The sequence below is a fragment of the Euphorbia lathyris genome, chromosome 6 (genome assembly GCF_963576675.1).
Source record: "Euphorbia lathyris chromosome 6, ddEupLath1.1, whole genome shotgun sequence".
NCBI lineage: Eukaryota > Viridiplantae > Streptophyta > Magnoliopsida > Malpighiales > Euphorbiaceae > Euphorbia > Euphorbia lathyris.
This window is the reverse complement of record NC_088915.1, coordinates 49,796,039-49,867,823: the sequence shown is the minus strand read 5'-3', so window position 1 is coordinate 49,867,823 and position 71,785 is coordinate 49,796,039. Positions and strand designations below refer to the sequence as shown.

At 37.2% G+C, this 71,785-nt stretch overlaps 4 protein-coding genes across 6 annotated transcripts; all 4 read right to left on the bottom strand.

Moving 5' to 3' along the window:
• Positions 1–2,786: 2,786 nt before the first annotated feature.
• On the bottom strand, positions 2,787–7,233 carry LOC136234167 (uncharacterized). The gene is made up of 15 exons (XM_066023949.1): positions 6,951–7,233; positions 6,759–6,873; positions 6,550–6,661; positions 6,393–6,437; positions 6,228–6,295; positions 6,043–6,097; positions 5,843–5,922; positions 5,672–5,755; positions 5,255–5,368; positions 4,761–4,879; positions 4,549–4,666; positions 4,220–4,353; positions 3,944–4,097; positions 3,757–3,836; positions 2,787–3,143 (listed from the first exon to the last, which is right to left on the bottom strand). The coding sequence occupies exons 1-15, from the start codon at positions 7,127–7,129 to the stop codon at positions 3,014–3,016; spliced, it is 1,587 nt and encodes a 528-aa protein (XP_065880021.1). The 5' UTR covers positions 7,130–7,233; the 3' UTR covers positions 2,787–3,013.
• Positions 7,234–19,059: 11,826 nt separating this feature from the next.
• LOC136232464 (uridine/cytidine kinase UKL1, chloroplastic) lies at positions 19,060–30,005 on the bottom strand. Its single transcript, XM_066021644.1, has 14 exons — positions 29,697–30,005; positions 29,301–29,392; positions 29,145–29,214; positions 28,899–29,017; positions 28,646–28,742; positions 25,985–26,064; positions 24,373–24,567; positions 23,874–23,957; positions 23,694–23,754; positions 23,373–23,433; positions 23,043–23,136; positions 22,848–22,920; positions 19,478–19,560; positions 19,060–19,391 (listed from the first exon to the last, which is right to left on the bottom strand). Exons 1-14 carry the CDS (start codon positions 29,875–29,877, stop codon positions 19,245–19,247), a joined length of 1,437 nt encoding a protein of 478 aa, XP_065877716.1. The 5' UTR covers positions 29,878–30,005; the 3' UTR covers positions 19,060–19,244.
• Positions 30,006–49,547: 19,542 nt separating this feature from the next.
• On the bottom strand, positions 49,548–50,326 carry LOC136233406 (mavicyanin). The gene is made up of 2 exons (XM_066023048.1): positions 50,115–50,326; positions 49,548–50,015 (listed from the first exon to the last, which is right to left on the bottom strand). The coding sequence occupies exons 1-2, from the start codon at positions 50,272–50,274 to the stop codon at positions 49,681–49,683; spliced, it is 495 nt and encodes a 164-aa protein (XP_065879120.1). The 5' UTR covers positions 50,275–50,326; the 3' UTR covers positions 49,548–49,680.
• A 6,693-nt stretch (positions 50,327–57,019) lies between these two features.
• LOC136233844 (triacylglycerol lipase 2) lies at positions 57,020–60,011 on the bottom strand. Of its 3 annotated transcripts, XM_066023537.1 has the most exons (8): positions 59,767–60,007; positions 59,565–59,681; positions 58,213–58,464; positions 57,992–58,135; positions 57,874–57,914; positions 57,706–57,785; positions 57,525–57,620; positions 57,020–57,437 (listed from the first exon to the last, which is right to left on the bottom strand). In XM_066023537.1, exons 1-8 carry the CDS (start codon positions 59,902–59,904, stop codon positions 57,118–57,120), a joined length of 1,188 nt encoding a protein of 395 aa, XP_065879609.1. In that variant the 5' UTR covers positions 59,905–60,007; the 3' UTR covers positions 57,020–57,117. The 3 variants fall into 3 exon arrangements, with proteins under 3 accessions (XP_065879609.1, XP_065879610.1, XP_065879611.1); XM_066023538.1 differs by lacking the exon at positions 59,565–59,681 and having other exon boundaries at positions 59,767–60,011; XM_066023539.1 differs by lacking the exons at positions 59,565–59,681; positions 59,767–60,007 and adding an exon at positions 58,646–58,670.
• Between the last annotated feature and the right edge of the window lie 11,774 nt (positions 60,012–71,785).

Below are 71,785 nucleotides of genomic sequence, written 5' to 3'. Positions count from 1 at the left end.
CATAACTTCTCACTAAAGTATGTCACTGGCCTCTTCTTTTGCATGAGAACTCCACTAACACCGACCCCATTAGCATCACATTCAACCTCAAAGAGCTTCTCAAAATTGGGAAAAGCAAGCACCAAAGTCGTGCTCAACTTTTCTTTGATCAATGCAAAACTTCCCTTGTGTTCATCCTGCCACTTGAACCCTCTTCCTTTCTTCAAACACTCGGCCAAGGGTGCCACGATAGAGCTAAAGTTCCGGATGAACCTTCGGTAAAAAATCGCTAACCCATGAAAGCTACGTATATCCCCCACATTCCGAGGTGTCGGCCAATCCTAGATGGCCCAAACCTTCTCCTCATCTACCCAGATTCCATTTCCACTCATAACATACCCAAGGAAGATCAAGCTCTCCATAACAAAATCACACTTCTTGGAGTTGGCATATAATTGGTGCTTCCTCAACAAATCTAGCACAATCCTCAAGTGCTCTACATGCTCTTCTAGAGTTTGGCTATGGATGAGGATATCATCGAAGTAGACTACCACGAACTTCCCGATCACCGGACGGAGCACTTGGTTCATCAACCTCAGAAAGGTGCTCAAGGTGTTCGTCATCCCAAATGGCATCACTAGTCACTTATACAATCCATCCCTCGTCTTGAAGGTCGTCTTCCACTCATCCCCGGCTCGAATTCGGATTTGATTGTAGACGCTTCGCAAATCAATCTTATAGAAGACTTTCGACCCACTAAGTTGATCTAACATGTCATCAAGCCGTAGTATTGAAAACTTGTACCGGATAGTAATCTTGTTAATAGTCCGGCTATCAACACACATATGCCATGAGCCGTCTTTCTTTGGTGTAAGCAATGCCGAAACCGCACATGGACTCCCATCTCTACTAACTCCTCAACCTTCTCCTTCATTATCTCACTCTCTTTCGGACTCATACGGTAATGTGGAAGGCTTGGCAAACTTGTCCTGGGCACCAAATCGATGTGATGGTGGATTTCCCTTAATGGTGGTAATCTGTATGGTAGCTCTTTAGGAAATAAATCCTTATACTCTTCAAGCATATCTTTCACTTTCTCCGGCACTTCTCTCTCCTCTTCACTCTTCGTTCCTCCACTAGCTTTCACCATCATGACTTAAACGAGTTGGCGCTCCTCACTTTCATTGATAAATGACTTGTGAGTTAGGCACATAATCAAAGTAGCCTTCTTCTTCGGGTTTGGTTCCCTCAACGTAGGGGTAAGAACGTACTTTACCCTATCCTTCATGAACCAATAAGTGTTCCTTCTCTCAGCATGTGTAGCATCCCGATCAAATTTCCAAGGTCGTCCCAAGAGTAAATGACATGCATCCATGTCCACAACATCACAATAAATCTCATCTTTGTAGTTCTCGATGGCAATCAACACTTTGCATCTTTGGTTCACTCTCAACCCGCCCACACTCTTGATCCACCCCACACTATATGGGCTTAGATGGGCCTCCACAACCAACCCGAACTTCCGGACGGCGATGTTGTTAATAATATTCTCTTGACTTCCCCTGTCAATAATCACATTGCACCTTTCCCCTCGTACTAAGCAATGAGTTCGGAACAATTGATGTTGTTGATCATCCTCAACCTGGTTGGATACTAACAACCTCCTCACAACATGCACGATATGGCCATCATCAAACTCTCCATCGTTCTCTTCATCTATCGGCTCATCATCATCCTCATAATCATCTTCATAATGCTTAACCATATTTGCACTCTGTCGCTTTGGTCATGCATTAGAGCGATGACCCGACTCATTACATCGGAAACATTTAAAAAGTGTCGACTTGGCATAAAGATTGTTACCCCCTAGAAAGCGGTGGGGCTCCCCTACAAAGTCTCACATCCCCAACCGGTGCCTTTCTTACAATTGGAGCTTTCACCCCACTAGAACTTGCAATTGCTTCCCCTTATCCATCGATTTCGACAATTCTCCCTCGGACCGACGATAACTATCCTAACTGTGTACATTCAATTGAGACTCTGCTTTCAATGCTAAATTCCGAGCATCTTGCACCGGATCACCATTTGTGTCCCTATCTAATCTTGGATATTGTACCTCGAAGTCCTTTGGCTTTCGATTTCGAACAAGTTAGCCCTTATCGAAAGCCGCAAGAATTCCGAAGTGTATTCGTGGACACTCCTATTGCCTTGTGAACATCCCCGATATGAGCTATAGATGTATTGTTCATAATCTAGCGTTAAAAACCACTCCCAAACCCAAAATATCGTCTTCATCCGAAACCAAGACCGAATCGGCTCCCTTCCATCCCTTTTTCTTTCCTCCCTCAATTGGTCCCACCAAACCCAAGCAAAAGATTCATTCGAGCAGGAAAGAACTTAAGAACAAAGGTATCTTCATGTTGTTGTCCATGTGGTCATTGGACAAGCAGATTAAAGTCCAAATTTTGCAGTATATATTCTTGAAATAGTTTGTTAGCATTTCTTGTGACTCGTTTTTATCAATCTTGCAGCTGAGAAAATAGCTAGCTGGCTACAAGCTTCGTGCTGTTGTTATATCCTTATGGCATTACATCCAGTGATTGGTATCCCGACTAGGCAAAGATTTAATGGATTTATAGATGACATACATCTTTGGCTGCCTTTCATCATATGGCTACGCCTACCTCCAATAGCAGAGGAATGCCGGACTAAAGTATCAGTCAAATAAATTATAAAAAGCTTGATTGGACCAACAACTTTTCCTTGTAAATTTCATATCGCCCAGAGTTTTTCATTCTTTCTTCAAATTGTACAAGAGATCAGGAAGATACAAGTTTGATTTCTGATACTGTTCATTTGTAAGCCTCTTTCTCTTCTGTTTATCTTCTTTTCCTCCCACAATGACACAGAATACAATAGTGGCGTATGGTAAATTTTAAGTTCTAGAAAACTCTTAGATGCTCTTTGGTACGCACCATTTGCAATTTCAGGTTTTTCTTCTTCTTGCGTGCAATTAATCCTCAGTCCTTGGGGCTCACTCTGTTATATTCATGATTAATGATTCTCGTGAGAGTTTTTTCTTCTTGCCTGATTTCTTCTTCTTCTTCTTCTTGATCTTGAGGCCTGCACCTTTCCCCCTCTTGAATACAGCCAGAATCTCGATGCTGCAACCATAATACAGAATAACTTTGAGTAATAATGACTAATCACATAATGATAAAAAAAAAAAAAAGGACGGCCCGGTCGCACTACGCGTCCCCGCTGAGCGAGGGTCCGGGGAGGGGTCCCACCACAAGGGTGTACTGGGGGCAAGCCTTCCCTTGCCAATTTATTTGGCAAGAGGCCGCTCCTAAGACTCGAACCCGTGACCTCTTGGTCACACGACAACAACGTTTACCGTTGCGCCAAGGCTCGCCCTCACTAATCACATAATGATAATTAGAGAAAAACATTTTTAAGCTATTATGGCACCAAGCCATCCGTCTGTAGTACACTTGTATTGCTGAAGCAGATGCATGAAATTTTTTGCTTCATGATGCTATATGGGATCATGATAAAACGAACCAGCAGACTTTGTTGTAGCTTGGGATATAAAGACACTTCAACAATATGATAATTCTTGCTTTTCAAAGAGCTGTATTTTCAATAGCTAAATTTTTTTATTCAAAGTTATTTTCTTTTAATTCTTATCTGTTAGCAGTTAACAGGCCTAAACTCTCCGAAGTTTTCAAAATCAAATGAGATGCACTCATCAGGATTACTAATGAAGTCATTCACCTCTGGGTTCCTGGAAAGAAATTAAATCCATGAGCCTTCTCCAAACGCCATTCCTTGCTGGAGAGCAATAACATGCAATCCTGTAACACAATAGCTGCATAGTTAATTCAAGGAAATACTCTTTCGATCAGAGAAAGGCATTGCTTCAATTACTGACATGCTATAGCAACTCCTTTTAGTGTGATACCTCTTTGAAGCTTTCCCATCCACAGCTTATATAAATAAGTGTTTGAGGAAGTGATTGAGGATCCTCTGAATTTGGTTTGCTTCTGATTTCAACTGAGGCTTCTCTTGCACGTAAAATCCAGGGTCTTTTTTCATCTTTCACCTTGGAGAGATCACTAATTTGACAATGTAATCACTTAAATACCAGAAAAGCATAAAATTGGTCGCAATTAAAATGCCATGATGTGAACACAGATTTTGGATCTTGGAAACCAAAACGTTAGATGGAGAGACCCACCTTCCAAATGATGATTCAGCTTTGCGCTCCAATGATGATATATTCCGTAACACATCAACCAGAGAAGATTCCAGTCCTTTTCTGGGAGGATCAACAACTACCACTTCTGAGCCCATGAGCCAGGACAGGGGTTCCTATTCAACATGTGAGAAAAATCATGTAATTTGACTTGATTTCATAGAAAGACGCTAAATTAGAGGTTTTATCATCCCCGTAATCTAAAGTAGGGAATACATAGTTCCAAGAGTACATAACATATAAATATATAATTAAAAGTACAGCTTCAGACAATTCTATAGTAAATTTAGAAGTATGAGACAAGTACTAACAACTGAAGTATCTGCAAGATGCCAGCTGATGCTACTATCTATGGATTTTGGAAGGCGTTCAACTGTCTTCTCAAAAGATAATTTTGACTCTTTGTTTACCTCAATGCATTTAACAGATCTACGAAGCGGCAATTTCAACACTGCAATTAATTCTTCGTTGTTTCACATAAAAAATGATGCTCCACAGCATTTAGAATAAGCATAAATCTTGCCTGCATTTTCTAGTTGCAGCCAATGATAACCCAATCACACCAGCTCCTGCATACAAATCAGCCACAGATGCTCCATGAGGAACATACTTCTGTAACTTATGCAGCAAGATATCAAAGGCCTGAAAACAAGAGTACTAAATTAATTTATGCCTCCCAAAATTTTATTCATTTATTTGTACTATAAAAAAAATTGAAATTTGAAACAATTCAGTTTACGGTTATTTATTTACTTCTCACAATAGATTAACTAAATTAAAAGGACACATATTGAAATAAATTTATTGACCATTTAGAATCGACTCATAAGATGTAAATTTTTAATGAAGTCTGGCATGTAAACAACAACAGATGATGTGAGTGAGGTAGAGAACAAATATGAAAATGCTCCCCACTCATATTTATATTGCTGTTGAAAAGAGAAGTTTTCTCCATAGGAAATTGCAATCTCAAATAAAAGAAACCGAAGAGTTAGTGCAGTAAGAAGTTTTATATACTCGTGTATTTGCTTGCCCAAAACTGGAAGCAGCCAAGGATATGTCAATGCCTCCAACATGTTCCCAAAAGTCTCTGTCTCCTAATAGATGTCTCCACCTATTCCCAAATATAATCTGCATCATTATAAGATATTCTAAGTTTCACAACAAAGCTTTAGAAATGCGAGAGACTATTTATTTAACTTCTTCAAAAGGAGGCCAATGTCCCTATTGTTAACTTCAATTCCAACATTACAGCTTGTTGCATAACAAAAATAAACTCCAAATCTGAAGGAAATTACAGCCTTTTTGGATGATGAGTATGGCTATTTAGGTTTTTTTTTTTATTATTCAAAACCTATTTTATGTGCTTTTACTAATAACAGATAATGTGCTTCCATTTAAACAGGTATCAATGTTGTTATAATCTTAACTCACATTGTTAGCTGATGTCTGGAAGTTGGCCCAAACAGAGTGAATAATACGGACATTACTCCTTGGTCCACCATTTCTCCACAAGTACTACACAAAATAACAAGCAATCAATAATAGAAATAGTTGAAAATGGTGAAAATACTCAAGGCAATAACAGAGAGGCACTGCGCTCACATTAGCCAAGCCATTTAATTTGTCAAAAGTGGGAGAACTCTCATTTCTTGAATTCCAAACTAAAGAAACTTGTACTTTGCCTGAAACAAAATATTCAAGAAAGTTGAGAATATACGTAACATACAGTCATTCTCTTTCCCTCTTTTGAGGTAGGGGGTTCAAAAGAGAGCTGGTGAATAGTGTCACAACTGAGAAGCTACCATTTTTGTATCTTTCAGAGGCAGGAATAGAAGTATTGTAGGTTGTCACGGCCATCTGCATAACAAACACTACTGTGAAAACACAAACAATAAGAAAAACAAAAGAACAGACAAAAATATTATTGCTTAATCACTCTAACTAACTATTCTTAATATTGTTTTTATCTCAATAACGAATTCATCACCTGAACATATCGTAAATCACCTGTCCCTTCATCTTCATTATATGGTTCGATATTCAATTCAATAATACCTTAAATATGTCCAAAGAAAAACAGCACAGTATCAATAATTGTATACCGAAGAACTCCACAAATTTTCAACAAAAATCAATACTGAAAATAAGAGACCTTGTCTCAGTAATTCAACAGCAACATTAATACTTGGATGGTGAGCTGCAAAAACAATAAATATAAAAAAGAAAATTATTAAGTAGAGGCATGCAACAATTAAGGACCAATACTAATTTATTTGCACGCTAGAAACAAGAAAAGAGGAGTGTTGGACCTTTGCAATGGGGAATGTCTACTACGTTATGAGTCCCTTCCTCGTAGAGCCCAATTAGAGGTTCCATCGAGGAACCACGAATGGCAAGTTTTGCACGACACCTCCATCCCCACTGCACAGTGAAAGATAGAATCAAACCGTCTCAAAATTAAAATTAGAAGAAATGTCAATAGGGGAATTTGAAAAGAAATGAAGTAAAAGAATAATACCAATCTTGAGCTATCAAAAGTGAAGTCCGAAGTTCCAAGTCTCTTGAAGAACTCAGTAACCTCGTCGATGACACTCGGACGGTTGAGATTGAACTCTTGCGTGCATCCGGAGCACCTGAACGTATATGTATAAAAAGAACATAACAAAAAGGTAATGAAATGGGAAGGATAATTAGAGAGCTAGGTACTTACGACTGGAAATGAGGGCACTGAAGGGCGCACGTTTGCGACGGCACGGCGGTTGAGTTGAGGCTGAGGACAGGTGTTAGTGACGGAGTGGAAAGAGTGGGAGGAGGAGGTGCGGCTGGGGAACTGCGGCAGGTGATAAGAGGAAAGGAGGGTGGGCGGAACGAAAGCAGGCACGGCGGCATTAGTCCTATAGGTAATGAACTTTATCAATGGCGGGAACGGATTACCTGATCTGCCTAAAAAATCTAAAGGGCATTACCCTGATCCGAACCCGATTATAGATACCCATACCAGAAAGATTTGATATATATAGTTTTTTTTTTTTTTTTTTTTTAGACGGGAAGGCAACAGTAGCCCAGGAAAAAACAACAGAAATAAAAGGCTAAAATTTATAAAAGGAAACCTAACAGTAACTCTCCTCATCCCTGGAGAGGATTTCCTCGAGGCCTTCCGGACACGTACCTCTGAAATTCACCAATCAATCAGACGCATGATTTCCTTATATGTAAGTACGGGGAGGAAATGTATCTCTCAATCTCTAGGCGTTTGGCAGTTGATGAGGATAGGGGTAAAAGCAAGACTCTTATCTCTCCCATATCCCATACCCTATCTCTAAACACATAAAAATGAAAAATGAGATAAATGAATGATAACATTAGGATATTATCATGAGGACCAAAAGAGATAATTACCTTAAGATATGCCACGTAGCAAAGGAAGCCGTCTGGCGGATCACCCTAGATCAGCTCTAAGAGATCCGCTGGCGGATCTCTTAGGCGAATCTCTCCATTTACCTAGATAACGGCTGGCCGCCGTCTCGACCATAAATGATTATTAAATGAATCATTAATAATCTCAAACCGCCAAATTAAGAGTAACTTGTAACCGCCATTAAATGAGCATTAATGGAGGCTTTCTAGTTACCTGGGGGTTACGAATTCCTCAACTATATATAGCCTACCTTTCTAGGCTATCAAGGTACACTTACTTTTACATTCACTAAGCTTTGTCAATACGATTTACTCTCCATATATTCTATTGACTTTGGCATCGGAGTGTCCCCGGCCGATCCCAGCGGCGCCTCACAGGGACGGGATCCGATCAAGAAGTTTCTCTAGTGTTATCAATTGGTGCGGTGATCGTGGAATCCTTGACCAAATAAAGGATTTTTCGTTCACATTGAAATATCATGAATGATGAAATACAAAATCCCTCCTCAGGGATCGAATCGCCAATAATTACACCATCTAGTGTTGGATGCACAAGCACAATCGCCCCTACGATGAATATTGATGGAAATATGCCCACGGCATCCTTCCTTGATATGTGTGCTCAGGATATCGAGGCGCGATATGGGCTTGAAATTGGAAACCGCCTTCGGGCGTTCATGACTATTCCTCCTCATAGTAGTACGGTACCTACATCAGTTGTCTCATCTCTACCTCCGTTAAACTTCGGTCTGGGACCTGGGGCTCGTAGCTCTTCATTCCTTCAAGCTCACAACATTGACTCTACGGTAACTACCACGGCACCGGGTGGAGCGCGACCAGTTATCAGGGAGCTGTTTCCTGGTGAAGGAAGCCACGGGAACAATACGGTCCCTCCTGGCGGATCAGAAGTTCCAAGGTTTAATCGTGATGGGCCGAATGTACCCAGGCGCCCGCGGACGAATTCGTCCCATGGAGGATTTAAAGAGCCCATTCGTAAAAAGCGTAAAAAGAACAAAGATAAGCAGGCAAGATCTCCTTCGCCAAGGCGAACAAAATCTCCACGTCGTGGCAGATCTGCTCCATCTACTGGTCGTAGAAGGAGCAAGAGACCGGAAAAAACGTCTCATATAGGTGGACCACCACCCCATCCATCTTCGGGAACTGTTGGACACACTTTGCCAGAAGGCCAGCAAGGAGGAAACGGTCCAATTCCTCCAAATAGAGGAAGTGGAGGGGGAGGCGACGGAGGAAGAAGGGGAGGCGGACGAGGCAGACATTCGCCATCGGATTCATCGTCAGAATCAAGTTCTTCTTCCTCTCCAAGCAGATCGCCACGAAGAGATCATCCCAGGGCAGATCCGAAGAATTTTGATGATAGAGTAAGGGCCCTAGTGCTCCAAATGAATGAGGAAAATGCTAGGCATAATCCATTCGCCAATAGAGATTCGCCTTTTGCGGCCTGGATCGAAGCAGAGGAAACTGAAAGGGCGTTTAAAATCCCTAATCTTGCAATTTACACAGGCAAAGACAATCCGGAGGCTCATGTTCGAAAATATAGAATCTTGGCCAGACTCAATCGAGCCACCGAACCTGTACTTTGCAAGATGTTTGTCACCACTTTGGGAGGTCCAGCCTATTTATGGTTCCAATCTCTACCTCCAGGCTCTATAAATAGCTTCGATCAATTAAGCAGGGAATTTTGTGCAAAATTTGCTGGCTGCATCCCTGCAGTGGTGAAATCTGGAAAGCTTTTTGAGCTAAAACAGAAGGCGAATGAACCACTTCGAGATTATGTGGACACTTTCAACCAGTTGTGTATGCAAATCATTGATGTAGATATCTCCGTAGCTGTGGAGTGCTTTGTAAGAAACACTACTTGTAAAAGTTTGCAAGAAGACCTCATTCGTAAAAAGCCCACCAGCATGGCAGAGTTGATGGAGCGCTATAAAGACTTTATAGAGGTTGATGACATTCGCCGAGGTACACCATCATCGCCAAAGAAGGATAGAGGCGAGTCCCGCCCTCGGGACCGGGACAGAGACAAACGTCAAGATTCTTCTTCTCGAAACAAACGAAGGGATTCTAGGAACAAATCAACGTTTGTCACCTCCTTCACACCTCTCAATACTTCTAAAAGTGAAGTTCTAATGTGGATCAAGAACAGCCAGCACAAACGGAGCATTTCATACCCCGAGCCAAAAGGGGGGGAGTACACCAACAAAGGAAAGAATCCTAAAAATTATTGCAAGTATCACAGGAAGAATGGTCATGATACGGATGCTTGCTGGGAATTGGCTCGAGAAATTGAGCGGCTCATTGAGAGAGGAAAATTGGATCGGTTCATCCAAACGGAAGGAAAGGAAGATGACAAATCCAAAGAGGACCCAAAGAAGAAAGGAAAGGGTACCATCAACGTCATAGCAGGTGGGCCTGGCTATCAGCCAACGTTGAAAAAGGCGAAGACAACCACCCTTGACAGGACATCACTAAACCGCCCTTTCTTAGACGCAGGTCCTGAAATTCCACCCCATGCGGACGCATTGGTTGTCACTATGATGGTTGAGGGTTGGGAGATGAAGAGGGTAATGATCGATACAGGAAGTTCATGTAATGTCATTACCCGAGGAGCATTCGCCAAACTCAAGATTGATCCTGTCCAGGTAGAACCAACTGTGGTGGACATTTTGGGAGTGACGGGTCATACCATCCAGACGAAAGGCCAAGTTACTTTGAATTGCGAGCTTACTGATGATGATCAAGTTTGGAGAGGAGATTTGGAGTTTTCGGTCTTGGACGGACAATTAGCCTACAATATTATCCTCGGGCGACCTTTCATCTCCGAAGCTGCAGCTCTTATCTCTATTCGCCATTTAACGCTTTACATCCCCACGGTCAAGGGGGGCGTGATGGTTAGAGGTTGTCAAAAAGTAGCCCAAGAGACATATTCGGCTTCCTTAATGATTCGCCCTCAATCTAAGGAGGAAGATGAAGAAGAGCGTGTCACAATGGCCTTAAGCGAAACCGAAATGTACCTGATGGCAGAAGAAAAGAAGGTACGGATAGCTAAAGGACTACAGGGCAATATCAGAGATGCAATCTCCAAGGTACTCTGTGAGGCCGAAGATGTCTTCGCATGGAAGGATGAAATTCTACCTGGAATCAGTCCGGACGTAATCACCCATAAACTCAACATTGATAAAGATGCAGTTCCTGTGGCCCAGAAGCGGAGGAATCATGGTCCAGAAAGATAAAAAGTGATAGAGGAGGAAATTGCCAAGCTCCAGAAGGCGGATGCCATTGAGGAAGTACTTTACACTCAGTGGTTGGCGAACGTCGTGCTAGTCAAGAAAGCTGGCGGATCCTACCGCATGTGCATTGACTTCACAGATCTTAATAAAGCTTGCCCCAAGGATAACTATCCTTTGCCATGCATAGACATGCTTGTAGATGGAACTGCCGGTCATGCAATGTATTCCTTTACTAACGTGAAATCAAGTTATCATCAAATCCCTATGGAGCCCTCAGATAGAATCAAGACCTCGTTCGTGACACATCAAGCTACTTATTGTTTTAAAGTTATGCCCTTCGGGCTCAAGAACGCAGGTGCTACCTATCAGAGGATGATGAACAAGATATTCTCGAATAGTAAGAATGATAATTATTCTGTCTATGTAGATGATATGATCATTAAAAGCGCAACTGCGGAAAAGCATGCAGAGGATGTAAAGGAAGTACTGGACATACTTCGCCATCACAACATCAAGTTAAATCCAGAGAAATGTACTTTCGGGGCAACATATGGCAAATTTCTAGGATTCATGATTAGCGAAAGAGGAATTAGCCCAAATCCTGACAAAGTCAAAGCAGTCCTAGAAATGCAACCTCCTCGGAATATCAGAGAAGTACAACGCCTCAATGGGCGTATCATAGCCTTGGGCAGGTTTATCTCTTGCTCAGCTCGTAGATGTCAGCCTTTTTTCGAAGTTATCAAGGGACAAAAGGCGTTTGTGTGGAATGAAGATTGCCAAAATGCATTCGAAGGAATCAAGCGGTTCCTTACAGAGCCACCCATGATGAGTCGACCTATGAGGGGGGAGGATTTATACATGTATGTGTCAGTTACGGATAAAGCCATATGCACAGTCATGGTGCGAGAAGAAGATGGCCAACAATTCCCCATTTATTACGTGAGCAAAGTTTTGAAAGATGCTGAAACCAGATATTCGAAGTTGGACAAAATGGCACTGGCTGTCGTGACCACGGCAATCCGCCTTAGGCCATACTTTCAGGTGCATACCGTGATAGTTCGAACCCATATACCGATGAGAAAGGTATTGCAGAAGCCGGACACTTCGGGAAGGTTGATGGAATGGGCGATTCGCTTGGGTGAATTTGATGTAAGATACGAGAGCAGGTCATCTTTAAAAAGTCAGGTCCTGGCGGACTTCGTGAATGAATTCACTGACGAGGGGATATCTCATCCCAAGCCTCCGTTAGAAGAATGGTCAATGTATACAGATGGAGCTTCCTCCGCAGATGGAGCTGGTGTGGGAGTTGTGATCAAAGGTCCCCACTACATAAGACTGCGATACGCAGCAAAGTTAAATTTCCATGCTACTAATAATGCTGCTGAGTACGAAGCTCTGATATTGGGCTTACGTCTACTTCAAGAAATCACCCCGGAGCAGATCGTGATCTACAGCGATTCTAAACTAATGGTCAACCAAGTAATCAAGAATTACGAGGTGAAGGACGAGGTTCTGGCCAAGTATGTAGCAGAAGTCAAAAAGATTCTAGATAACCTTGAAGCTAAAGAAACTAAGTGGGAATTGGTTCACATACCAAGGGAATCCAATACAGAGGCTGATCAATTGGCCAAAATGGCTTCTAGTGAAGTAAACTGGGCGGATCCAGATTGTCCCTTCGAAGTAAAAATGGCTCCAGCATTTGCTGCTGAAGAAGTGTCCGTACTCACAACAATGGAGGATGATTGGAGGACAGTCATTCGCCAGTACCTACTGAATGGAACATTACCTGAAGACAAGGAAGAGGCGAGGAAGATTGTCAGGAGATCGGCTTACTTCTCCTTGATCAATAATGGTCTTTATAGAAGGTCTTTTAGTCATCCTTGGATGAAATGCATTCTACCAGAAGAAGGGCAACAGATCCTCAAAGAGCTACATGAGGGGTCTTGCGGGTCACATGAGGCATCTGCCGCGATCTTGAAGAAATCAAGGATAGCAGGTTTCTACTGGCCCACAGCCGAGTTAGATGCCCAGAGTTTGGTAGAATCTTGTCACAGTTGCCAGATTCACGCAAATGAGTCACACACTACCAAGCACATTCAAAGGCCAATCATTGAAGGCCGTCCGTTCGCCCTTTGGGGAATAGACATCGTTGGACCATTTCCTCCAACTCGCCGGTAAAAGAAGTATGTAATAGTAGCGGTGGACCATTTCACCAAATGGGTAGAAGCCGAGGCTGTTTCCTCCATTACAGCAGAGCAGATAGTAGAGTTTGTCAAAGACAACATCGTGGGAAGATATGGCATTCCACACACCATCATCACTGACAACGGGACACAGTTTAACTGTGGCAAATTCAAGGCTTTTTGTGAGGGATTGGGCATCATGAACATATTCGCCTCCGTTTATTATCCTCAGTCCAATGGAATGACCGAAGTGACCAATCGGACGATTGTAAAGGGGATAAAAAAAGGTTGGGAGAACATGACAAAAGATGGGCGGATCAACTTACAAGTGTTTTATGGGCTTATCGCACAACCCCAAGAACCGCTACGGGAGAAACGCCGTTCGCCCTTTCTCATGGAGTGGAGGCCGTAATCCCCGTGGAAATACGAGTCCCCAATGATCGAGTGGCCTTTTATTGTGAAGAAGACAACGATAAACGACTGAGGGAACGTCTGGATCAGGTCGAGGATCGCAGGGATCAATCCTATGTACGCATGGCAGCATATAAATAGCGGATTGCATCCTATCATGATAAAAATGCCAAGATTGTGGATCTAAAGATGGGAGATCTTGTGCTTCGCAAGGCTGATAAAGTCCAATCTCGAGAAGGCAAAGGCAAGTTGGGGATCAATTGGATAGGTCCATACCAGATAGTGGAGAAGATGGGACCAGCCACATTCAAAATACAAGATACGGAGGGCAACACGCTGCCACGCACGTGGAATCTCCAAAATCTCCGCAAATACTTTGTTAGAAAATAAAGTATGGTCTTGAGTACTCTTTTTCCTTTAACAAGCTTTTTCCCATGGGGTTTTTCTTGTTAAAGGTTTTGATGAGGCTCATCTATAAAGACCTGTCCGCTGTAATAAGGTGTTCATCCCATTAATAAATATCGTTGGTTTTATTATTCATGTTCTTTTTATAGTTTACTGCTGCAATATCAATATTCCAGTCTTAAAAAGAAGGGGAGGCACCCAACGCTCTCCACATTCGCAATATATCGCTATCCTAAAGCACATAAGAGGATCAATCTTATGGGCGGATCCCAATCTCCAATAAGAGTTAAAACGATCCTTGGACGCAAGGTCTTTACACTCTCTTATCCTTTTCAAAAAGGAATTCACAAGTCCTACGGGCGGGTCATTTCACCTCAAAGATAGGTAGCAAATTGAACCCCTGGGCAGCTTTACTTCCTCTAAAGAAGGAATAGAACAGCTTCAAACCTTCACAAAGGTTTATACAATGAAGTATGGTTGGCCACCTACTTCAAACAAAAATCCTAAACATACTCACATTGAAAACACTGTCCTGCGCAAGTGTAAAAGTAAAATAATGTTTATACATAGCAATGTTTGGAATTATACTTGAAAAGTTTTTACAAAAATTGCTAACTAAATGATAATAGGAGCATCTTCTTTTGTGCTTCCTTCGCCCCCGACGCTCGCTTGAGGGTCCTTCTTCTCCGCAGTCATGGATCCGCCTTCAAGAGATACTTCCTTATCCCCTTTTTGTTCAGAATCAGCTTTGGACGACATCTCCTGGAGGTCATCCACCACAACTGTGGTAGAAGGTTTGACATCCGGCAAGGTTCCCTTCATCCATTTTCGCACATAGTTGTGAAGGTACTCCTTGGCATCGGGCATCTTCTTGAACCTTGCCACATCTTCCGGTTCGGGGACAGCGAACTCAGGATCTGTGAAATCAATTTCAGGATGGGCTAAAGAGAAGTACGCCATAAGCATCTCTCCATAAAAGAATGCCTGTTCGCCCACCGTGTATTCCGCTTCCCCGAGAGCATCTTCATGGCTTTTAGCATCAGAAGCTATCTTTGCCTTCAGATTTTGTACCTCCCCGTCTCGGAGAACTAAAGCAGCTGTGGCGGAAGCTAGGTTCGCATTGGCGGTGGCAATAGTGGAATTGGCATTCGCTATCTCTTTCTCTAACTTTTCAATAGTCGCCCTATTCGCCACATTCTGAAGGACTCCATTCTCCAAAGTGCGCAAGCGGGCATACAGCTGAGGAAAACAAAAGGATTTAGTCCAAGAACGAAACAAATCATCATATTCTTTTAATACTCACCGAAAGAAGCTCCGACTTTCCCTTATGGACGTGGATCGATCCGGGGATTTGGTCGTAATCCTTTTGTACTTCTCCCACCTGTCCTAAAGCTTCGTCCAGGTCATTCAAGAGAGATTCACTCTCAAAAGTTCCTTGAACCCCAAACTTGGCGGACCAATATCCACCGATATCAGGCTTCGCCATCTGCGCAAACAGGAAAAACCATACGCCGCTTTAAAATCAGATGAGCAGGAAACAAAATCAAGAGACGAATTACCTGAACCACTTTCTCAGTAGGTTTGGCGGATTTAATCGCGTCCGCCATTATCTTGGTACTCCCAATAGTATTGGGCCGCCTCTTCTTCAGCGGCGGATCGACAGCCGTCTCCATAGGGCGTTTGCCCGTATCAGGTTGAGGGTTAGCCGCCTGACTCTTCTTGCGGGCTTCCTCTTCTTGAAACATCCTGCGCGTCTCTGCAAGAGCACGATTTGCCTTAGATACACCCCTGCCAAAGAAGATATCAGAATAATTAAAGATCCTGAAATATGCAAGGTACCTTGATCAAACTGAGTAATTTTTGAATAAATGAATTGATCCTCCACTCGGCGGATCAGAGGAATGTCACTCATCATGAAGGCTAAGGCATCCGCATACGTCCATGCATCCGCCTTAATCTGCTTCATGAGATCCGCCAAATCCGTGGCACTCATACGAGACGAAGTAGACTCTGCTCGAGGATTCTTTTTTCTAACAGGAACAGAAGAAGAAGCCATTAAACCCAGAAACCGGTTACGGGCACCGGCCGGAGTAAAACCGGAAAAGAAAGAAGGATTTTCGGTGGAACGAGTCTGGTAAGGGTTACGCGCCGAGTTATTGAACTCAGTTGAACCAGAATTAATCTCGCCAACGGAAGATTGGGAGTTTTCCGACGAGGATGTGGTCCAACTAAAATCTACTTCAATCTTAGGAGAAGACGTCGAATTAAAGAGTTCGGAAGTTGACCCAGAGGATGAAGATGAACTTCTAAACATTCAGAGTAAAATAAAAAGCACTTACATGGAAATGCAGAAGCCTGAGTAGGATCTTTGAAGTTTCTGAGGAAAGGCTTCGAAAAGGGGAGGAGATGGAAAATGAGAAAGAAAGAGAAACTCCGAAAGATGAAGATGGTTTTTGAACGTTTCTAGGGCAGTGTGCTATTACACGTGTCGGCCATCAAAGGACGTTGAACAGAGTGCACATTAAATGCGGAAGCATAAGACGGCGCGCAGAAGTCCAAAAGCCCTAAAGGACTTTAAAGGCATTTTGGGGGGGCTTCTGATAACATTAGGATATTATCATGAGGACCAAAAGAGATAATTACCTTAAGATATGCCACGTAGCAAAGGAAGCCGTCTGGCGGATCACCCTAGATCAGCTCTAAGAGATCCGCTAGCGAATCTCTCCATTTACCTAGATAACGGCTGGCCGCCGTCTCGACCATAAATGATTATTAAATGAATCATTAATAATCTCAAACCGCCAAATTAAGAGTAACTTGTAACCGCCATTAAATGAGTATTAATGGAGGCTTTCTAGTTACCTAGGGGTTACGAATTCCTCAACTATATATAGCCTATCTTTCTAGGCTATCAAGGTACACTTACTTTTACATTCACTAAGCTTTGTCAATACGATTTACTCTCCATATATTCTACTGACTTTGGCATCGGAGTGTCCCGGCCGATCCCAGCGGCGCCTCACAGGGACGGGATCCGATCAAGAAGTTTCTCCAGTGTTATCAATGAACTTCAAATTTTGTATACTTAATGAACCAAGAAAGAGAATGATTCACAACAGTAACATTATTTATAAAGGAAAACACTGAGCTCGAAACCATTTCAACGATCAACTTCCAATACCCTTTGTCCCATGCTAACACGAGCCCAAAATAAATAAAGACTCCACAATTCTACCAAAAACGTGGTACATAAGCATACCCTTCTTCATCATTTATTTGAAAATAAAATCCTTCAAACTAGCATGTAAGTTATACAACTAACAATTAAACACTTCTACTTTTATCGTATTTTCAAACAAGAAATTAGTAAAAGAAAAAAAATCATGTAGCTTAAAATTTGGATAAACAATTTATCAGTTTTAAAATTTTGATATATTACATTAAATAGTATTTTTATGGGTTAAGGTGCAAAAATACCCCTAACGTTTTGGGCGAGGAGCAATTTTACCCCTAACGTCTAAAATGGTACAATTTTACCTCTAACGTTGGAAGCCATGAGTAATTTTACCCCTAACGTTAATAAATTGGGTCAATTTGAGAAATAATTCATCAAACTGTCTTCTCGGTCATTAATCTTGTCATCTACACTTTATACATGTGTCATTTTATTCGTAACAAATCATAAATATACGTTGGGATGTGAAAAAAAAATAAAAAAATAAAAAAATATACTGTCTTTTTGTATGAATTAGATAAAATAAATTCAAAAAATTCAAAACGAATTGTTATGCAATTGGTGCTGAATAAGGAACAAAAATATCTGTGTTTTATAATAGTATCTGAAATTGACCCAATTTATCAACGTTGGGGTAAAATTGCTTTTGACTTCCAACATTAGGGGCAAAATTGCACCATTTTAGACGTTAGAGGTAAAATTGCTCCTAACCCAAAACGTTAGGGGCATTTTTGCACCTTAACCCTATTTTTATTTACAAAAATATATTATTACTTATAAATATTTTATCGAGAAAATACTTATTTAATCATCTGATCAATTTAATTTTTATTGATTAAACTCTTGAATTTTTTAAATTAATGTATTAAATCTTGATCAATTATTTTTTAACATGTTAAGCTCATAATCTTTCAATAGAGACATTAAAACCGTAATCATTACAATCCAGTTAATTACATGATTTAAACTTCATTTAATGTAAATAAAACTATCACTATATCATTGTTTTAACATGTCAATTGACATATGCATTATCATGCTAAATTATTTTTTAACTATTTTAGTAAAATCCATAATGTTGCAAGTTTATGAGTCTGAACACTATCAGAAAAGGAAATTACATCTATGATATCCAATATTTAACTTGACTTATTTTTCTACTTTGGTACATAACAATCACTTTTACATATAAAAATTAGTAAAGTACATATAATTTACTATTAAAGACTAACTATTGACCAACATATTTAACTTTATATAGATTTCACTAATATTTAAATTCGGTTTTATATATTCATATTCAAGATATTACAATTATATTTTTATAGAACTAGAGAAGAGAGAATAAAAAAATATAAATATAGAATAATAGCTGATCTCCCATATCTTAGAAAATATTTTTAAAATAATATTTTTATTTTAAACAATTTTATAATATTAAAAGACTATAAATATTTTAAAACAACTATATTTTCTATCAAAAAAATGTTTTAAATATATATAAAATATTAAAATTATATTTTTATTGGATTTAGAGATAATAGATATTGAAAAGGGAGAAAAAGAAGAGAGAAATTAAAAAAAAAAAAAAATTTAATACCCATAAGAGTATTTTCAATATTAATACTCAAACAATCAAATATTTTAATCAAATTATGCCGTGTATTTTAATAGTTAACTTTTGATATGTGATGTCATGTAATAGTGAACCTTTAACAGCACGTAATATATACTTGAATATTAAGTAGATCAAATATCAAAGTTAAATTGTGCATACCATATTTATTTAGTATATACTAATAGCATATCCAATAGTAAAGGGAAGCATTTACCATTCAGCTTTTCTGGCGGCGGTGAAGATTTTATTTTTTCAAGCATGTCACTTGAAAACAGATAAACTCGAGCAGCAGCAAAGAAAAATGAAAAAGAAAATTGAAATAATCTCATTATACTCGTAATTTCATCATGAACCAGAAAAATAAATTCATTCACACATCAGAGTAACTGGAGAATAGCTGATCTCCTATCTGTTCTTTTAGGCCTATGCCTAGTGCAATCTTCCAGCCATATTTACTGGTCATAATCTCCTCTCTTGCCCCTGCTGATTAATCATCAGTGCCAAAGTATCGATCTCCAAACTCACCCAGACCGGGTATTACGCGGTATTCTTCGTTTAATGCAGTGTCGATCTCTGAGGTAACAATTTTCAAGGCTGGAAACCTTTTGCAAACGCAATGGATACCTTCAGGAGCCTACAGATCCAGTAAATGCATCAGTCAAGCAACCAAAAAGAAAACAATACAACAAAAACACATTAAGCATCAAGGATGTAACTTACAGAAATCAGGTTTAAGAAAATGATGTGAGATTCAGGAACTCCTTTCTGTATAAGCAGTTCTATTGCCTGATTGGCAGAATTGCCTACAAATACACCAATCACAGTATCAACTCCAGTAAAACATGTATAAGCATTAATGACTAGGGACTATTAGTAGGCAGAAATAGAAGCATTAAATTGCAGGAACCCTCCAACTGAATAATTCTAGTGATGTATACATTAAGTATTTGTTTAGACATGGATGGAAAATCATCTATCGGCTTACAGGCTCGTAATAGAACTATTATATGTGCACAAAGTACAATAGAAGCGATCAATAATAACCAAACTGAGTGCTTATAAATCTTCCAGAGGCAAAAAATACCACATGGTGGCAACAAAAACTATGAAGTGTCCACAACTAATAAAATGACAAAATAAACAAGAAGTCAAGCAATTCAATACAAAACGTACTAGCCAAAAGATTGTAAACTAATTTAAGTTAGAAAAGGAACCCCCAGGTGCGAATGAAATAAATAAAATAAACTAGCCAGCCCACAGGTCAGCATTGACAAGTAGAACTTTATTTGGGTTTCTGATAGATAATATGCAAATAGGAGTAATGGTTAATTTGGGAATTAGGGGACATGTGGTTTGGGTTCTTATGAAAGTTAGTTACTGGAGTGAGAGGCTTTAGTTGGTAATATATATAGGTGTAGGGAAAGAAGGAGAGGGTATTGAGAATTATGTTGTTTGGCTCTCTTTTGAGTTAGGCTCCTCTTGGTGAGTAAAGAGAGAAATCCATCTTCCTGTGGAAGTTGAATTTATGTTCAATTCATTCTTATTTTGTTCTTTCATCTTGTTTGTAATTTGTTTCTTGTTTCATAAATTCTCTTTAATTGAGAAAGTCATATAGTATTTCTTCTATTTGTTTTGAGTTCTGTTTTGGTTTCTATCCATTGGCGTTGTCTGTGGAAAATTGGAACCAGCTAGACAATGGAAGAAACTATGCAGAAGCATGTATATTTTAAGAGAAGGAAGAATTTAGGAGATGGCTGAGGGAGATGACAGGAAGCTTTTGAGTTGGATTAACAAACATGAGGCGGTAGATGTTCTGGAAAACAGGGAGAAACAACCATTGGTTACAGTTGAATCTTCTGTCCCAGTAGTTACTCACATGGAGGAGGTTAAGAAGGACTCCATAAAGCATGAGATAGAGCCATCAATACAGCAAGGAGAAGAGATTGGAAACGTTTTTCGGAGGAAGATTGGTCTTCTTACTAGCAGAGAGGGAGAGGCTTCGGTTACTTTCGGGAGGGGTAATTAAATATAGGCAGAATCTAACAAAATCATCCCAATGTCTTTCGGACTCATCATCTTCAGCTCAATCCTAGACTCAAACATATCCAAGTCTGTGGACTTCAGGAACCTCAATGGGTAGAATCAAAACCGAAATTTCAGCTAAAGATTCACAGGATGGGCTCGATCGGCCTAAAACCGGTATTAGCGTGATTGATTTATGTTTGAAGGATCAGAGCTCACCAAAGATGGTTGTAAGCGGGACAGGGTGCTTGTCATTCTCATAAATTAAGAGACAATACTATGCATGAGTGAGGGACCAGTAATATCCTGCCTTCATCTTATAAGGTCACCTGATGTTGATACGGGTCAAGAAATTAGACCTACTAAGAGAATGGAAACTTTACGATCTAAACCCACTACTTTCATCATAATCGCCAACGATACAAAAGTCCCCACCTTTGTTTGCTGCTCTGCATGTTGAGTTTGAGATAATTCGCCATCTTCATCAGAATAATGGGCTAGATGGCACTATTAAGAGGTATAGTTTCAGAATAGGGCAGCGACATCTACACTCCATCAAAAAAACTGAAGAAACTTTGAGGCTATTAACAATGGATGTCAGCTTCAACAGGCTCGTTATGGTTGAGATTGAGTTTGAGACTTAATTTTCTGGATGAGGGGCAAAACAGGGAACTGCTCGACATAGAGAGTGCAGTGCGAGGGCGATGAGTGGACTGACAGAAGGAAAAGAGATGAAGCTAAAGCCACCCCAGTTCAATGGTGAATTGCAAGGTAAGCCCAACGCTGATCGGAATTTAATTTTGAAGTAGTAGATCTCTTGGGTATTAAAATAGGAAGTATAATGAAACTGGGTATTAAAATGAAGAATAGCCACCAAATTTGGATTTGTAAGCCTGGCTCGGTTTCGGGAATAAGGAAAGTATCAACAGTTGTGGATGTTGATAGATTACTTCGGTAAATTGCGGATGACTGCCCTTATGTTTGCATCAATAATGTTTGTGCTTACAAGGATCATTTACTCCATAGTATGAAGCGAGAAGCAGGAAATGGATTTTCCCTGTTTAGTTTGATAATGCCAAGGACTTCAAATCCTTGAAAAGAATTGACGTGATGCAGCCCCTGGCTCTAATTTCATATGGGATGCAATTGTCTAAGTTCAATCTCTTGTAATTGAGCCACATCAAGGGAATTTTTCTCTTATGGAGGACAGATTGCATTGCTGAATCATTCCTGATTCACTCTTGAGGACAATACTGTTTTCAAGTGGTGGGTAATGATAGAGAACATGCTAATGGGAATGAAGAGAATAATTTGGGAATTAGGGGACACATGGTTGGGTTTTTAGGATAGTTACTAGAGAGGGCTGTAGTTGGCAATATATATATATATATAGTAGTGTTCACATGGATCCTGAATGACCAAATGGATCCTAGGGTGTCGATTCAAAGCATCCTAAGGCTTACATTTAATAAGCTTAGATCTAACGGTGAATGACCAAATTCATTTGGTCATTAAGGTCCATTTGAACGCTACTAATGATACACATATATATAGGGAGGGGAGAGGGTATTGAGAATTATATTGTTTGGCGCTCTTAAGTTAGGCTCAGCTTAGTGAGTGGAGAGGGAAGTTAATCTTCTTATGGGGGGATGAGTTTATGTTCTTATTTTGTTCTTTCATCTTGTCTGTAATTGTTTCCTGTTTCCTTATCTTTCTCTTTAATTGAGAAAGTCACATAGTATTTTTTTTCTATTTGTTTTGGTTTCTATCAAGTTCAAGGAAGTAATACAGAACTTTCAATGATTTATATCCTAGAATGACTAATTCCTGGCACATTGGAACAAGAGAAAAGCCCCTCACCTGTGAACCTACAGTATTTGTGACAAAGTACAAAGCAATCTCAAGTCATGACATTTTATCTTGGGTATTATATATCTACAACTAGTTCAATCTTTCTACACAAAGACCAACTAACATCACAAAACTAATCGTGCATGTTGAAATTGACACATATAAGAGATAGGTATATCATAAAACCTACTCAGATAAATATAAGGTGATTGATTACCTGTAGCTAGAACAGGATCAAGAAGTAACACATGCCTTTCTGAAATATCCTTGGGGAGCTTCTCATATATAAGCTACATTAAAAATAAAGATTTTCTCAAAAAAAAAATAAAGAAAAATCTTCATCATTAAGCATGCATGAACTTTAAAGCTAGTAGAATATTTTCTTGAACAAAAATGGATCAAATCATTTTACCTGTTTCCCATTGTCCCCATCACGATGGATGAGAATTTTTCCAATTTTTATTCCCTTGCAACATGCACGTAATGCATTTTCCATGCTTTCTCCACTACAGAAAGTCAGAAATGCAAAAGAAAAAAACTTAGTAGCACAAAGATATTCAACATCAAGACAAAAGATGACCCACTGTTGCAAACAGAATAGCAAGATGGAGAACTAGATCAGGAACTTATTGTAGCTTCATTGTGTAAGATGGACATTGACTATAAATTGCATTCAATACGAGGATGACGGCATAGCGACATGACAAGGACTGCAGAAGTAAATACCTGATATAAATCTCACCTTCGAACAATGGAAACCCCACATAGTTTCTTGCAAAAATCTACCCCAGTGTATACAGATCCTGGACCACAAGTAAAGAAAACTCCCACTGAGATGTGACATGCCAACCATTGAATAATACAAAATCATGCTTAAACTACAAATATGGGTCTAGTCTTCTAGCCTATTATTGTCATTTCAAGAAGCAAATGTTCACTTAAATCATATGACATATGGTTAAAAAAATTACACATTCCTACCACCTTAAATGGATAGATGGAGAGAAAGAAAAGAGCAAAAAGAAACAGCAGATGCAACCCAAGGCTCCTATCTATCACACACCTGTTGGTGTAATTACTTGCTTCTCTGTGAATGGCAAATGGCCAAGACCATGCTCCACAACCTGAAATTGAAACATTTTGAAAACAGTTCTTTGATGTTTTCATAACATAAAATGCACTCTATACTGGCTCAAAAATGAATTTCTACTGAACTGTATAGAGAGAGAGAGAGAGAGAGTACCAGACGAATAAGACGATCAGAATAAAATACAAAATCATGCTTTGTTATTTCCTTGTCTCGAATCAATGTATGCATACCTCTTATCTGCAACAAGGTTATGCACATAAGCAATCCAAACAAAGGATGATTCAGATATAGAACATATCAAGCAGCTAAGGAGAAGGAAGAACTTTGAGCAGCACAAGCTCTGTCTACTGATATACACTTATCAGTGGACTTGGACAGCTAGCAACAATGTTATTATCATTTTCTCTTTCCTTCCTATTCGGTCAAATATTGACAAATCATACAGTTATTAGCGTTCTATCAGATTTTTTTTGTTTGACTAGTTTAGTGGTTTGCACTAGGAAGCAAGAAGATATGGGCATTGTGCAGTAATAGAGCACCGAACAAACAGTTGCTCACTCTAGAAAACACGAAAACTGTTGCCAAAATAAATACCTTCACAAGACTAAATGTAACAATATATCAAAGAGCAGCCAACAGGCCAAAGAAATACCTGAAATGTTGACTGAATAACGTAAACATTAGGAAATATTTTGCAAAGGTCATGTTGACCAAGTTTTGTATGGATGTGCTGCACTATCAAATCAACGGCGACGTGATTATCACCTCCCCTGGGAATGATAACATCGGCATACTTTTTTGATGGCAGCACAAAATCATCAAAAGCAGGTTTCACAAATTTAGCATACTGCGGCACAACATGAACCGTAATCAGATCACAGAAAAAGAAATGGAGCTCCAGAATTCCACTCATATGTGCTCCAAGTTCACAACATAAGAATCAACAGATACCATAACCACAGCAGAATAAGACTTTAATCTCACCCATATGAACAGACTAAGGCTTTGTTGTTGTTGTTGTTGTTGTTGTTGTTGAGAGATCAGAATGCATTTTATTTTATTTTTTACTTCCAATTTTACAGAGACATGTTTTAAGTTAAAATACAAGCTTAGAAATCCACTTATATGATTGATAATTGCTCCTACTACCCAATTGGTAATGTAAAGAAGATAGAGCTATAAACCAACTCAAACTGTTGATTCTTCAGCACTATAAGACTTGAGGTAGAGCTGTCTTCAACCAGGGAACAAAGATGCAGTCAAAGAAAACAAGATTAGGGGAAAAAATTATTGTATTCTAATTTTTTTCTTGTAAAATATCCATTAGGAAGTTTAGCTATTCAGCTTTATTACCATTTAGAAATTTTTCGAGAACTTCCTATTCTAATGCAATTTTGATTTACAATTTCCTAATTTGGGATTGATTGATTGGTCCATAAATATCTCCACAACTTGGTCCTTTTAAAGGTTGATATTTGTATGTGTTACAGTTCTAATTTCTATTCAAAGTCTTAAAATTTTTAGCTGCTATTAGGTTTTGTTTCATTTTTCCTGTTTCTACATCACAATGTATAAAATGATATTCATATTTTAAGTTCTACACATCCAAGACTATTAGAAAGAATAAGATATTGAATTAAAGAAGACAGATGTATTAAACAGAATGTCCCTGTACACAGGCCGTGATAGAGAGAGGGCTGCTAATGTTTTAGATGGGAATGGGGGTGATGGCAGGCCCAAAGTATGGCACGTGTACACTAGGAGAGGCAAAGGCACAAGAGAACAAAAGTCTAATTAGTTAGGGAATTCTGTTAGTACCTTTTGGGGATTGGTGAGCTGGGAAGTAAAAGGGAAAAGAGGGTATTTAGGGTATGTTTTTGGGGAGGAGTTGGCATTGAGAATTTTGGGTATCTTTTCTGTTAGGCTGCTTTTAGCAAAGGCTCTGCCATTGTGGTAGAGAAGGGGATTGAGCCTGGGCTCAGTTCATTTATCTTTTCATCTCTGTTATTGTTCATTATTCTCTGTTCCAGTATTACATTAATCAGAAATCTCTATTTCTTCTGTGTGTGTTCACTGTGTTTTGTGTGTTGGTACTAACCTGTTTGGCAAGTTTCTTATATCCAATCTCTATCAGGCCACCATTTTTTAAAAGAAGCTCAAGCTTTAATGTAAAAGCTTTTTTGAAATGCATCATGAAAATCTTTTTTATGATCATCGTCGTGATTTATAGGCATACACAAAATGTTAATTAAAAAGCAACTTACCTGCTCAAGAACAGAGTTGATGTCCCTACCCCTTTCAACGGTGTCACGCCTTATTCTCCGAGCAAGTCTCACATCCGCATCTAATAAACAAACAAAAAAAATTAGGGCTAGTAGAAAAGTAATGGGCCAGAATGAAGAAGTTAAAATTATACATCAGTTGCACAGATGTTTATGTCTAACAGACAAAAAGAAAACAACCAACCCTATAGGTTTTCTCATTGATAAACATGTCAGTACAAAAGAACAACCCAGCTCAAAGCTGATAACTAGGAAACTTTAGACTGGACTCTCTTTCACTTTATCTAACCGAAAGACAATACAACAACAACAACAACAAAGCCTTAGTCCCAAAATGATTCGGAGTCGGCTAACATGAACCCTCATATGAAACCATGAAATCAAGTCGTGTCAGCGACATAAATTCTCTCCCTCCACTCCATCCTATCCACTACCATATTTTCCTCAATCCCCAATAAACTCATATCCATAGTTGTGAAAGGTGATCGCCTAGGTCGTCTGAGGCGAGAGGCGACCCTGGCGTTCCTTCCCCGACTTCTTCACTGGAAGGCGGGCGTTATTCAGAAGGCGACCGCCTGGCCGCCGCAGGCGAGAGGCGGTCAGAGGCGAGAGGCGGTCGCCTTCTGAACTTAGGCGGTTACTTATGGTTTCTAAAAAAAAAACCAGAAAGAAAGAAATATAAAAGGGATTTTAGGTTAAAGACATTGGAATCTTTGGAAGGATGGAAGAAAAAAAAGCAAAATAGCCACAATAGCACTGATCGATCCACACAGAAACTTCCTCTCCACCAACCAACGGCACCGATCGACATAAACAGGTACTGTCTCTGTTCTCCTTTCTTTTGTTTTTGTTTCTAATACTCTTCTCTGTTCTCATTTCTTTTATTTTTCTTTCTATAATCTTCTCCTTTCTTCTATTTTTCTTTTTTTCATCTTCATCCTACTGTTATGCTGCCCAAATTTCTACTCTTTATTTATGATTCATGACTTATGCAAGTGTTATGCTGCCCAAATTTTGTGATTTGTGTTATTATTACTAAGTTATGAAAGTTTAGGTGAAGTTTATGAAAGTGTGTGAAATGGAAGTGTGTGAAAGTTTATGCTAATGCTACTGTTAGGAAAGTTTATGCTACTGTTATGCAAGTTTATGAAATTGTGTGAACTGAAAATGTGTGAAAGTGTTTGCAACTCTATGAAAGTTTGTGAAAACGTATGAAAGTGTATGAATAGTAGCTTACAAGTGTAATTTTCCATATTTGCAGGCTTTTGGACATGAGTATTAGTAATTCTAATACATCGAAAGCGACAACAAGAACGAATCCTTTTTGGAAGTATGTGCAAGAGTTCAAGGCAGGGAAGTATGATGACATTGAGCTTGATGATGATGTTTGATATGTTATTAGGAATTAGGATCTTAGTGTTAGACTAAAAGTTTTATTTTGTTTTACAACTTTAGAAGTTAAACTAGTCAATTTGAGTTATGGTTTTATTTTTTGTTTTTTTCTAATTTGTTTGTCGCCTCAAGTGCGAGAGACGGTCGCCTCGCCTCGAGACGATATTTTGCCCCTTATCGCCTCGACTCGCCTTTCGCCTTTCACAACTATTCAATCACCTCTTCCAAGTTTCCTTAGGCCATCCCCTACGCCTCACCATTGCATCCCTTTGCCACTCTTCAATCCTTCTAACCGGTGCATCAAACGCTCTTCGTCTTACATGGCCAAACCACCTTAGTCGGTTTTCCCTTATTTTATTCTCAATAGATGTAACCCCTACTTTTGTCCTAATTATCTCATTACTCACTCGATCCTTTCTCGTATGACCACACATCCATCGCAAGATACGCATCTCCGCCACCGACATCTTATGAATGTGACAGTATTTCATTGCCCATCACTCCGTACCATATAACAATGCAGGTCTAATTGTAGTGCGGTAGAATTTTCCCTTCAATCTATTAGGCAGGTCGGGGTTGCAAAGGAAACCCCTAGCACTCTTCCACTTCGACCAACCAGAGTTAATCCTATGAGCAACATCTTCATCCACTTCTTCATCCGTTTGAATAATAGGCCCTAAATAACGAAAGCAATCCAAAGCCCTGGACAACCCTCCCATCCAGAGTGATTGTCCCTGCCTCCCTACTTCTATCGCCGCTAAACTTACATTCCAAATATTCCATCTTACTTCGGCTCAACTTAAAGCCTCTAACCGCAAGACAATATTTTTACAAAAATGCTTACTAAATAAAAGGAGATTAGTGGATTAAGAATATGCCTTTGTCAACCAAAACAGCAATTGTCATTTTATAGTTCGCTAAAGAGCACAATTGAAAAAGCATCTTCAAATACACATCTAATGCAGCAAAATTTGACGTAGTGCAACTTAAGGATTTCAAGTACTGTCTGTCAAAACAGATTTAGAGGATGAAATAAATCAAGAAGAATTAACAGGGAAAAACTCCTAATAGCCTGAAACCATAACTTAACCAAGGCGCACGTCTACAAGTAGGTCCAACAAGGAACTCCATACTCTGCAATCAGGTTTTTAAGTTGATTGAAATTCATCTGTGTACTAAACAATTAGCTTACATCATTACATTCGATGTTGCCACAAGCTGATGAAAACCAGGGGGGAAAATAGTTCAAACCTGTGTCAACGAAAATTTTCATATTCATCAGATTGCGGACACGTTGATCGTGGAAAACCAGAATTCCCTCCAAGATAATCACATCAGAAGCATTTACCTAATGAAAATTCAGTATAACTTAGATTTTGCTAGTGAACCCAAAAATATGAACGAAGCAAGAAATATTGTTGCAATTCTATCTAAGGCTATTAGATCCTATCAAATATAGCAAAACAAACACATAAAAGAATGAGATTAGTTTTGAAGTTATTACCTGCCTAAAGCTGTCCGAAGAGCGGCGATGACTTTTAAAATCATAAATTGGAACTTGATAAGGTAGCCCTTTTCTGAGCTTTTTAACGCAGTCTAGAAGCTGTTCAGTGTCAAAAGCATCTGCAAGAAAGACCAATAGCACATTTGCAGAGCTTGCACTAAAAAGTTAAGAAAAAATATTTTCATGAACCAAACTTCAGGAATAATTAATTAATTAATTTTCGAGTCCAGTCAAGTGTTTATGTACCAGGATGGTCAAAATTATACTCATGAACTCGTTCTTGTTCTTCAAGTGTCAAACCACGATAAAACGAATCCTGCATGACCGCAGCATTTGATAAGGCATTTAATAGAAGGGGAAAGAAAAAAGGAAACGGCAAAATATTAACCCATATCAGAAAACCTGATTGACAAGCACAACCCGATGATCATGAAGTTGTTGAATGATCATGTCACATACAGTGGTTTTCCCGGAAGCTGTACCCCCAGATACTCCTGTTTAATAACATAAAAACCCATCAAAAAACAGAACTGGAAGTATAAGCAAAACCCCAATCACGGAAAAAAAAACAGGCAATATAATGAAGGAAAAGGGTTTAGCAAAACGGAATAAAATCATAATAACAAGAAATAGTATTACAATTAGGGGAATCGTAAAACCCCTTATGCAAAGAGGAAAAGGGAAGTGTTCGATAAGCAAGTAGAAAGCGTACAGCACATAATTGCCACATTTTCCATAACATAAAATATGAAAAGAAAATGAAAAGCGGAGAAAAGAAAGGAGTGAGGGGAAAATCACCAATGACAAAGGGTTGTTTTGGAGATAAAGGAGAAGAAGAGGGAGAAGAGTTGCGGTGAGCAGGTGATGAAGTGGAGGAGGAAGGCGGAGAAGAGAGAAGACCGTCGAGGCGAAGGCCGGAGAAGTGAGGACCGGAAGCCTTCTCCATGACATAGTCTATTGAATTGGTTTCCTCCGGCATGGCTTCCTCTTAAATAGTGGTTGCAGACTTGGAAATTAGAAAGAAAAGGGGAAGTCAGAGACGGAGCAGGAGCTTGTTTCTCTGTTTCCTACTACGCATCCTCCGCTAGATGTCTGCCCATAGTACCGTACATCCTATTTTATTTTATTCAAACACAATGCTTTCATTTTTTTTATTTATATTTTTTTTATTTATGGTATTGTTAGTTATTTGAGTGGATTACTAAACCCAGCCATGAATTTCCACCCCTAGCCCCGTAAAAAGATCAAACTACCCTTTATCCAAAATTTGAAAAAACACAAAACCTTTTAAATATCCTACACACTCTTTGATCAAATCTGGACTAATTTGTGAACCAAAACATGGAGTGTAATAATAACCGTAAAGGGAAAGCGAAAATAATAAGATTTACCGTTTTTGTTTTTTTGATTTAAGTTAAAAATTGAATCTGTGGGTGATTTTTTTAAAAACGCCGGAATCGCAGTCGAGCGTATGAACATCGCGCCCGACCTACGGTTCCGGCGTATGAATATCACGCCCGCACCATAGGTCGGGCGTGATATTCATACGCCCGCACCATAGGTCGGGCGTGATGTTCATACGCCCGACCTATGGTTCGGGCGTGATGTTCATACGCCCGAAGGGTTTTTGAAATGTTTTTTTAAAAAAAAATTATATTTACGTTTTAATTAAATTGTTAAATGTTTACATTAATTTGGGGTTTAATTTATATATGAAATTTTGATATTAATTCGATTATAATTTATAGGTTAAATTTTTAGATTAATTTAGTGTAATTTTGTAGACGGAGTGGCCTACTATCGGGGGGAAATCCGTCCTGTCACCTGCTCGTCGTCTAGATATGGACTAGCGGACTAATTTTTTTACGGGTTTAATTCAACAACGGACTAATTTTTTTTACGTAACAGGTATTTACGGATTTAATTCAATAGCGGACTAGCTATTTTTTTTGCTCTCCCGACACGCGGGCGTGTGACTATCACGCCTCACCGTGTGGTCGGGCGTGATAGCCCCACGTCTCACCGTGTGGTCGGGCGTGTAGCGATCACGCCCGACCACACGGTGAGGCGTGGGGCTATCACGCCCGACCACACGGTGAGGCGTGATAGTCACACGCCCGCGTGTCGGGAGAGCAAAAAAATAGCTTTTTCCTCCCCAAAACCCATAAAAGGGTATTTTCGTCCTTTCACGGGGCTAGGGGTGGGAATTTAGGGCTGGGTTTAACAACACCCTTATTTTACTTGGTTTTGGATTATGCAAGAGAGCAAAAAGAATATTCCATTTTATGGGGTATACCTTATTGATTATCTACAAAGATAAATAAGATTAGTGATATTAGGTTTGAATGTATATTAATTGTATTGAGCAAATAATGTTTACACACACAAGAGTATATATGAACAAACCCTAGTAGGATTAAAATGTGAAAGTGATAAGGATAAGATTGAACGAATTCTGCAAAAATATCAACAAACTCTAACAACCTCACAAGTTGATGTCGAGGACATAGTTTGAACTGAAAATTAAGAAAAGAAAACTATATATATGCGATAACTGCTTGATAATATTTGTCACATAATCACCAATGGAAATAAAACAAAAAAGCAACATGCAACTTCCTCCTTAACAAAATAATAGTCCAATTCAATGTATTTGGGTGAGTATGAAAGACAAAATTGGTAGTCAGATAGATGACATCGGCATTATCATACCAAAGTTAAACTAGAGGAGGCATAAGATAATCAATCTCTCGAAGTAATAAGAAAAACTATAATAACTCAACAAACGTATTGCCAACAATTTTGTACTCGTTTTATATGATGACCGAGCAATAGTAGGTTGTTTTTTGTTTACCAAGAAACAAAATTCTTATAAAGATACACACAAAAATCACTTATAGATCGATGATTATCATGACATCCACCCCAATCACAGTAATATATAATAGCAATGAATTGATGTGATAAGACTATTGGAGAATAGAATCCTATAATCTAGAGCCCTTTGAATGTAGCGTAGAACCCGTCTAACACTCTTCCGAAGTTCATTAGTTGGACAGTGCAAGAAATGGCACGACTTATTAATCGAAAAAGACAAGTTAGGTCTAGTAATGGTGAGATATTATAAAGCTTCTAAAGTCTATTTGTATTCATCACCATATGCTAGAGGTGTGTCAAGGCCTTTGGATAGATTGGGAATTGTGGTCGTTGGTGCGAGGCGTGGCTCGCAAGTAGCCATATTATTATGTTCCAATATCTTTGTGAAATATTTAGCTTAAAACTGACGTATACCTTTCAAAGTGGGGTAAATTTCATTAATGGTGTACAACATTGACCTCATTTCACACTTTGGTGTATAACCTTCAATTTGTCTCACTAATATGTACGAACTTATAGGTGACCTCCCACTTTGGTGTATAGCAAGTAAAAATGACCGGTCAACGCGAAGTCAACTCGCCACGTCAACATTTTGACCGGTCAAAAAGTCAAAATTTGACCAATTAATATAAAATTACTTATATACCCCTTTCTTCCTCCTTTCCCTTTCCCTTTCCCTTTTCTTTTTCTTTTCTCTCTCTCACTCCTCTCTCTCCCAAAAACAGAAATAATAGAGAGAATCTAGTTGATAATCTTCATCCATGTATTTCTAAAATGATGGATTAGATACATAGAAGAAACTCCAACGATGATTAACATATTATAATTAAATTGAAAATTGCACAATAACAATTTTGACTAGATAAATATATGAAATTAAGTTTCTCGTCAAAACCTGCAATCTGTAGTTTCTGTCCTTTCAAGCACTTGGCATCCACTATGCAAGTCACAAGAAGCCGCGATAATGGCTGTAGACGGGAGTAATTCGTCATTAGAGACTCAGTCATCTTCGTCGACATCTCTTGTGAAACCTAAAACATACAAATTGGATTTGTGGATTGGAGTTTGCGATTCGACAAGCATTAGGAGGTGATGTGAGAAGACATAGAGCTGCGATTAATGATCATCAAAAACTCAGAAATGGTGATGAAGACATCTCCGACGACTCTGATTGTTAAGAAATGGAATAACAGAAGAGTTTTATGCTTGGATTTGAATTTAACTCCGTTTGAAAATGATTTGGAGTTGTTTAAGATTGAGAAGATAGCTGTAATGGTTGATTGCTTCATTTAAAAATAAATAAATTAATGTCTTAGCACATGTAATTAATTCATTTGTTCATATATAGATATAATGGATATTACAGTATATAATTAAACCTTTTTTTTTTCTTTGTATTAATTCATTTGTTCATATATAGAGATAATGGATATTACAGTATATGTTAATTTATGTAAACTTATTTTCAATTTTTTTTTTGACGAGAAACTTATTTACATGGATGCATATTATCAACTGGATGAATTCTCTCTATACGGGAAGTATGGATAAATCAATGACACGGATTTTGTAAATGTATGAGGACAGTAATAAATTCATCATCTACTTGTTGATAAATATTATTTTTGTTTTTGATAGAGAGAAAAGTAAGGTAGAGAGAGGGGTTAGAGAGAGAAAGGGAAAGGAGGAAGAAGAGGGTATAGATGTAATCTTATATTAGGTGGTCAAATTTTGACTTTTTGACCGGTAAAAATGCTGATGTGGCGTGTTGACTTTGTGTTGACCGGTCATTTTTACCTGCTATACACCAAAGTGGGAGGTCACCTATAAGTTCGTACATATTAGTGAGACAAATTGAAGGTTGTACACCAAAGTGTGAAATTAGGTAAAGGTTGTACACCATTGATGGAATTTTACCTTTCAAAGTGTAATGGATTTCCATATCAAGGAAGTAGGTTCTGAATGGGGAATTCATGCTCAATCTATTGTCTTGTTTGCTAAGTTAGGTCTTTGTTTGTACTTATAATCAAAATATAATTCACATAATAGAGAATAAAGATCTCATATTTTTTAGTGTGTTTGTTAAACAATGAATGATTTACTAGGGACATAATGAATCTAATATGGCGCAAAACCCATTTAATCTCGTGAATCACTCTTGTTGGGTTGGTTTAAGACTATAAAGAGACTTTTGTAATATGTAGACATGATTGGGATGTTCCTGATCAACAAAGTGATATGGATGCTTTATGCATATGGTTTTTATGATATTACCATGCACAAAATGCATTTGAGACATCGAATTGGTTGATGTATTAATTGTGTGAGGCTGCTAAGGAAAAGAATTTGACTATTGTTGTCTTTACCACTAAATTGAAAGTTTCCTTGTAGTATAAACCATATTGTTGTGTGAATCACCAAGTAAGTAATCGAGCATGATATCGTTCAACTAACCCATTAGCTTTCTTTTTAACTCGAAATAGTCATTTATAATTAATAATGATAAGGCATATAGGCCAAGCCCACAAAGCCACATAAATAAGCACTCAAACCAAACCATGGGCACACCCGGACCCGGTCCATCTAGTAGCTCTATATAAAGGTAGTTAAGTCCCACTAATAAGGTCTACTCGCTCTCTCTCTGTCTCTATCCAATTAATCCTTTATATATCTAACTTGCGCATCGGAATGTTCCCAAGGATCGATCTCAGCGCAGGTGGCGTCCGAAAGCGAAGGGCAACACTGAAGGTCCTACATCTCTATTATTTGGTGCGGTGAACGTGGATAACAAGTGACCTTCAAATCCTTTCCATTCAAAAATGACTAAAAATCAATCTACCCCTACTCCTATCAAGGAGATGCTCATCACAGCCACCGGGGCATCAAGTTCTAGACGCGAGGAGCCCCTATTGAGCCCCATCGGAATGTCGTTGAACTTGACCCCATTGTTTATGGAGGTTGAGACCGGTGAAAAATCAACAGGCACCTTCATGCAACTGGTCAGCATTATCCGAAGCTTTCGGACAACTTAAGTAGTGCAGTCCGCAATACAAATGAAAATCATTGGGCAGTAATAGGCCCTACATAAAGAAAACGCCAAAATATGGGAGTTCCTCAAGGCCCAATGGCTTAATATAGGCAAGCCTCAACCTCTACACTCCCTGCATCAGTCGCACTTATCGTAACGCATGCCGCAACCCTAACTATAACCTCACCAGCATCTATGGCTCTCGTGGTGACCTTGGCGGCACCTTTTAGCCCCACAACAGTAACCTTGGCTCGCTAAGAGGTTGATGACCTGTTAGAATCCAAGATCCAAAGGCTCCTCGACAAGCAAGCCCTGGGTGGAGTAATGGGAGGAAAGATAACTTCTTGTAAAAAACTCCTTTGGTACATCGGATCATCGACACTCGCTTCCTTATAGACTGGAAAACTCTCAGGCTCACATTTTATTCGGGCACCAAAGACCCAATGTGGCTTGTTTCATGAGTACTATCAATCTCTTACTACATAACAAAGCTGTTGGTCCCTTGTAAGGTTGCAAATATAGTTCCAAGGGGGGGTTAGGAACTATTTTACCTTTTTAAAATAATTTGGGCAGATTTCTTTTCTTTAAGAAAAGTTTATAAAACAGCGGCACTTAACACTCAGCAAGACACTGGCTTAGTCAACTAGTGACTAGGACAGCTTCGTTGCTTAGGTCAGGAAATAGCACTTAGAGTCTATTCCTGAACCTGCTCGTTTGTAGCGCACAACTCAGCTTGACCTCTTTTACTTGGTCAGTTTTAGTTTGTTTTAAGCAAGCAATATGAATAAGGAGTTAAGGTTTAGAAATACTTCACTCAGCAGATTTATCCAGGTTCGGCTTCTTCTAAGCCTACGTCCTGTCCCCGGAACACCTCCGAGATTTCAAATCCTCTACTGAGCTCTTTAAAGGTAGAGCCTCAAACCTTTTACAATATCAGCAATTGAGTATGACAAGAGTACCTTCCTCTATACTTCTACTCAATCCTAATCTCTCCGCTGAGTACTTAAAACCGAGTACCCAGCCTCTCCTTTCTACTTCTAGAAATGATAAAGATTTTGTCCTAAACAACAATTGCTAGAACACCTTAGATGATTGAAAAACAATCACTCTAGACTTTTACACAAATGAATAGACTTTGTAGTGAAAGAACTTTGCTTTGCTTTTGATGGAGAACTTTTGTATACGTTTGGTCAGCGTAGCGGCTCTTGCTCAAAGTTCTCTGCAGAATGTGGATTCTGAATGGACTATTTATAGAGAGCTGTGAGAGCTTCTGGTTATTTCGAATTTCGAAATAACCGTTGGAGACAAACGGCTACAGGTCGCTTTCACTGAGTCTGCCAGCAGTTCTCGTTAGCCAATCAGATTACAGCGTCTTCTGTTCTTCGGTCAGTGAGTCAGTATGTTCCACCATTTTGGGTAATGTCAACCAGACAGCTTGTTGTGTCTTCTGACCTTTACCTAATGAGGAAATACTTTGTCTGGAAGCTGTCTTATGGTCAGTAGCTGTCCTGCACGTTTTGTCGAGACAGCTCAGCAGCTTCATACCGAAGTTGTCTACGTGGATCTTCTCGATCCTTCTTTACTCAGCATGCGTTTCATCACTTTAACGGCGACGTTTTGGAGATACGCGGGCTGAGTGATTTTTGGTTGGTTTGACTTGGGCCTTGATTTCCATATAGGGCTTGAGCCTTATGATCTTTATGTCTTATGATAAATTATAAACTCAACATTGAACAAACACATTAGTAACACTAAATCAAAGCATTTAAACTTAGTGTGTTATAGAATATTTACTTTCACTTAATTAATTTTGTCAAATCAAAATCCTGTGGAAAGGTGTTTCAACAAACTCCCCCATTTTGATGTTGGCAAAACTAATCAGCAAGGAACTCAGTATGAGCTCCCCCATGATAGTTGACCTTTTTAATTAAGTGAACTCCCCCGTAAGGATAGAACTACTGACTTAGTTTTATTCTAAACATTCTAAGGTTTAGCTGAATAAGCCTAAGATCAGTTTTCAGTTATAGGTCAGCTTATGGGTCATATTCTATTTTACTCGGTATTCAGCGGAAGTGATGTATAGTGACGGAGCGCTGAGTAAATCATTTGTTCAATGGTTTATATTTGACAAGTTAAAACATTTATATGAAGCATGCATTTATATAATACTTGGCATTTGATGGATGAATAATCAATAATTTAAATTCGAATGCAAGTATTTCAGAAGTTAGGCATATTGTTTAAAACAAAACAACAAACAAGAAAAACATTACAAAACAAGATAACGAAATAACAAAATAAACTTCTTCTTCCTAACTTCTAACACTCTAGTTTCTTTCACTTAGAGTCTCTAGTTTCTTTCACTTAGAGTTCCTTCTCCTTAGTTGCCACTTTTCTCCCCCGTTTTGCCAGCATCAGCAGTAGGCAAATCAACGGTAGGGGCAGGAGAATTGGCCTGATCCTGCAGCACACGTATTTGACCCTCCAAGGAATTCATATGACTGACCATAGTCAGCATGAGTTCGGTCATTTTGGTCAGTTGAGCATGTGGTGGTGGCTGCGGCTGGACAGAGGAGAAGTGATTGATCAAATCATGGATTTCACGCAGAATATGGTGAGTGACAGGTGGATGAGAGGACTGAGCATGAGTTGGTGGAGGATGGGCTTGTTTTTGAAGCAGAGTGTTAGCTGAGGCGATGACACGCCGTCCTGACTCAGTGGCACCTAGATGTGCATATTTGGCAGGAGAGGGCTCACACTGAGTGCCTTGTGTAGTGACAGGACTACAAGGCATGTTGACCTCGGGTGCTGAGTTGCTTTGAGCTTGAGGTGGGAGTGGAGCTTCTTTTAGACTCGCAGGGGTTTTGGCTTGTTTCTCACTTGGAGGAACAGAGGCTTGTTTTTGTGGAGACCTCTCTTGGGTAATGTGGGGCTCAAGAACAGATTCTGCTTCTGTTCTCAGTTTCTTCTCAGCTGACTCAGCTGGGTCCTGATCAGCTTTCCTCTTGTTTCTTTCCATCAGCCTTACCTTTCTCGGGACAGTACGAATATCCTTCGAGCAGGCTCCCTTTTTCTTCTTCTTCTCAGCTTCAGCAATCTCAGATGGCACAGTAGAAGGATTCTCAGTTTGAGGTTCATTGGTTGGTTCTGTACCCTCAGCAGTGTGTGCAGCTTCAGCCATAACATCATCTATAATGGCATCCAGGTTTGTCAGATTTTCCATTTCTCTAATGGGTTGCTCATCCTCAGCCATAGGATCCTCCTCCTCAGAGGTTTCATTCTCATCATACCCTTTCAGGGGTTGGCTGTGTGATAGTCCATTCAGCAGATATGCTGTGATAGCAGTTCCTGTTGAACTTATTTCATCAACAGTTTCTATGTTCTGGTCTTGTATTATCCGGGTGATGAGAGAACCTAAACGGAGCTTCCTTCCACTTCGTTGAAAGGCTCCTACCAGAAATACAGGTAGATTGAATGGAGTGCTGGTCAGCATATGCCAGATGAAACACTGTTCAAAGTTAGAGGCAGATGAAGGAGAGCTGAGTTTAGGGAAGATAAAGTTGGTCAGCAAGAAGTGGGCCATCTTCTGATTTTTGCCCATGCAGGTGCTGGGTACTTCTCCCTTGTAGTTTCTGGGTTTACAGAACCCCTTCATCTTTTCTGCGATGGCTTTTGGTATCGGCTCCTTTGTTGTCCTGAACTGAATCCCTATATTTGGTATCTCTAGCAATGTGGCTAGATATTCAGGGGTTATCACTATCTTTTGACCCTTCACTGTGGTCTCTAGGTAGTCAGAGTCATCTGCATCAACATGCAGGTTGGAGTAGAACTCTCTCACCATTGTGGGATAGGTTTGACCGGAAAGAGAGAAGAGACATGTCCATTTGTTGTTTTTGATCCATTCACAGAATGGAGTCTCTGAAGAGATGAAATCAGGATGGAAGAATCGACTCCTTAGTACCTCTTGATTCTTGGCCCAAGAGTGTACTTTGATCATTTTTCTCATTAGGCTAGTTGAAGGACCAGCCTGGTCAGAGGATTTGAGAGTTGGAGAGAAATAACTTTCGTTATAAGACATTTTTGAAGTTTTGACGCTCTTTGGAAAATTTAGAAGCTTTCTTAGGGTTCAATGTATATGTGACGAGGGTAGTGGGTTAGTATTTACTATTTATAGATTTTATGGTTTAGGGTTCCGTTTGAATTTTATCCAGTTTTGCTCTGGGTTGTCCAATCGGCAGAAACCCTGACACTTATGACACTATTAAGACGTTATTCGGCGCATGCGCAGTACAGGTGTCACTTCGCGTGTAGTGACATTAAATGCTAATAAGTGCTTTTACTTAGCGTTTGTTGATATAAACGTTTCATATTCTAAGTAGTCAGTGCATTCTTTAAGGATGGTTTTTAGTTCAAGTTCGAAAACTAATTTACTCAGTGTGCAAGATTACTCAGTATTGTATATTCAGTCAGTTTCAATGACATACTCAGCAAACAATAAATCATTCAGCATGTAATTCATTCAGCATTCAATATTCATTTAGCACAGAAATTTACTGAAGAGGATTAAACATACCAATTGCTTCTCTCAGTATGCTAAATTGCTCTCGTGCTAGAGGCTTTGTAAAGATATCAGCAAGCTGCTCGTCTGTTGGTACATACGCCAGCTTGATTTCTTTCTTGAGTACATGATCTCTGATGAAGTGATGTCGTATACTGACATGTTTCATCCTGCTGTGTTGAATTGGGTTCTTTGAGAGGTCAATTGCACTTTTGTTGTCGCATTTGACTTCAATTGTCTTTGTTTGAACACCATAATCTTCAAGCTGTTGCTTAATCCAAAGGACCTGAGCAACACAGCTTCCAGCAGCAATGTACTCAGCTTCAGTTGTGGACAGGGCTACTGACGCCTACTTCTTACTGAACCAAGATACAAGACAGCTTTCTAGGAATTGGCATCCTCCAGAGGTGCTTTTTCTTTCCATCTTGTCTCGTCCATAGTCAGCGTCAGTGTATCCGATGAGTGTAAAGTCATGAGTGTTTGGATACCACAGACCTGCATTTACTGAGCTTTGCAAATATCTAAGGATCCTTTTTACGGCTATGTAATGGGATTCCTTAGGGTTAGCTTGATATCTAGCACAATAACATACTGAGAACTAAATGTCCGGTCTACTTGCTGTTAAGTAAAGTAAAGAGCCAATCATACCTCGGTATAACTTGTTGTCTACTGACTTACCATTCTCATCAGCACAAAGGACAGTGTCAGTGCCCATAGGAGTGGATATTGGCTTACAATGTTCTAGTTCATATTTCTTCAATATCTCCTTGTCATATTTAGCTTGACTTATGAATATGCCATTCTTTCCTTGCTTGATTTGAAGTCCGAGGAAGAAGTTGAGTTCTCCCATCATTGACATTTCGAATTCAGTCTGCATTTGTTTGCTAAATTCCTTGCACATAGATTCATTAGTAGCACCAAATATAATATCATCTACATATATTTGAGCCAGCAGGGTATCTTTACCCTTTCTCTTAATGAATAAGGTTGTATCAGCTTGACCCCTGACGTAACCTCTAGTCAGTAAAAAGTTGGCCAGCCTCTCATACCAAGCACGTGGTGCTTGTTTGAGTCCATACAGAGCCTTTTTGAGTTTGTAAACGTGGTTTGGGAACTTAGATTCCTCAAACCCTGGAGGCTGATTTACATAGACCTCCTCGTCTATTACTCCATTAAGAAAGGAACTTTTGACATCCATTTGAAACAGTTTAAAGTTCATGTAAGATGCATATGCACATAAAATCCTAATAGCTTCTAGCCTTGCCACTGGGGCAAAGGTCTCACCGTAGTCAATACCTTCTTGCTGACTGTAGCCCTGAGCTACAAGTCTTGCCTTGTTTCTGACTACGTTTCCTTGCTCATCTAGCTTGTTCCTGAAGACCCATCTCGTTCCAATGGTCTTTTGGCTCCTAGGATGTGTCACTAGCTCCCATACATTATTTCTCCTGAACTGATTGAGTTCCTTTTGCATGGCATTCATCCAGAATTCGTCATCCTCGGCTTCGGCAAAGTTCTTCGGCTCAAGTACTGAGACAAAAGCTACATTGCCGAGATACTTCCTTAGTTGATTTCTTGTCATCAGCGTATTTCCAGCTGAGTCAAGAATTGCATTTTCTGAATGCCCTCTTGGGACTCTTATCTCCTTTGGTAGACTTGTGTCTTATTCTATCTGTGTTTCAACATTCTCTGCAGAAGTAGATAGGTCAGTGAAAGTAATTTTAGGTTCACTCTTACTCTTGGTCAGCCGTTTTATGAAGGACTCAGTAGCTGGTTCTTGATCAGCAGGTGCTGAGTTTGGTTCATCTTCTGTCAGCGGCTGGTATCTTCCTGCAGGGTTAGTTTCATCGAATTGCACATGTATAGATTCTTCTAATACTTGAGTTCTCTTATTAAAAACTCTGTATGCTTTACTGTTTGTTGAGTAGCCTAGAAAGATAGCCTCATCAGCTTTTGAATCAAATTTGGCTAAGCTATCTTTGGTATTTAAAATAAAACACCTACAGCCAAAGGCACGAAAGTATCCAATGTTGGGCTTTCGTCCTTTCCAAAGTTCATATGGGGTTTTCTTAAGTATAGGTCTAACTAAAGCCCTATTCAGAATATAGCATGCTGTGTTGACAGCTTCTCCCCAAAAATACTTTGGAAGCCTATGCTCATCCAGCATTGTCCTGGCAATCTCAACCAGAGTTCTGTTCTTCCTTTCAACAACCCCATTTTGCTGAGGCGTTCTAGGAGCAGAGAAATTGTGGTCAATGCCGCTGGCTTCACAGAATTCAACAAACTTTTGGTTCTTGAATTCTCCACCATTATCACTACGGATATGAGCTAATTTTAGGTCTTTCTCATTTTCAATTTTTCTAACCAAGTTTGAAAATGTCTCAAAAGTCTCATCCTTACTGGTCAGCAGGATAACCCATGTGTACCGAGAGAAATCATCTACAATAACCAAGGAAAACCTTCTTCCACCCAGACTCAGCGGCTGGACTGGACCAAAGAGATCCAAGTGTAGCATTTCTAACGGACGCTTAGTTGAGACAATGTTTTTACTTTGAAAAGATTGCTTGGTTTGTTTTCCAGCTTGGCAGGCATGGCATAATTGATCTTTTTGAAATTTAAGTTCAGGCAGTCCCTCAACCAATTGCTTTCTTGCTAATTTGGCCAGGAGGTCCATGCTTACATGACCAAGTCTCCTGTGCCATAGCCAGGAATTTTCTTCCTTTGTGACTAAGCATACAGTTTTTGAAAACTTCTTTTCGAGGTTTAGCATAAAGACATTGTCTATCCGAGGGGCAGTTAAGATTAACTCATTAGTTTTACCCTCGTATATTTTACATCCAGTAGCATCAAATATAACTTTTCTCCCATTGTCACATAGCTGAGCTACGCTGAGTAAGTTATATTTGAGTCCGCTGACTAGGGAGACAGATTCAATAGTAGGGTTACCTCCGACGGTTCCTGAGCCTACTATCTTACCCTTCTTGTTGTCTCCAAAACTTACACTCCCTCCTCGTTTACGTTCAAACGTGATGAACTGAGTTTCATCACCCGTCATATGCCTTGAGCATGCGCTGTCAATATACCACATCTTTGACTTCTCGGCACATCTCAGGCTTACCTGCATTGTAACTAGTTACTTTTAGGTACCCAACTCTTTTTGGGTCCTGACTTGTTAGGTGCAACAGGTATAGCATCATATTTTATTTTATGGCGGCATACATGGACAGTATGGCCATTCTTTCCACAGAAGTCACAACTGACCTTCTGTTTAGGATTTCTTACTGACTTGTCAGCACCCCAGTGCTGAGCGTGCCAGCACACTTTAGTAGTGTGTCCTAACTTCCCACAAAAATCACATTGGACTTTTCGCTGGGGATTTCTTCTCTGCTGAGTACCTTGGTACTGAGTTCTCAGTGGAAAATTGTTTTTGTTTGGAACATTTAATTGGTTCTGAATGGTTGTGACATCCTTCCTCAGTTTCTTTGAAACTGACTGGACTTCAGAGACAGACTCATGAATGATTTTCATATTTTCATGCAAAACTGAGTTGTCTTGAAGAAGGTATCTGAGGTCACTCAGTTTGACCTCTTCTACTTCATCACAGCGCCGGCTGAGTGCTTTAATCTTCCTATTACACTTTTTAACAAGTGTATAGAGATCACTCAGGGCGTTACCCATTTCATTTCTGAGTTGAGAGAGTGAGATTACCTCATTAGATTGCTCTTCATTATCTGACTCATCAGATTGGTCAGCATGCTCAGAAATGCATGGCTCAGCAAGTTCGTCAGCCATAAAGCATATCTTCGCTGACTCGGTGGCCTCAGTTTCTGTTGATGAAGATTCATCACTGTCACTCCAAGTAGCCACCATTGCCTTCTTCCCACTTTTCTTGTCTTTCCTCAGCGTGGGGCAGTTTGACTTAATATGGCCATCTTGGTGGCACTCAAAGCATGTAATGGGCTTTGAGCTGTCCTTTCTGTATTTGCTGTCGCTTGAGTCAGCCTTATACTTATCAAACTTTTTGTAAGGCTTTTTGGAATATTTGTCGTTCTTCCTGAACAGCCTCTTCATCTTTCTTGTAAACATAGCCATCTCCTCATCATCAGTTGAACTCCCGTCAGTGGAGTCAACCTTCATGACAAGTGACTTCTGCTTCTTGTCATCAGATTTTTCCTTCACCTCAAAGTTCTTCATTGATATCTCATGGGTCAGCAATGAACCGATGAGTTCGTCATATTTGTAGGTGGTTAAATCCTGAGCTTCCTCAACTGCTGTCTTTTTTGCTTGCCAGTCTTTTGGAAGACTCCTGAGTATCTTTTTGACTTGTTCTTCCTCAGTGAAGATTTTCCCAAGTCTCTTGAGCTCATTAATGATGTTGGTGAACCTTGCGTTCATGTCTGAAATGCCCTCATCATTGTTCATCTCGAACAGCTCGTACAGTCTCATCTGCTGATTCACCTTGGATTCTTTTACTTTGTTTGTTCCCTCGTAGGTGACTTCCAGCTTTTTCCAGATCTCTTGTGCCGACTCACAACCTGAGATTTTGTTATATTCTGCAGCATCGAGCGCACAGTGAAGCATATTGATAGCCGAAGCATGGTTTTGAAGCTTCTTCAGATCATCCTCTGTCCATTCAACCTCAGCTTTAACAACTGACTGGCCATCAACAACTTTCACAGGTACAAACGGGCCTTGGACTATAGATAGCCAGGCACTCATGTTTGTAGCTTGAATGAAGTTTTTCATCCTATTCTTCCAAAAGGTATAGTTTGACCCGAAGAATAGGGGAGGCCTGGTAATGGACAGCCCCTCAGGTAATATCTGAGTTGTCTGGTTTCCAGGGAGAAACCGAGTGCTGTTTTCGCCCATGGTATGGATCAACTCAAGGTTGTTAGACCTTTAGTAATGAGCTTTTAGTCTCTGATACCACTTGTTGGTCCCTTGTAAGGTTGCAAATATAGTTCCAAGGGGGGGTTAGGAACTATTTTACCTTTTTAAAATAATTTGGGCAGATTTCTTTTCTTTAAGAAAAGTTTATAAAACAGCGGCACTTAACACTCAGCAAGACACTGACTTAGTCAACTAGTGACTAGGACAGCTTCGTTGCTTAGGTCAGGAAATAGCACTTAGAGTCTATTCCTGAACCTGCTCGTTTGTAGCGCACAACTCAGCTTGACCTCTTTTACTTGGTCAGTTTTAGTTTGTTTTAAGCAAGCAATATGAATAAGGAGTTAAGGTTTAGAAATACTTCACTCAGTAGATTTATCCAGGTTCGGCTTCTTCTAAGCCTACGTCCTGTCCCCGGAACACCTCCGAGATTTCAAATCCTCTACTGAGCTCTTTAAAGGTAGAGCCTCAAACCTTTTACAATATCAGCAATTGAGTATGACAAGAGTACCTTCCTCTATACTTCTACTCAATCCTAATCTCTCCGCTGAGTACTTAAAACCGAGTACCCAGCCTCTCCTTTCTACTTCTAGAAATGATAAAGATTTTGTCCTAAACAACAATTGCTAGAACACCTTAGATGATTGAAAAACAATCACTCTAGACTTTTACACAAATGAATAGACTTTGTAGTGTAAGAACTTTGCTTTGCTTTTGATGGAGAACTTTTGTATACGTTTGGTCAGCGTAGCGGCTCTTGCTCAAAGTTCTCTGCAGAATGTGGATTCTGAATGGACTATTTATAGAGAGTTGTGAGAGCTTCTAGTTATTTCGAATTTCGAAATAACCGTTGGAGACAAACGGCTACAGGTCGCTTTCACTGAGTCTGCCAGCAGTTCTCGTTAGCCAATCAGATTCCAGCGTCTTCTGTTCTTCGGTCAGTGAGTCAGTATGTTCCACCATTTTGGGTAATGTCAACCAGACAGCTTGTTGTGTCTTCTGACCTTTACCTAATGAGGAAATACTTTGTCTGGAAGCTGTCTTATGGTCAGTAGCTGTCCTGCACGTTTTGTCGAGACAGCTCAGCAGCTTCATACCGAAGTTGTCTACGTGGATCTTCTCGATCCTTCTTTACTCAGCATGCGTTTCATCACTTTAACGGCGACGTTTTGGAGATACGCGGGCTGAGTGATTTTTGGCTGGTTTGACTTGGGCCTTGATTTCCATATAGGGCTTGAGCCTTATGATCTTTATGTCTTATGATAAATTATAAACTCAACATTGAACAAACACATTAGTAACACTAAATCAAAGCATTTAAACTTAGTGTGTTATAGAATATTTACTTTCACTTAATTAATTTTGTCAAATCAAAATCCTGTGGAAAGGTGTTTCAACAAAAGCGACTTAGCAACATTGGAACAGTAAAAGACTTGTGTGCAAACTCAAGTTCGGAGGATTTGGAACAAAAATGATGTAATTTATTCAGAGATATTTCAAGTTTGAGACATCTGGAGCAACTTAGAAATGTTCAAAGTGGGAAATATTTGAATCAAGTCAAGGATGGTTGAAGTTGAAGCAATAAAAAAGAAAGCGGGTGTAGATACCAATTTCAAAGATGGGGAATAGTGTGGAAGCTCGGTGGAGTCTAAGTGCAAGCAAAGATTAGTTTGAGAGATAACAAATAACTATTGCGGAACCTCGATTGAGTTTAGTTATTTACATAAGCTCTTTAGATAAGTGAGCTTAATTAACACGGTCCTTAATCCTCTAAATAGGGGGAGTCAGGCAGTATAAGGGGGAAACAGTTGATCGTAGGCTAACGAACCCAAACATAGGCAAAACTTCGGGGAGGTTTCAACAAAGAAGGTGAATGGAACATATCAATGGTCGTTGGTCCCAATCCTCAATTCTATATAATGACTACTATAAGGAATAAGGAATCTTCAGCGTCAAATCTCCACTACCCCTTGGGCTATTGATCGACACTAGCTTAAGTTGATCCACCTTAGTGCATCATGGACTATGAGATGAGCATCCGACCTTGGGTAAGAGAGAAGAATGTCTCCATAAGGAAGGCGGCCTATGGCATTATGGATTATTGGAAGCTATAATGCACATTCATAGGAGGATTAAAGTTTGATATACAGTGGGACCTTACAACATAGTATTCTGAAGAGGCGTACAAGGATTAGCTTAAGTTCAACTATATTATCGAGAACATGAATTGATAGGACTTATAAAGGAGATAAATATTAGAGGTGGCAAAAGTACACACGATCCGATTACACGACGCGAAATCGATATGCAATTTTAACGTTTGGGTTTAGCTTAGTAGGTAATGTGTCATTTTTGGATCGACACGAAACTGACACGCAAATTTTGGGGTTGGATTGTGTTAGGGTTGATATGTGAACCCGAAAACGACACAAAATGACACGAATATTGAAAATTATTGTTATATCCTCTCGTGTTTTTTTATGTCACTTTGTTAATAAAGATAATAAAATTATAATTATTACTTGCAAATATTAATCTAAACCTCCTAAATTGTTATAAACACATCTGACCCTCTAACACGATACTAACGAGCTTTTCAATGGTTAGTGTTAACATACTAATTTAAAAACGATATAAAATATTTAAAAATAGTATCATATCTTCTTATATTTTTACAAGTTATCATTAATATATATGTATAACAAAATCAAATGTAACCTGAAAACACGACACGAAATAGACACTAACCCGAACAGGTTAACACGATTGTGACACGAAAGTTTTTAAGTTGGATTTAGATTTACTATTTTTAACACGAACTCGAAATGACACGATACGAACACGATAAATATCCTCGATATGGGTTGGATGGACGAAGGTGTAGGAAAGTCTCGACACTATATGACACGACTTTGGCATAGCCCAAGTTCGTTCCACGCGTAACAATGAAGCACGCCACATTGTATCAAATTCCTCCACCAATATTGGTATATAATTAATAAATAATTAAAAAAAACTAGTTATAAGTTAACTAATTAATTGGGGCACTAAAATTGGAAAAAGAAGAAAAAGCAAATAATATGAATCTTAAATTTAAATAAAACTACCCTCCAAAAGTGTAAAATACATGAATACATTGATCATAGAGAATATAGCGATTTACAGGATCTGCTAAACTTGGGCCAAATAAAATTCTTAGTTCAGATTCAGTCCGGCCCACCAAATACTGATTTGGACTTGAGTTGAACATATTTTTCTTAGGGCTTTATAAGCTGAAAATCACATTCAGATATAAAAGTGGGTTAGTTACATGAATCTCACATTTATTATAAATAAATACAACTATGTCACAACAGTTTGATTGCTTCTAAAATTATCAAAAATTGCTAAAACTATATTGAATATATCACTGAATAAACAGATCTTGTTGCTGTTAATATTTTTGGTTAAAGAAAAATGTATTTCCTTTCAAAATATACATTTGAAATAATAACTACAGTTAAACCTCGATAAATGAATATTCGATAAAGTAATAACCTTGATTATATAATAAATTCTTCCGGTCCCGACTTGGGCCAATGGACTAAAGTAATAACCTCGCTAAATGCATTAAGTAATAAAAAATATTTAAATCCTTAAGGGCCCAATAAAAATATAAAGTAATAATTATTAAATTACATACAATATATATATATATATATATATCAATATAAATATCTAAGAGTTTACAAAAAAACAAAACCTATAATTGTGCCTATAATTATGCCTGTAATTATTTAATTGATTTATAATTACGCTAATGTGATAATTACAAATCAATCAAATAATATATTTCCTAAACAAGATAATTACATATCTAATGAATATTTATCGATAAATGAATAATTTATTAATTTATCGATAAATGAATAATTTATTCATTTATCGATAAATAAATAATCTCGCTTAATGAATATTTTTTCCGGTCCCAAGGATATGCATTTATAGAGGTTTTACTGTATTACTACTATTTACTATTTTACATTCATGTTGATTCTTTCTATAATTCACTCACAATTTTTTTTTATAGATTCAAACACCCACTTATTTATAGAATCTAATTAAAAAAACACATAATGTTAAGAATTACTCTTTTTTTTTTGAAAAAATGTTGTGATCCTTATGGTTTGCGGTTACTGTCTGCAACTTTCAAATTTAAATAGTTTCTCATTAAAAATATCACGTTCTATTTTCTCTTACTTAATTTGACAAAATTAAGATAAAATATAAGTTTTTAATAAAACACAAAAAACACCTTACTTAATTGTAAATTTAAATTAATACTTAATGTTTGGTATAAATTTCTTTATAAAATTACAATAAATAAAGTATAATTTAAGAATTTAGATCCAATTCATAAATTTTAAATTTTAAATTCTAAAAAATAAATTATAAACTCCTAATTTATAATCCCCAATCTTTAATATAAATTAAAGGCGTAATACACAAATAACCCCCTAAACTTGTCCAAATATTGCAATTGCCCCCTCCAACTTTTAATTGTAACAACTTACCTTTCAAACTTGTTCAATTGTAACAACTTACCCCTTAAACTTGTCCAATTGTAAAACACAACCCCAAATTGCTGACATGGACTGCAATTGAAGAAACACGTGAAATACAAAATCTGCAACGCTCGTGGAGTATGATAATAAGATTTTTGGAGTGATACGAATCCGGTGAAACTTTTTTACGGTTGCTTCAAATACGGGGTAAAAAAAATTCCCAATCTAGGGTTATGTTTTACAATTGGACAAGTTTAAGGGGTAAGTTGTTACAATTGAAAGTTGAGGGGGGCAGTTGCAATATTTGGACAAGTTCAGGGGGTTATTTGTGTATTAGGCCTAAATTAAAAACAATAATTTACGGTTAAAAATGAATTTCTATGTAAATTTTGTTTTTCTTAAGCTTAAGTTAGCGCAACTAACTCCCTTAAGGCCATGTTTGGTAAAGAGCGTTTTGGGATAAAAAGAGCGGTTTTGACCAACTTTAGAGGTTTGACCACTGAAACCGCTAATTGGAGTGTTTGGTGGAGAGAGGTTTGGAAGAGAGTTTTGGAATAAAAACGCTAATTTAGAAAAAGCTCTTAAAAGGAGCTTTTTCAATTAGCGTTTTGCAATATTAAAATTAATGCCCTTATTCGTCTTTTTGCACAAACCGCTATTATCAATCAGTTAATTTTTAACAAACAAGTCTACACAAACAGCTAATCAAATCAGCTAACATCTAATTCCCAAACAAGGCCTAAATATATGGAATATAATAGCAGCGGAAGTGTGTACTAATCTTTATTATATCTCATATAGTAATAACAAATTAATACTTGTCTCGGTGACATCAGCCCACATATAGAAAAAAAAATTACAAAATTAACATAGGTCTCTATGTATATATGTTTAAAGCATATAAACAAAACTGGAAATAGCAAGTAATCCATAAACCAAAACTAAATAAATATGGGATTTAATGGAACAACTAGATGAAGCTGCAGCAGGAGAAGAAGATGAGTCAGGTGTTCCTGTTCCTGTTCCCGTTGTAACTTTGACCTTCATGCCTTGCTGGCAGTGACCTAAGGTACCACATCCAAAGTAACGGGTCCCTGGCTTGTTCAACTTGACGACGTCGTTTCCAGTTCTCATGGAATTGAGTGCAGTTCCTATGTCGCACTTCTTATATGCATCTTCATCGCTAAGTTCAACCACACTGTGTAGTCCTGAACTGTACTTGAATACTGTCCATAAAAACATATATATATATTATTATTATTATTAATCATTCAATTCAATTGACCATGTCCAAAATATATATATGCAGTTGAAATGAAGCTTACCAAGTTGATCTCCAACTTTAAATTTGGTAGCAGAAGTCCATGAATCAAAGTCGGTAGATTCATCCCAACCTTGGCTTCCTCCAACTAAATGTTGAGTTGCCATTGTTTCTTTACCCATTAAAGCAACACACATCAACACCAACAAAATCTTTTGTTCCATTTTCAATATGTATTTCTTAAACAATTAATATGCATTCCTATACATTGTCCCAGCAGCTGTGTATATATATACATGTGACATGTCATGTCATTATAATTATTTTATTAAATTAAGTATGTGAAACATCTAATAATGAAGCTCAGAGTAGACATCATATTTAGTTTTGGGTACTTTGCCTTGAAGCAAAATCTATAGTTGGTTAAATGTCACAAACAAGCTTTACGTTCAATTTAAGTCAGCTATCATGTGTATTATAGAAGCTCAAACCATATTACTTATTTTTTTTTTGAATTAAAACCATATTACTTATGTACATGCATGTACGTATTTATAGAATACTTTGGACATTCCTACTCCAACGAACAAGTCATTTTGTACGCAATTGATGGTACACATTATCAGTTCAAGATAATTGTTAAAACATTTGACCTAAAATTTCCCTAAAATACCTCAAAAAGGATATGATAAAATTGATTTGTAGAATCAATTTGATCTGTGTCAATTTAATCTACATACAACTTTATACTTTTGATCTAATTGATTAAAAAGTAAAAAAGAAGAAGATAGGGTATCAAACTATACAACTAAAGCTCACACTAAAAGAAATTGATATATTAGATGAGTGAGCCGTTAATCCTCTATAACTAGGTGCCACATATTTTAGTTTTTAATATCACTTTCATCTCTATTTTGTTTGTTGGCGCTTTAATTTTACAATTTCATAAATATTAGGACTGAAATTGTATTTCTTTATACATATCAACGAATTTGGATCTTGGTCAAAAAACTTAAAAGCTACATAATATTCATTCTCAATAATGACATGATCCATATTAGACTAATTTGCCAGAAAAACCCAAGTTAAAGAACTAAATTGATATATGAATTTATCTTTGAGGCAAATTAAGGGTTAAATTTTGTTTATAGTAATAAATCAAACTACCTAAAAAAATGGATTTTTTTATACAATTTTTGGATTTAGGGTAGTCAATGGGGTTGCTAGGAGTTTGACTCTTGGAATGTTGCATCTAGGATTTAGAGTCCGGACATAATAAGCTGTCCATGATTCTAGGTTTTGATTAGGGAGTAACAATAAATTGTTCCTTGGATAAGGAGTAAACATTTTCTGGCGGTTTTGATTGTAGGTTTCATTTGTGCTTTTGGTGACAAATTGTTATTAAGATTTGTTGTAAAACAATATTGTATATCTTTATTGAAAGTTTAATATAAAATACTAATTTTGATTAATTTTTTCTGTTATATTAATTTTGGTTAATTTTGTATATGTTTCCTATTTTCTTATTTTATAAAAAGTGCTTAAATTTTGTGGCTTTGATGTGTATGTATCGTAATGTTCACAATATCAAGACCGTCAGGAGTGCGCAAGCTTATAACCAAGGCGGGAAAAACATGAAACTAGTAAAAACATTAAAAAAAAAAATAGATAAAATATGAAAAATCAGTAAAAACGCAAAAAAAAAAAAATGGAAAAACGTAAAAAAACTGAAAAAAGCAAAAAAAAAAAAAAAAACACAAAATAATTAAACCAAAAGAATGATTAAACAAAATTAAAATATAAATTTTGATAAAGTAATAGAATAAAACTAAGGCAATTAAACCAAAATAATAAAATCCACTTGTACAAACTGTATATAAATATATATAAACCTTTGTGGCTCATTAGAAACGCGAGAATGAAAAGGTGGGTCTCTGCTAGGGTTTTGGACTTCTCCGCCGCCGCTCCATTGTGCCGTTCTCTTCGTCGCCGTCTTCTCTCTTAGGTTCACGGATCTGTTCCGATCCGCTCCGGAATCGTAAAGAGTTTTCCGCCGCCGCTCCTTTCTCTTTGGATCGCGAATCTGTGTGGATCTCTCCCTGCCACCGTCCTCTTCGCTTGTGTGGATCTCTCCCTATCGCCGTTTCCTTTGGCTCGCGGTTCTATTCCGACGCCGGTCCGATCCGTAATCGTGGATCTGTCGCTGGTCCGGCTGCCGTCTGTGGCTCTGTTGGAGCAAACTGTTATGAGTTATAATTTTGAACAAGTAAAAGATCAATAATTATATTAAGCCTATTTGGGTACAATCATAAATTTTATTTTCAACAATAAGAATTAAGAATCTCTCCCGTACGAGGAGTTTTAGGGATAGGGTTTGAGTTCCTTGCTGGCCAATTTTTACTGTTTTCCGATCCAGTCTTCGTATTCATTTCAATGGCGACTTCAAATAATCATATTACGATTGATGGGGTGGAGAGAAATCTGCAGTTGGGGCTTGTGTTCGGAGCAGATGATGTGGTACAAACGGTGCCGATTCAACGTTGGAGCTTTCTTGGGCATTTTTTGACGGAGAGGATTATAAGGACCCAAAACATGCCGAGCGTTTTTGCTGATATCTGGCAGCCGGCAAAAGGTTTGTCCTAATCTGTTTCGGTTTGATCTATATCATTCATGGGAGCGTGAACGGATCTTAAAAGGAGGCCCTTGGAGTTATGACCAACACCTTTTAATCATGTAGAAACTTGAAGAGGATGTTGTACGTGGTGATGAAGAACTGATGCGTACGGAGATGTGGGTTCAAGTTCATAATTTGCCGAGTGGTTTTATGTCGGAGAGGGTGGCTATATTGATTGGCAATACTTTAGGGATTTTCATTGATGTGGGTGCAGCTGGGGTGCAGGTTTGGATTCTGTTATTCTCTCTTACTTTACTCAGCTTTTTACCTCGAATGGTTGTGTTTTGGGTCCTATAATTGAAAATGTGGTGCCGAAGTTGTCTGTGGAAAACTGTGATATGCTCTGTGATGATTTTAATGCTGTGGAAATTAAAGAAGCCTTGTTTTCAATGCACCCTGACAAAAGCCCTGGACCTAATGGTTTTAACCCCGGTTTTTATCAGAAATTTTGGGATGTAGTAGGAGGTCATGTTACTGAAGCTTGTTTGTTATGGTTAAATTCTGGAGTGTTGCCTGATGAGATTCATGAAACTAATATTGTATTAATCCCCAAGAAATCGAAACCTGAGATGGTTTCTGACTTGAGACCGATAGTTCTTTGTAATGTGATCTACAAAATTGTTTCTAAAGTCTTAGCTAATCGGTTAAAGAAAGTCCTTCATGTTCTTATATCTCCGTCCCAAAGTGCCTTTATCCCAGGCAGACTAATCACTGATAATGTTATGCTGGCATTTGAGGTGAATCACTATCTCCATCAGAGGACTAGAAGGGTTTCAAGTGGTATGGCTGCTCTTAAGCTTGATATGTCTAAAGCATATGACAGGGTGGAATGGAGATTTCTTCAGGAGATGTTATTAAACCTTGGATTCCCATCGAGCTTTGTTAACCTTTTAATGCAGTGCGTTACAAAGGTTAAATATAGGGTTGTCCATGGGAAACATGTAGTGGGCCCTATTGTTCCACAGAGGGGACTCTGTCAAGGGGATCCACTGTCACCATATCTTTTTATTATCTGTGCGGAGGGTCTTTCTCTCTACTTATCTCGGCTGGATTCAGAGGGTCGGATCCGAGGTTGTGTTGTTGCGGACCAAGCGCCAGCAATCTCTCATCTGTTCTTCGCTGATGATAGTTACTTCTTCTTCGGAGCGAATCGATCAGAAGCTTCAGCAATTAAACAAGCTCTAAATGACTATGAGCGTGCTTCTGGAAAAAATAAATTTATCAAAATCTTCTATATCCTTCAGCCGAAACTGCCCAGATGGTGAGTGTGCAGAAACTAGTAATATCTTGGGGGTTTCTACTGTAGCCCTCCCGGATAAGTACCTGGGTCTACCTTCGGTGGTGGGAAGGAATAGGTCACATGTTTTTGGCTTTGCTGAGGACATGGTGCGGTCTAGATTGAAGAGTTGGAAAGCCAGGTTTCTATCAAGAGCAGGTAAGGAGATTATGATCAAATCAGTAGTGCAGGTGCTTCCTACTTATGCTATGAGTCTCTTCCTATTTCCTATGAATACATGTGATGATCTAGAGAAGTTGATGAATTCTTTTTGGTGGGGATCGGATGGTTCGGGTAAAGGGAGTTTACATTGGAAATCGTGGGATAAGTTGTGCTGTCCTAAAAAATTTGGTGGTATGGGGTTCAGAAAGTTGCATAATTTCAACTTAGCTTTACTGGCTAAACAAGGTTGGCGACTTAACTCAAATCCTGAGTCTCTTATGGCACGAGTTTTTAAGGCTCTTTATTATCCGGATAGCTCTTTTTCTTGATGCATCGTTATCTGTTGGGCCTAGCTTTATCTGGCGTAGTATTATGGGTGCTCAGGAGTTGTTAAAGTCAGGAATTCACAAGTTTGTAGGGGCGGGTGGTGAAGTCCGGATTTGGGATGACCCGTGGCTCCCTGACGACCATTTTTCGTATATCGAAAGTGAAAAATTGGATGGTTTAGGGGTGGAAGTGGCGGCTGATCTCATGGAGGAGGGTCGGCGGTCATGGGATGTTGGGTTAGTTTCGGGCATTTTTGTTCCTCGAGATACAGAACTTATTCTCTGTATCCCCTTATCTAATCGGGTCGATCATGATGTGTGGTACTGGAAGGATGACCGACGGGACAACTATACAGTTAAAAATGGGTACCGAAAGCTTATGTTTGAATTTGGAACAAATTGGTTCATTGATTCTCCAGTATGGAATCGAGTTTGGAATCTTAAAGTGCCCCCTAAGGTTAAGAACCTTCTTTGGCGGATTCTTGCTAACTGTTTCCCCCTCTAAAGTTGCGCTAAAAGCTCGGATGGTTCCAATCTTAGATTTATGTGAGCTCTGCCATGGGGCGGTGGAAGATTCTTATCATATTTTTCTCAAATGTACTATGACTCGAGCTATTTGGACTCTTTCGCCTATTGGGGATGTGGGAACCCATTTTCATAACATTTTTTATTATTGGGGCTGGATCTTCTCTAAATCGGTGGATCTTGTTGAGCTTGTTGCGGTTTTATGGTGGATTATTTGGTGTTATAGAAACGATATGGTGTGGAATCAGAAGGATTCACAAGCCTCGATCCTGTATCATTCGGCCGGTTCCTTTGTGCAGGCTTGGAAGAGAGCGCAGGCGTCAGTTTCTCCTTCATGCAGTCCGGCTGTGCCAAGCTTGACGGTGTGGCAGCGTCCTCCAGCTGGTTTCCTAAAACTCAATATGGATGGTGCTTCATTTGCGGACGAGAATGTGGTTGGGTTTGGGTGTATCGTTCGGGACGAGTTGGGCCGATTTGTTGCAGCGAAAAATGGTATATTGCAGAATTATCAAGATGCATTGTTCATTGAAGCACTATCGGTCCGTGAAGCTCTCAGTTGGATCAAAGACCGTGGATGGAAGGATGTAATCATTGAATCAGATTCTTTGATCGTGGTACAGTCTATGGCCCGCCCGTTAGAGGTTTCATCTCCTTTTAACGCCTTAGCCAATGATTGTCAGTTTTTATTGAACGAGCTTTTTAATTGCTCTATTCGATTTGTCTGTCGTTCCGCAAATTCTGTTGCTCATTTGTTAGTTAGAAATAGTATTTTACCTTTACATCGGGGTGAGTGGTTTTCTGTACCCCTGATTTTATTTGTAATATGTTTATTCTTGATTCTTAATATATGCTTCATTGGTTGTAAAAAAAAACCAAGGCATGAAAGCCCCAACATATATATTATATATATATATTATATATAAATGTTTGTGTTGAGAAATTTATTTATAAGACAATACATTTAATTGTCCATACATTTACTCAAGCCAATCATAAACGTCCATAACTAACCGTCCATAAGTTTTCTTTTTTCTCCACATAAAAAAGAAAAAACTGTAGCCCCAATTTTCAGCCAACGTTCTTCTTTCTTTCTGTGTCTCTTTAACTAAAAGCAACTCTCTTTTCTTTTTGTGTCCCTAACTCTGGAAAAAACGCAACACTTCTTCGTTCTTTTTGGTTGTACGTGCAACTTACTTTGCTAATTTCTAGCAAACTTAGTGTTTTTTCATTCTTTTTCTGGTTCAATTTCTGTTCAAGGAAAAAGAAAAACTAGGTAAATTTTAATTCTAATTTTTTTTTTGATAATCAATTTTCTTTTTAATGCTCTTCTCTATAGCCCGGTCCGACCCGTCTATTAATATTCATTATTAATTTACATATTAAATATTTAATTTTAAATATAAATTTTATTTTTTATAATTAAAAATTATGTATATATTTTTAAATGAGTTTATATGAGTTGGGTTTGAAATTGAATTTTAAATCCGAACCTGTTTAAATTAATAATGAGTTAAGTTGGATTGAGCATTACATGAAAGTCCGGTAGATCCCGCTACCCAAGTAAGGTCTAGTTATAATTAAGTTTCTGTTTCAATTAGCAAGTTACAAACTGCTCTTGTTGTTTATTTTCAATTAGAAAAAAGGACTCAGATCCGAATATTCGGAATGGCTTAAAGGATGAAATTTGGATTGTAGATGCTTTTCTACGGATTTCGATTTACGAAAAATATATGTTATATTATTATTTGATGTTTTTTATACCTTTTATGGTTTTATTTGCTCTTTGTAGTCTTTTTAATCCTTTCGTGGATCTTGTATTGGCTTTAGCCTCTGCTGGTGCAATGTTTTCTTTGTTGTACTTCTTCTATCATGTAATGAAAATACAAGCATTTTTCTCAAAAAAAAAAAAAAAAAAAAGAAATAATTGAGAGGGCTTTGAGTTGAAAAGGAGGATGTGAGAGAATAATGAGATTGATTAATAATAATGGAATTAAGGGATACTGCTATTGGTTATAAAATAAATAGAAATTTCATTAAATGATGTTCATGGAATAAAGGGGTCTCTATTATTACATAGAAATATATAGTACTAGTGTGAACAAAATTAATGGTGCTTGAAAAAAGAGTAGACTTGATTGTAGACAATATCCTTGGCATTCATTCCCATGATGAAATCAGCATGAGCATATTCCTTCACATATTGAATACTTATCTTGTCCACATCATGATACTTGAAATGGTCCAGTAATAACTGTACATCTTTCACATCTGAAAGTGCATCTCTTCCTCCATAACTTATGAACAATGGCACGTCTTTTGGAATTCTAGATAAATTATAAATTGGAGGTCTTGTTTCTCCATAATGCATCATGTTGTAATCACTTCTTCCATAGTTGTACTTCTCTAGCATTCCATCTCTAACAGCTGCAATGCAATGCAATGCAATTTCATTAACTAATAAGATCAATTTTGTTATACGATCCCGTTTTGGCTATTGGAAGTGAAACTTACTTTGAGCCAAGTGCACCATGTTCTTGGTTGCAGTGGACTGAGGCTCATTCTTCAGGAACATCGCTACGGTCGATGAATTAAGGCAGCAATTCGGGCCTTAATCGCCAACCAAAATCTTAATTAGTCTCGTATTTTATTAGAGTAATACTCTATTAACATAATTAATTAATTAATTATATACCAGTAATAGAAGTTAACAAATCGTAACAATCAACTCCCGGATAAGCACACAGAACTTTTAGAAATCTTCCAGCAGCCTCCCTGTTATCAAATAATAATAATAATAAAGGGGACTATTTAATTTTAATTAATTATAAAATAAAAGATGATTGAACTCAGGAAATAATACCCTTTAGGATTGAACTCAGCAAGACCAAATAGAGTAGTGATCTGCATAAATTGGAGAGAATTAATACTTAAAATGAAAGAATTAGGGATATAAATAAAAGAAAAAAAAAACGGCAAACCTCGCCAACGAAGGATTTAGCAGCAATAACACCGAGTGGAGTGTTCATATGGCTCAAGTAAGCGACTGGGCTTAAAAAAGCAGCTGATCTCACTTTGTCGGCTAGTAACCCTTCCGAGAAGGATGCCAATCCAATCAGAGTTCCCTGTTATGCCCAATTTGTCATTAATTAAGAGTAATTAGAGTTAGGATTAAGTTAAGATTGATTAAATATGGACTTACTAAGGAATGGCCGATGTAATGAATCTTCTGGGAAGTATGGGTGTAGACATAATCAAAAAAAGCAGGTAGATCGTAGATAACAAGTTCATCCCAAGACCAATTCCAAAATTCAGGTTGAGAAGGTTGAAGACGAGTATGTCTTCTGCTAAATCTGGTGCCTCTTGTGTTGGCAATCCAAACATCGAAGCCTTCATCAGCTAATATCAGCGGTAGATTTTGTTCCGGTGGATTCAATAGCCATGTCATTCCATCCTACACATTCAATCCAAACAAGAATCTGATATTTATGAAATCTACAGTCAAAATTTTCAGACAAGACATATACATACACACGTAAGTTATAGAATGAGTATTAGACAAAATTAGCAGCCCAAGATGTGAAGATGATTAGTAAGTTACACGTAGATAATAAAGACAAAGTGAAGGGACTTGCATGAAATGCATTTGTCCTTCAATTACAAAACGGTGCATATCTTCATTTTGACACTGGATTACATCAACTTTGAATAATTTGTTTCTGCAATCAGACAAATTTATAATCATTCATCACACAACAAAGATTGGGTCATGAATATCGACTTTTTTTTTTTTTTTAAATAAAATAAAAAGGTTCTTTATTTTATGTAACAAAAAAAAGACTTAATATTGGCAGGCAGTTAATTAAAGATATTACTTTAGATGCATCAATCAAGCCGGCCGGTTTCAACTTTTGCAAATTCCACCTTTCTTATTATATGCCTTGATTTATGCCATAATCAGGAGGATCCCAACACACCATCCATTTCTTATATTCAGAAATATTTATATGGATTTTAATGGTTAAATTTATAATTAGATTAGATTTAGACTTATTAAATTTAAATCGTAGGATGTTTTGAATCTAAAAAAACATCAAGTTCATTTAAACGGTTTTATCATATTAAAATAAAAATAGAGAAAGGGCTGATCATAAAATCATATATATCTATTATTTTGACTATTTAAGGGATAAATTTTTGTAAGAGAACATAAAATAAAATATAGGTAAAATTAAAGTATAGAATGATGAGATGGATATTATAGCGTTGATAGTGGCTGAAATTTGTTAGCTTTTTTGACATGATATGATAGAATATCAACTTTAGCCATAATTAATTAATGTTGTCAGCTCTTCTTCAAAGTTGATATTGAGTCTGTTTTCCACTATTTTAGTCCCACAAATGATAAAGTGGTTCTGAATTTAATATACTAGTTTAATGAGGATCTATTCCTACTTTACGGGGTATATTTAGTCTTCAAAGTTTTTGTCTCTTTCATATGTCACTGTGAAATTAGAGGTACATAAAAGAGGAATTGAATATAGCATAGCATACCACAAGAACACCATGCTGAATAAGAACAGGAGGCCTGTTAGTGTTAGTGTTGGGATATCCATTACGACCTTGTGGTATTCTTTGCATATTCAGTAAATATCCATCTTTGGTTTGCACCTGTATATATATATATGTAAATAAAGGTTAATAACAACAAATTAGGCTGTTAATTAATTAGTAAAGGGGGTGAAGAGATGATTACTTGAATCTCCTGGCATTTGTAGCCATGAACTAAGACAGAAGTAGCACAAATACCAGGCGCTTCAGGGGCAGAAGCAGAAGCATAGGCTTTTAGAAAGATGATGAGAAGGAGAGAAGGATAAAAGGCATTCAAACCCATATCTATTTGTGTTATATAGAGCTTCGGAGAAGCAGAGTGTCCTTTTATATAGGAGATGAGTGAGAGAGATAGGGAAAGGCTTCTAGATTGTTTATTATTATAAATATTTTATCTAGTTATCTCTTCAACTGAGCTCTCATATTCATCACTTCAACTTTATGGCTTTCACGTTATAAATTTATAAGAATGCCTTGTGGGATCAACTCTCTCCCTTTGCTTTTCTTTTCTTTTTCAATCTTATGTAGAAATATGTCAGTTTAGCCTTTCAAACAGGCTCATTTTTTCATATCACAAAAAAAATAAATAAAAGAAAAGGGCAAGGGTCAATTTCATTAACAATTTAGATATAAAATTCTCCCGATAAATTTCGTTTATTGTTCTCTAATAGTAATAATAACTGAAATTTACACAACAATTTTTAATCGGAAAAATTGGGCAAATTACTCCCATGGTGACTTAACTTTACCGGTTTTCAAGGTATGTCGTTACATTTTAACATATAATATAAAAACTACTTCATTTTATACTTTTTAACATTATAACTAACCTTCTAACGTCTCAAAATGACCGTTGACTATCTCAAAATAAAAAAAAAAATTGTAAGCATTGATGGGGTTTTTAACATTCTGAGAATCGATGCTTCAAACAACGTCATTTAGGTGTTGTTTCGTCATAAAGGAGAAAAAAAAAATTAAAGAAAAAAAACTCTAAAAATAGTGATTTTATGATAATTATCGTTCTAAACAATACGTTAATTAAAATTTAATAATCATAACATTACATTCTTTTATATTATGTTTTGAAATTATAAAAAAAATTTCATGAGTCATAAATATAATTTATCTTAAAGAAATTATAAAGGGATTCGGTTTTCTAACTCAAATAAATGTCAATTTTTACAAAGATCCTCCATTCTTTTATTGTTGACAAAATTTAATTGCCCTTTATGCTTTCAAAAATCCATATTTACTAAATTCACTTGCTTTTAAATGATCTATACTATCTCTTTGAAAGCAATCTATTGACCTTAAACTTTTTTTTCTAATGATTTATTTGGTTATTTTGAATTTGCTTAAAGTGTGTCATTTTAATTTATCCAAAAGCTTCGCTTGCTCTCTTTCTTTTAAATTTAAAAGGGTCAACATATCATTATAAATAAGTGTAATACATTATTTTGAAAAATAAGAAATATAATTTGTATTTCAATTGGTGATGAACATAATGTTTATAAGACTATATAGTATTTGTTTTGGGTAAATTATATCCATGGCCATTGAACTTCAATTCTTAACGGTATGACCATTGAATTTTACATTTTTTTTATATCGGTGGCCACTCAATTTTAACTAACTCCTTAAAATGACCGTTAACGACCTCTAAATGACCGTTATTCAAGAATTAAAGTTGTTCATAATGACATTTACCATGAAACCACATTTTTTATTTTCTAAAATCACATTTTTTGGAGATTTCTCTCTCTGAAAATTTACTTTCTCCCTCCTAACCAAACAATACGTAAATGATATCAAAACGAAATTTTTTAAGAATTAAAGTTCTTTAGAATATCATTAACTCTTCGAATTTTTTATTTTGAGACCGTCATCGGTCGTTTTAAGGTGTTGAGTGGCCACCGGTGTTAAAAAGTGTAAAGTTCGGTGCCCATGCTATTAAGAATTGAAGTTCAGTAGCCATGAGTGTAATTTACCTATTTGTTTTTTAATTTACATAAAATGATCAATCTAGCCTATTAAAATTAAACCACAAGTCAATAGTCTGAACAAAGCTCCAACTATTACAGCGGCCATCAAGAACTACACAACAAATGCATACAATTGATTGTATGATCAATAATTGAAAATGACTACAAATCCAGACTTGAAGATAGTCAGCAAAATCAACATTTCTGTTAGTTTGGCTTTTTCTTTTGCTATAAAATGTATTTTGTAATTCAATAGAATCAATAATATTCCCTTCGTGTGAAGCTTGATTTCACTACTTATCAAATGGTTTTTTTTTTGGTAACCAAGTCATTGCCCTCACTTTCACCTTAAAAGGAAGCTGGTGTTAAAGTGCGTTATATTATGATATTACCCTTATTTTTGAATTTTAATAACGTCTATAAGTCTTGCAATGACACTATGTTGAATATCCTGAATTAATGTTAACTATTTTTTTTTTTTTGGGGAAAAGTACAAAAATAAACCTTGTGGTTTGGGTCATTTTCAAACGTAGACTATGTGGTTTAAAAGTTTGCAAATTGGTACATTGAGCTTAATTCTGTTAGCAAACAGGGTCCAAATACACTAACGGTGTTAAAAAAGATGAGGTGGCAGTCAAAGTCAAAAAATATGAAGGGTAATTTTGACATTTTATTTATTTTATATTTTATAATTTATTATCCTTTTAAAATTGTAAACCTTCTTCAATCGCTCCATCTGTATTCTTTCTCACGCATCTCACTCTTTCTTACTCTTGCTGCAATGGTGAAAATCTCAAAACGAATCCGACATTGATAGCCATAGACAGAACCAGCAAATTTCTGAGTGAGAAAACGGGAAACATTCCCATTTTAATTGATTAAAGCAGAAAAACAAGCAAAGCAAAGAAGATGGAAAGGAGTAGCAGAAGATCAATAATGGATATTAACTTGCTAGAGCTATCAATTAAGTGAATAAATATGTCGCTAACAAAGAAGAGATTAGAAGCAATATGAACTTCTGAAACAGAAAAAGAAGCAAGGAATCAATCAGTCCAATTATTCCGCATTCACTCAGTTGACTAAGATGAAACCATTTTTCTTGAGAGATGCTTTGAATAACATAGTCAAAATGAAGTATCCAAGCGCGGGATCAGCCTTTAGGGATTCGACTTTCAGGTGCGGGACTTCCTGTTGATGCAAGGTGATGCCAAGAATTTGCTTTTACTGTTCACGACTCCGATCTTTGTTGCGAGAGAGTAGACAACAAGACTCTTTTATTTTAAAATCTGCGAATCGTCTGGCAAATGGTCTGATGAGTTAGTGGCATCTGTTGATTTTGGATGGAGACTGAAAAAGAAAAGGAGCATGAGCTCTCCAAATCGATTTCGCTAAAGTTTTTTCCAAAAATCCACAAATCTCTTTGGGTGAAAAAAATCTGAGTTTTTTCCTGTGCTAGATCTCGAGAAGAGAAAAAAAATCCAGAAATCTCCGTTACCTTTTTATTACCGATTACCTGTTGTTGCTCCTCCTAGAAAAAATTTCACCATTGCAGGACAAGGTTGAAGACGACGAAGAGACGTGCAGATAGGTGGGAAAGAAAGAGGGGGAAGTGAGGTGTCGGTTGACAATTGGGTAAGTTTTAATATTTTAAAAATATAATAAATTATAAAATATAAAATAAATGAAATGGTAAAATTACCCTTCATAAATTTTGACTTTGACTGCCACCTCATCGTTATTAACACCATTAGTGTATTTGGACCCTGTTTGCTAACGGAATCAACCTCAAGATACCAATTTGCAAAGTTTTAAACCACGTAGTCTACATTTGAAAATGGCCCAAACCACAAAATTTATTTTTGTACTTTTCCCTTTTTTTTCCCACCTATCTTTCTCTCTGTTAGGTTATTGATTGGTTAGATTTTTTTTTTCAATCAAAAGAAACATGAATTAATAAGCCAAATCATGGCAAAATTGTAACAATGAATCAGAAATATAACTCGGTAATAAATTAAAAAAAGAAGGGCAAGTGGATAAACGAGAAGACTGTGCTAACACATGTGTCATCCCATTCGCTTGCCGTCGTATCCATTTGACTGAGTAAGAGTCATTTGATGTTAGAATCGATCGTATTTGAATAATTCTATCCCTAAATTCAGAATCATCAACAGAACTAGAATTTATTGCATCAATCACTTGTTTAGCATCAGATTCGAAAACCACTTTCCTTATTCCATCAGCTTCTAGCCATTGCATCGCCTGTAATAGAGATTCTGCCTCACATTCTCGAGTTGTCGGACAACATAACAGACCCGCAGATCTTCCCATATTACAAACTGCCCATTTGCATCTCGTACTGCTGCTCCCATCCCTGCACGACTATCAGCGTTAAAACATGCGGCATCAACACAACACGAGAGAAATCCTTCTGATGGCGGGTGCCAAGCCATGCAACCAGCAGATGAACTATTTCCTATCTGCTGTTCTCTCGTTCCAGTTTGATTCCTCAAGGCATTTGCTTCTGACCTGATTGGTTAGATTTTAATTATTAGATTAGTTAAAATTAATATTTTACATATTTAAAACATGTGTTGGGTTTGAAATAATTATTTCATATTTTCAAAAGAAATTATTTTTGAGTTTTTGAGTTTTAAAAATGTTTTTCTATTATTCTTGGGGCTGCTGACCTTTAAGGACGCATCTTTAGAATCTGTTGCGGAATCTAATTTTCTATTGAAGAATCTGATTTAGGCGACAATATATCTGAAATCCGTCATTAAAAAGACTGTTGCCTTTTAAATTAAATTGTGTTAACAGAGTTGGAGATTCTAATAGATCATATTAGGGTAAATTCATACGTGGTGTACAACCTTTACCCCAAATCACACTTTGGTGTACAACCAAAATTTTGTCACACTAAACCGTATGAACTTCAGGTGACCTCCCACTAAAGTGTACAACCGGTTTTTATGACCGGTCAACGCTGGTCAACTATGCCATGTCAGCATTTTTAATTGTAAAATTAAAAAAAGTGGAACCCACTCTTTATGAAATGACTAAAATACCCTCATCTTCTTCCCTCAACCCCTCTCTCCCATTTCTATCTAAGTCTTCTCTCACTCCTCTCTCCATATCCATATCCCGAGGTGCTGATTACATGAAGCTGCAGAAATTGGATGCTACGAGAAAAAGACAATGAAACGTCACCATTAGTCTCTTCATCGATTCTGGTAATTCATATATCATAGAATACTCCATAAATAGAAAACAGCAGAGTATTCAATAACACCCAGGAACCAAATTAATGAAATAAAAAAGAAACAAAAATCGGAAAGAAAGAAACAGAGCATAGATTATCAATCAAACGGTGCATCCGCAGAAGAGGAAGAAGAAACAGAGCATAGATACAAAACGGCATCGTTGACAGCATCTTTGAAGTTCACCGATTCCGGCACCGATTCAGATATGTCTCATCCTCCTCTTCTTCTTCCTCTTCCACCACCTGTTCTTCTTCTCTGGTTTCTATCTCTTCTTCTTGTTGATTTTTAATGGATTCTTGAGAGAAGTAATTGCAGAGATTGATGGATTTGAGGCGCTGGAGTACGGAAGGAGATCTAGAGAGAAACAATTGATTTTGATGGTAAATTTCAGGAGATTGTTGAACGGGGAAATGTGAATCGTAAAGTTGGGGTTTCTCGTAAGTAACGGTAGTTGGTTCAGGGGATCTGTAGGTGTAAAAATTAACAGATTTAAGCCTTTGAAGAATAGAGGGAGATCTAGGAAGTTGATGGTTGTTGTCGACGTGGTGGTGGTGGTCGGAGTGTTTGTGGGTGGCTAAACTGGAAGTGACATAAATAGTACCAATCATGAGATTGAGGAAGAGAAAGAGAACAGTTGGGGTTAACTAACTGTTCATTGATGCCCAGATTGATTCTTCAAGCATTTTTGCTTATCTCTCTCGGTGGATTATAATAAAATTGGTTTTGAGAGAGGAGTGAGAGAGAAATGGTAGAGAGAGAAATTGAAGGATAGAGGAGTGAGGGAAAGAAAGGAAAAGAGTGAGAGAGGAAGGGGATGATGATATTTTAGTAATTTCATAATGGGTATGTTAATTTTTAACTTTTAGAATAGTCAAATTGATGATGTGGCAACGTTGACCAGCGTTGACCGGTCATAAAAACCGGTTGTACATTTTAGTGGGAGGTCACCTGAAGTTCGTACGGTTTAGTGTGATAAAATTTTGGTTGTACACCAAAATGTGATTTGGGGTAAAAATTGTACACCACGTATGTAATTTACCCGATCATATTACACTATTTTTTTTTTACGTTAATTTCTCTCAATATCTATAGGATTATTTTTAGGGCTTTTACATTTAAATCATAAATAGATATAAAATTACAATTAAATCATATTACCAAACTTAATTATAAATATATCGTTTTTTTCTATATATTATAAATAAAATATAATTTTATACTTTAATTTAAAAAAATTAGACTTTAATTTATAAATTCTAAACTTTACAAAATATTATTCTAAATCTGTAATTTATAAACCATATTTTTTAAAATATATTAAAAATAATAATTTATTTATTTTGATATAATTAAAATTGTAAATTATAACTTGATAGTTATAATTTCTAAAAGATGAAGTAAATTTCCCTTATTTTTACCCTCATCGTTCGTCTGAATGTTTATGAAAGCAAGTCTTTGAGAGAAGCGGAAATGGGCAATTCAACTTTAGTTAATTTTTTCTGATAAAAAAACTATTATTTAATTTATTTTCAGCATATATAACAGAGTTGGGGGCCACATTGGTTTATCCTGGCCTCTGCCTATCTGAAAAGTGGAAAAAGTAAAACAAGGCCAGTCAAGATAAGTCAAAATCCTAATTCTGCTTTCATATTGAGTAGCTTTTATTTTATCATTAATTTTGTTTATTACGTTTTGGGGGGCGTTTCAAAAACAAAAAATTTGGGGGGAAATTAATTTCATTTTAGAGCAGTTCTCAATAGCATAGTCTATTATTTCATTTGAATTAAATTGTTGATTTTTTGGTAAGATGGAACAAAATGTACAGTTAATTTTTACAACGTCCAATGTTTAGAGAGTCATGTACTATGATCAATATGAATAAGTTATACCTAATAGCAATTTTAACAATTTAAACTTTTTTTTATAGAAGCATTGCTTCATTCCTAAGAAAAATAGTAAATTTCTAAATAAATAATCAAAAAATTTAAAAACTGTAATTTAAAAGTACATAAAAGACCCCAATTTTACAGATTTGAAAAGTTTTAGAAAGGGGTCCAATTGTATATTATTTCTTGTATTTCTCAAACATCAATGAAAAAGTACACCAGAAAATATTGAAATTATATCTTTAATATCATAGATTCTTGAAATTATTTTTTCCCAGAACGATCAGAAACACAATCCACACAGAATTGACTTTATAGTTTTTTGGGTAATTAATTTATTAGTCCCTATATTTTAACAAAACACACTGTTTAGTCCCTGTATTTTCAAAAACACATGATACAGTCCCTAACTTTTTTCCTAATGAACTGTTTAGTCCCTAACGTTTTTCTCAGTGAACTGTTTAGTCCCTACCGTTAGACTCTCATGAAGATTTTGTTAGTCAATTTGGATTTGCGTTCTTCTTTTTTTTTATTTTCCTTTCCGTTACACTCTAATGCATCTGAAATCAACTTTGAGTATTCTTCTTCTTGATGTTCTTCTTAATCGTTCAAATTCGTAAGCATTGGATCTGTTCTTTTTCTTGTTCTCCATACAAATAGCTTCTTTTTCTAAATTGGATTTTCTCTTATGAAGTTTGAAGGTAAATAGTAAAGGGTAATTTAGTCATTTCCGAAGTCATAAACAGTAAAAAATCTAAGAAACAGACGGAAGGACTAAACAGTTCACTGAAAAAAAAGGTTAGGGACCTTACCATGTGTTTTTGAAAATATAGGGACTAAACAGTGTGTTTTGTCAAAATATAAGGACTAATAAATTAATTACCCTAGTTTTTTTTTATAATGTGTAAAAATGCCTCTAACGCTTACAGTCATGAACAATTTACTATTATCATCTAAAATGGTACAATTTTACCCCAAATGTTGGCAGCCAATAACAATTTTACTCATAACGTTGACAAATTAGGTCAATTTGAAAAATAATTCATCAAACTGTCTTCTCGGTCATGAATATTGTAATCTACACTTCATATGTGTGTCATTTTATCACTAGTTAGTAACAGATCGCAAACATATGATTAGACGTGAAAAAAATATACTGTATTTTGTACAAGCTGGACAAAAAACTTCAAATATTTCACCTGATTTCAAAACATTAATCTTCAATTCTACAGTAAAACCTCTATATAAGAATACGTTTGGGACCGGACTATTTGCATAACAATTGGGAGATTATTACTAAATAGAGTTTGGTATAATAAAATTTCTCAACACATAAAATTTTAAATTTTTATCATAGACATGCATGGTTTATATATAATGTATAATAATAGACATTAACGGAACAAATTAAATATTTAGAATTTCAATTTAGAGTTTAGGTTTTCAATATATAGATAATTGGAAGAGTTTTATGGGAAAAATGTAAACATCAATAAGAATACTTATAATTTCAAGTTGTAGTTTGTGTTTCCAACTCATAGATAATTTCAATAGTTTTTTTGTATATTTTATAATTTAGTTTGAATTCTCAATATATATATATATATAATTATTACTATATAGAGGCATAGTTTCTAAAGGTGGGACTTGAAAAGTGTATAACAAATAACGTTTGGGAGGTTATTCCTATTTATAACTGGCCCAAGTTGGGACCGAATTTTTTTATAACAAAATAGAGGTTTTTTCTATATAGAGTATTCCTATATAGAGGTTTTACTGGATTATTAAATCACAAAAAATCTGAAATCTTTTTTTTTTAAACAAACTGATACGCAATTGGTGAAGAATAAGAAATAAAATATCTGTGTTTTATAATGTTGACTGAAATTGACCCAACTTGCTAACTTTAGAGGTAAAATTGCTCTTTGCTGCAAACATTAGGGATAAAATTACAACATTTTAGACGTTAGAGATAAAATTGCTCCTCGTTAACTTTAGGAGTATTTTTATACTTTATCTTTTTTTTGACAAAACTTGTCTGTTTTTTCATTAAGGGAAACATGATAATACTCATATAAGATGACAAACGACAACCACCCATATAGGTAGACATACCACAATCATCTATAAAGAAAGAAAGAACAAAAAAAAATACATATAAGGAATAAACTGCCAAATCTACCATAGTAGATCAAGTCAAAAATTTATTCAAGAAAAAAAAAAGCAAAACTAAATAAAGAAGAAACTTATCTTTCATTAGGCTCTTCGATCCAGTTAATCTGATTCGGTCTGGTTAATGTTTCACACATTTAATTAAAAAAACACACACATATATATAAAGGTTCGAATTTAGGCCATCAAATAACTATTGTACATTTATTGCCACTAAGATAACTTTCAACTTGTGACTATTACCAACAATATAAATTTATATATTATATCAAGGGTAAACTACTGCATGGCATAGTCCACATGTCATGTGGCTTATATTTTCAGCAAACAATTTCTCACGCATCGGCTGAACGACACGGGACGTCCGACACGCACCAACGCACACTAAACCGAACCAAGAGCTAGCACATGAAGCCTGACTCCCTACTCACATGTATGCTTCAACCCATCTCTAAGCCATGTGTTTAGTTGAGTGAGGTGGCAAGGAAGTTGAGTAAGAATAGGAGGAAGTTGGGAAGTTAAGGTAGTTGGGTGAGGTGGTAAAGTAATGAGTAAAATGTGAGAGAAAAATAAGGATAGTGGGTGGCTAACTACCTCAATTAACCCTCACCAAAAGGATATAAATAGCACCCTAAGTCTCCATTCTAAAGCACTCAATCAACACACTACAAAACCTCCCAAAACTCTCTCCCAAATGTTAAGTTTTTAAAGTTCTTTGTTTTGTTCTTCCTGATTCCTAGTTCCAATTTCATTTTTCTAGCTTGTTTTAGTTTCCATTCAATTCCTTTAGTAGCTTTTTTTCAAGTTCATTCCAATTAATTTATAATTCCTAAGCCTAAAGTCATCAATTAATTAGCTATAATCTCATTTCAATTATTTTTCCAGCTTTTATTACAATATGTCCAGTAATTTCCAAGCATGTTTCATACCATTTAAATTTCATTTTTTCTTTCAATTCCTTCTAAATATTTGTTCCTGCCTTCCTCAAGTTAACTTTAGCCTTTTGTTTTGTCTGATTCCGTATCCGGAAGCCCAGTTTACAAACTAATCTTTGCACCTCAAATCTTTTTAGATATTCTGTTTCCAGCTTTTTGCACAATCTGCCCTGCTTTTCAATTTCATGTTCCGAAGCACCTAAACCTCATTTATGTCCTGGATTTTTATATGAACTCATTCTTGACTCCCCGAACTTGATTTTAGTCTTTTACTTTACTCAATTCCGTGTTCATAAGCTCTCATACGAGTGTTCCAAAGTCAAGCTAAATCTGCCAAAACAATCAAAAATTTGCTAACAGAATCAACATCGTGCCTTGCCAACCGACCACGGTGTTCGTGAATCTCAAGTCAACATCAAATTCAACGGCTCACTGAGATAGCCAATTTTGACTCCGAGTTTTTCATTGAATTTTCATTATCTCATTTCTTTTATTGTAAATATTGCATTTCAATTCCTACTTATTAGTCTCCAGTTTATCATTGTTCCCACAATGACAATAAACTAGTGGATATTCAGAATAGTGTTTTTTATAAGCTCAAGAGTTTAATATCAAGATCACACATCCCACAAATATAAGCAAACATTTTGACACTTTATTGAGTTGATTTGCACAAGTAAACAACAAAAATAGATTATTACCTCTTATTATTGATAAAAATATCAGAAACGTCTCGAGACTAGGGCATATACCAATATATCTGTGGGAATCTAAGCCAAAACATCCACGTTATTCTTGAGGCATTCAACTATTTATTTTAGCATTCTACTTCCAATATGTTACTTTTTCTGGATCATCTTCTTTTAGTTGTACACTTTTAACTTCTTCAATAAGCTTTGGTTTTTGCTTGTTTCATATTCTTCGGAAATCGTCATTTCTCCATTTATAATATCCTTTCCTTTAATGGAGTAGAGGTAACAACTTCGAGCCTTCTTCTGATCTCATCGCACTTGCACTACACCCAAAGGTGTAGGGAACTTCATCAATAAGTAGCTTGAAGAAAGCACGCAAGGGATCACATTATAGGCTAGAGATACATATTTGATTACCATAAAGTTTTCCATCCCTGTAACGTTACAAGGTTCTTCACCCAAGGTGATTGGTAATTGAATGGACCATGCTATTGGGACGACTTCTCCTGAAAAGTGGGGCTCGAACTTTCTTTCATCCGTCCAACGACAAATTCATTTTCTTAGAATAATTCTAATAAAGAAGATTGATAGAACTTCCATTATCACCAAGGACTCTCTCTAGTGGGAATTTCATTAATATGGATGAAATGGCCAATACATCTTCATGAGGTATAACCATATTTCCTTGATCCGTATGAGAAAAAGCTATGGGTTCTTCTTTTTGAACTTTCATCACATTCTTAACTTTATAAGCTTGTCTCGATGACACGAATTCTCTTACTAAATTTTTTCTACCAAAAATAACATTTCTTGTTGGATGAGCTGGATTGTTATTGAGAGTTAGAGCTTTATCTTTTCTATCTTCTTTTGGTTTGGTGTATCCTTAAGCATCATTTTCTCCGTTGTTGGTGTATCTTTCTCCTTTTAAGTATTGAGGGCTTTCCCTTCTCCAATTTTGTGCATAAACAAATCTTGCCATCTTACATTGCCCTAGTAATGATTCTATTTCATTCATCAATTATCCATGTCAGTCGGTAGAGTGGCCATGATTTTTCTGGAATCGACAATAAGCATCAGCAAATTTTCCCATCGCTCTATTGGCTTTTGGGATGGAACATAAGGAGTCCGGAACCTTCTATAGCTGCTAAGATGTGAGAACAAGGTTGAAGTAAAGGTGTGAAATTTTCATATTTTAACTTTGGAGCATGCTTTGTTTCATTCCATTTTCCATTCCTTT

Excerpts from the sequence above, each read along its gene's own strand:
- LOC136234167 (XM_066023949.1), bottom strand. The coding sequence starts at position 7,129 with ATGCCGCCGTGCCTGCTTTCGTTCCGCCCACCCTCCTTTCCTCTTATC. Across the intron at positions 6,438-6,549 it reads AGACATTCCCCATTGCAAAG|CTCACCATCCAAGTATTAAT; the intron begins GTCCAACACTCC and ends TTGTTTTTGCAG. Across the intron at positions 3,144-3,756 it reads TTCTTTCCAGGAACCCAGAG|CATCGAGATTCTGGCTGTAT; the intron begins GTGAATGACTTC and ends TTATGGTTGCAG.
- LOC136232464 (XM_066021644.1), bottom strand. The coding sequence starts at position 29,877 with ATGCCGGAGGAAACCAATTCAATAGACTATGTCATGGAGAAGGCTTCC. Across the intron at positions 28,743-28,898 it reads CTTCGGACAGCTTTAGGCAG|GTAAATGCTTCTGATGTGAT; the intron begins GTAATAACTTCA and ends AATTTTCATTAG. Across the intron at positions 23,755-23,873 it reads CTGATCGTCTTATTCGTCTG|GTTGTGGAGCATGGTCTTGG; the intron begins GTACTCTCTCTC and ends TTTCAATTTCAG.
- LOC136233406 (XM_066023048.1), bottom strand. The coding sequence starts at position 50,274 with ATGGAACAAAAGATTTTGTTGGTGTTGATGTGTGTTGCTTTAATGGGT. Across the intron at positions 50,016-50,114 it reads TAAAGTTGGAGATCAACTTG|TATTCAAGTACAGTTCAGGA; the intron begins GTAAGCTTCATT and ends TTTTATGGACAG.
- LOC136233844 (XM_066023537.1), bottom strand. The coding sequence starts at position 59,904 with ATGGGTTTGAATGCCTTTTATCCTTCTCTCCTTCTCATCATCTTTCTA. Across the intron at positions 59,682-59,766 it reads ACAAATGCCAGGAGATTCAA|GTGCAAACCAAAGATGGATA; the intron begins GTAATCATCTCT and ends ATATATATACAG. Across the intron at positions 58,136-58,212 it reads ATTACATCGGCCATTCCTTA|GGAACTCTGATTGGATTGGC; the intron begins GTAAGTCCATAT and ends TGGGCATAACAG.